The 60,948-nt window shown below is 42.8% G+C and overlaps 1 protein-coding gene across 3 annotated transcripts; it reads left to right on the top strand.

Moving 5' to 3' along the window:
* Nucleotides 1-538: 538 nt before the first annotated feature.
* Nucleotides 539-56,082, top strand: CHRDL1 (chordin like 1). Of its 3 annotated transcripts, none has more exons than XM_075007674.1 (12): nucleotides 539-961; nucleotides 4,125-4,277; nucleotides 6,123-6,235; nucleotides 11,050-11,143; nucleotides 35,527-35,672; nucleotides 36,992-37,085; nucleotides 40,690-40,757; nucleotides 42,932-43,106; nucleotides 47,276-47,470; nucleotides 50,198-50,365; nucleotides 52,995-53,084; nucleotides 54,092-56,082. In XM_075007674.1, the coding sequence occupies exons 2-12, from the start codon at nucleotides 4,181-4,183 to the stop codon at nucleotides 54,220-54,222; spliced, it is 1,371 nt and encodes a 456-aa protein (XP_074863775.1). In that variant the 5' UTR covers nucleotides 539-961; nucleotides 4,125-4,180; the 3' UTR covers nucleotides 54,223-56,082. The 3 variants fall into 3 exon arrangements, with proteins under 3 accessions (XP_074863775.1, XP_074863776.1, XP_074863774.1); XM_075007675.1 differs by having other exon boundaries at nucleotides 4,122-4,277; nucleotides 50,201-50,365; XM_075007673.1 differs by having other exon boundaries at nucleotides 4,122-4,277.
* Nucleotides 56,083-60,948: the final 4,866 nt, after the last annotated feature.

Genomic DNA, 60,948 nt, shown 5'->3' with positions numbered 1-60,948 from the left:
TCCCCCTCCATCTGTACCCCGCTTAGGCAGGATCTCATTTGCTATCACATTTACCTTTATACATTTGATAGAAGTTTGATAGATTTCTATTAAATGTCTGCAACTTGCTGCCTAAGGACGGGCAGACTGTTCTCTTCTGTTTTTAGAAATGAAGTATCCAGCATTATAAGCTGCATCCTCCTGGCCTGCCGGACATGTTGTGAAGGGCGCGGGGTGGTAGGGGAACTAGTCCCCGGATCTGGCCCAGCGGCCCCTTTAAGCTCAGGGTGAAGTTTGCTCGAGTGGAGAGGATCTCTTGATGCTCCCTGCTAGCCCAGAGAGAGGCAGGGAAGAAGCTCTGAGACCCCTGCCAAGGAAAGAGCTCCTTTGCCTGATGCACTTACTCTCCAGCTTCTCCTAGACGGCCCCTCCCCCGCTCCCCAAATCAAACAAACTCCACCCCAAACTTTTGTCAATCCGCACTTGTGTGCCAGGCGGCAGCGGGGGGTGGCGCGGGGGACAGAGTAAGGAGAGGGTGGGAGGGAAAGGCGGATCCTGCTCCCGCAGCAGCCCGGCTCCCGGCGGCTCTGCCCGGCAAGACTCATTTCAGAGCATCCTCCGAGGTGCTGCCGGGCGGCGAGCGGCGGTGGGTGGAAGGGGGGCCGGCGGCAGATGATCAGCCTCTCCCCCTCAGACCGGGCAACCTCAGACCCTTGGCAGCCCTTCCCCGGGACTCTCCGCCCCAACCGGCTCAGGTTGGGAGCGGACCAGTAACACCCCCTCGCCCCGGCTCCGGGAGGGAAGCGCCGCTTGACTGGGACTGCGCGGCTGAGCCTGGGGAGCCGCTTGGGGCTGAGCGATCCTCGCCTCTCGGCTGCCACCAGAGTCTCCAGCCGCCGCGACTGAAACTGACCAGCGCTCTGGCTGCCGGCGACGCCTGAAACCGACCAGCCCCCCAGGCTGCAGCCTTCCCTGCCTGCAGGTTTGTTCCAGTCTCCCGCCGGACAGGGACCCGGGGAAAGTTCTGCGGGCCTGGCTGGGGGTGGGGGGAAGGGGGGAGCAGGCAGCTGTAGCACAGACACACCTAAAAGCGCCCCTCCGAGCCTCAGCCCCGGCCGTGACCCTCCCGCCCCACTTCCTCGCTACCCAGCCTAGGGGCTCCGCTGGGCAAAACTCACTCCTCTGACCCCGCCGAAGGGAGCCCTCCCTGGACTAAAGTTTCCTCCTCCTTAGGGGTCAGAGGCTGAGAGCTCTGCCCACCGAGACAGGGAACTCTAGAGACAGGCGCGCCTATGGGAGCGGGGTGTGCTTCACCCCTTAGCAATCTGTCCTCCGGCCACGGCTGCAGCCAACCACCCGTCATTAAAATTGGCTGCCGCTGCGAGAAAATAACCTTAGTGAAGCACCTGAGAAGTCTTTCCCCCTACGGCCCTTTGCCGATGAGAAAATTAGTGGTTGTAGTGACACATTTTTGGACAGCAAATCGCTCCGTAGTGACTGACACTCTCTGCAGTCAGTTGCCGATTTCTTAAATCAATAGCTTCATTTCTTGCCATTCACATTTTGTGCTCACTCCCCCGATTAAACTTCCAGGAGAAAGCTTATCTGAATATACTCGTGGAGTCTAGCAGCTTGTTATACCATTGATCATGTCACGGATCTTTTTAAAATGTATTCTAGATGTTCTTGGAACATTCCTGCTTTGTACTAATAATATAAAAACTAGTGGAGCCATACTTTGTCTTTTCAGCTACTAAATCTGATTTCTGGGAAATCAAAGGACATGGAAATAGATCTTTGTTGTCTGCCTTATTTCAGTCCTGGGCATTGTTAATTAAAAATGGGACTCTTACTGATGAATACCTATAACAGTTAATAAAAAGGTTCAATTTTAATTGCAATTTATTAGCTCAGAATATTGGATATTGCTCAAAAATAAAGGGAGGGTGTTTAATGCTAAAAGTATCTGTATTTGGGTTTGTAACAAAGAGCTTGACATTTAAGAGATAAAAATCCTTATAATTTCCATTAATGACTCCTCTATTTCATTATATTACATAAAATTCCTACCTTTAAGCAAGCTGGGTTTTAAGAGTTTAAGGAAATGATATTTTGAAATTGAAGGTTTTCTGAGCTTTCTTCAGTCTAGTTAACAATCAAAGCATTCCAGACACTCCAAGAGGCATAATCGTGCTCCATTTACAAATATGTTTTGCTCAAACAGCATCCCCAAAAAAGCCAGTTTTTAAAATCCCCACATTTTGCCAGTGATCTGAGGCATGCTACTGATGGTCTGAATACAAGCATATTGTACTGAGATTAAATTGCCTTTTTTTTCATTTTAATCAACTTTTTGAAATGTATTTCAAAAATGTCCAAGGAGAGTTGAACACCTCATGAGAAAAAATGATGACAAACCTTTGTTCCTAAAATGATATTTTATTTCTTGGTCTCAAGAAGAAATGTAAAATTCTATTTTGCTATTGTGTAAAGAGCACCCAACTAAAGTTACATTATGTTTTGAATGTTTTCAGATGCATTTTAAATTATTTAGAGGGAGGCTATACAGTACCAGCCGGAGGTCAATGATGAGTAGACAGAAAGAGTGTACTGTTTTGAAAGGGGAGGGTAGATGGTCATCTTGTGGTCTTGGTTTGGGGGTATGGAGTGCAAGAAATTAGAGCATGAGAAAGACAAACACACGTAATAGTTCAAATCACCCATCTCATCAGTCCCTTGTTGTAGAACCCCAAGTCAGAAACAGTAATTCTACGTGGATGATGTCTTTAAGGTGCTACTGAGAAGTGCATGACAAAATGACTACTCTGTAGTTTGTATAATCATTTAGTTTAGTTTCTATGAGAAAAATTGAAAAACAGTATATTAAGGTGAACATCTGGTTTTTTTTTCTGAGTACATCTCTCTCCATTTTTCCAAATTGTCCTTAATTTTTTAAATTTACACCTATATAGTAAATATTTCTGCTTTGATAATGCCTCACGGAAACCTTGTGAAATCTTTGTGCAGAGGTCTATTTTTGAAAAGTCATCTGAACATAACTTATCTAAAGAGGTGAAATGAGTTGAATGTATGTTAGAAAGCTTATATATTTATTTAAATTTCCTTTAGGGAATCACTTTTGTAACAGGAAACCAATACTGAGAACGTTTTTAAAACCCACATACATAACAGTGTAAATTTTTCCCAATTGTCCTTTTAACAGAGCAATAAATTTCTCTATTGAGGTTTGCATATTTATTGGTTTATTGTTACAGATTGGATTTTTTTAATAGAATGACCCACGTTAATTATAATTTGTTCAGTCTGCTTTTTTCCCTATAAGTAGACTGTCTTTAAAAAGACAAACAAAAGACAAACAGACTTTGCAGTCTGGCACCATGAGCACAGGTTTGAGGACAAGGCATACTGTGCTCTATGGAGTCTATGCTAGCCGTCTGCTGGTAACTAATGCTCTATATGAATAAAGATTGACATGTTATTTGCATATGTATCTTCAACATAAAACTGCTGAACACAGCAGTTACTAAGATAAGTTTCAAGGTAACTATAACAGCTAACTCCCAAACAGTCAATTTTATGGAGACCGAAAATAAGAGGAGATAGGGGATGAATTGATTAGGAGTGTAATTCTGACCCTACTGAAATAAATGTGAATGCTGCATTAAAGACTTAACACATATTCAAGGTTCAGATTGCTCTTACCATGACAAAGCTAAGGCATTGCAGCCCTTCTTTACATACAAAAGATCTGATTCTGTCCAGGGAAAAGCTTCTAAACAAATTATTTCTCTTGTGAAAGAGGGAATTAAGTGTTCAGGCTGTATGCACTTTGCAAGTTCTTTGCTTTGCAATTAGACAGGAACTTCATGAGATGTAATACCCACTTTTCCGCTTTTATGAAAGGGAATGTGACCCTTTTTCCAAAAATGAAGCAATTTAATCTCATGCCAAAATGTTTCCACTAAACAAAGCTCTGAACAGTCTTTTTGCTATTGTTTTGGTTAGTCTTGTTTACTGGCAGTTGTAGATTTTTACATATTGGTGGAAATCATATTGGAGACTTTCATCTTAAGTAGTCCAAGAGGATTTCAGTCTTAAGACTTTTCACATTTTCTTCCCAGCAGCTCAACATTTTGTGCTTTGAAGGATTTTTCTTGCCTTTTTTTTTTTTTTGGCAAAGATGAGTCAAAAATGGAGGTTGGAGGACTTTCAATTTATCTTCTCCTGTGTGCTCTGGCTCCTTTTCATAGATGGAGGTAAATCGGAACAAGTAAAACGTAAGTAAACCTCATAATAGAAATGCATCTATCATAGTAAACTGAATGTTGGTTTTCCTGGTGTCTATCAGTTATGTGTGTCAAATGAAAATTTTATACGCAATAGAACTTTAACAACAGTTTTGCATTAAAATGAGTCTAACACAGAAAAAATGTGTCTGCTTGTTTTCATTTAATAGAATCAAATCAAAATAAATGCTGGTCTTTTTCCATAAAGTCATACAGATTTCATCGCATCATAAAAAACCATAACACATCAAGCTGCCAAGTCCGTTTTACTTCAAAAGTCCTGCAAATAGAGAGTGCTTAACTGCATTTTAGTGACCTCTATAAACAACTGACAGATTATCTGGATTTTGTCCTGTCTATAAGACTATTGTGCTGAGCTTTTCAGCTAGTGCAACCCTTCTCCAAGGCAGCTCTGTTGTTTTCCAAAAACCTCATGTGAACTGGATTAAAAATGAAATAGTCTTTGAAAAAATTAAGGATCCAGGCACTGTCAAAAACTTAGTGTGATATATGAAGGAACACAAACAACACAAAGGAAATATTTTTAGAAACCAAATGATTCATGGGAGATATTACACATTTGAGAAAGTATGATTTACAAGAAGGGGTAATTAACAGCAAACTCCTGTATTTTTAGGGAGACTATAGCCTTGCAAGGGGACCTCAAGGGTTCATTTCTATTTGCTTGTGCATCAGTTTTGGCCATTGTATGATCTCAAAACTTGTTAGTCTCTCTAAGGTGCTACAGGACTGTTTGTTACTGAAGAAACAGTCAGTATTCAGACAGAATGTCAAGTCTTCCAAACCCAGCTTCTTGCCATAGTCAAGTGAATGAAGAAAAAAATAAATGGAATTGGTCCAAAGAAGGCAATATCTGCTCTCCTGCTCTTACTCACAAGAAAGGACTGTGCAAATTAGCCTTGTGCAGAGCAGAGGCAGCACAAGAAAATTTCAGCAACTTCCAGTTGCAACTTCAGTTCATTACTTTTTCAGACACTAAGCCTCATTCACCATGCAGCTGTCTGAAGTGAAAGCAGATCACTTTACACACACCACCAGTAATCCCTGCATCTTGCTACCTGCTTTTAGCAGACTGAATGCTAAGGACATTCCACTCCTTTTTCTCACATTTGGGAGACAAGTATTTGTGTGTTGCTACGAGATGTGTTTGCAAGAGGGGTGATAATTTATCATGAGCATTGACATTAACATTTACCAAAGCAACAGCTTGACTAAATGATATCAGTTGTGTTTGCTGTTGGTTGCAAGTGGAAAACTATACTTCTGAAATTAGAGGCCTTTGCTGAAAAATAGGCCCCTAAAATAACTTGCACATTACTGTATAAGTCAGATCAATACACTGTATCAAGTAGCATGACAAATAGCTCCTCTTTAATCTTCTTAAACTATGGAATATAGAACATGCAGTATAAGCACAATGCACATTCCACAAGCCTGTTCTTGTACACCTCTGCTGTCCTGAGCAGAGACTGCTGCAGTGCCTCTGAAAGGGAACTATACCCTTTCATTTGTGACTGTCCCAGGATTTGAACTCAAATCGCTTGGACGGGAAAAGCTAGTGAATCAACCTAACCTAAAAAACACAACATCAGAAACCTGGTAAGAGCTGTGCAAAAAACTGGTGCTTGATAGAACGGCATTAATTTTAGACAGAGTTCTTGAAAAAAGGAAAAAATAGAATTCTTTATTAACTTCCTTGCACCTGCAACAAACTCAGCTCTGTGGTTTCCTAGTAGAAATATCATAGCTACAACTCTTTTATGTACAGAAGGGGATCAGCAATTCATAGCACTTTCGTATTCCATATTTTAACAGATTCAGAGACGTACTGTCTCTTTCAAGATAAGAAGTACCGTGTAGGAGAAAGATGGCATCCCTACCTAGAACCCTATGGACTCGTTTACTGTGTTAACTGTCTTTGCTCTGAGGTAGGTCAGTTCAAATTTAGATCTAGTGACTTCTTGCATGTTCTTTACTAAGTACAAATCTTTGCATTGTACTTACACAGCAGTGTGGCCCAATCCCACTCTCCTATCATGTGTATCTCTCATTGACTTTCTTGGAAACTCCAGACACAAAGGGTATTCCACATCTGGGATTCACTGCTTCAACAGAAAAGGGCAGTACTAGCAAAAAACCACAAATCACGCACACCTTTAAAGTGATGGATCAGACAAAAGACTCCTTAACTAGTTATCAGCTGTGCATGTTCTTTGCATTAAAGCTTGACTAATATGAACCCTGCATCCACATATGGTCCTCCCCATTTTGGATGAAAGCTTAGACTGAGACCAAGCTTGACTGTGTTGAGATCTAGAGACAACACCCATTTCTCCAGTTGGGCATTCCCACAGCAAAGACATCTCCTCCCTTGGTGCACTGGGGGGATGGGGATGGGATGCTGCAACTTGTAAAATACAGGACAAGGCAGGGAGAATGAAGGAAAAGAAAAGATGAGGCTGAGGAGCAGGAAGAACTGGCTTTGACATGAAAGGATGAGCCCTTCAGTCAGTGACTGATGCTGAGATAGACCCTTTGCAACCTGACAGAAGGTGGAGCGGGACAATATCTCAGAAGGGAGAATATGTCCCTTCAAGTGCTTTATAGTCATTTTAAACACAAACTTCCTCATGGTTCAGGTATTTGGATCACTACCACATGGGATAGTCCAGATGTTGCAGTTGGTCTCCTATTATTAATGCTAAATAAATTCTTTTGGACCATTCATCCCCTTGCAAGTATAAACCCCAGGGCCCTCTGCAGCACTTCTGAAGAATCTGCTACTTCACTTCCATGTGCACATGCAAACAGTAGCCCACAAGCTTGGCTTTGGTGCACATCACCTCCTCCAGCTTATCTCTGCTGCACAGAAGCAGAGCAGCAAGTGGGGAAAATCTCTCTATAAAGCTATAAGATTTCTGGATGTGATCAGGCTCCTTTCAACAGGTGACTGATGTTTGGATACCACAGTGACAGACCCCTTCACAACTCGACAGATCACTTAGGGATGTCGGGGGGAAGGAGCATATCAGCAAGCACAGTTTGTCCTGGAGTGCTTTGAAATGACTATACAGAAAACCCACAATGGTTCAGGGATTTGAATCACTAATATGTGACACTCCAGAGTTTTAAAGCTACAGGGATATTCCATTCACTTTTGTGGACTCTTCCATGAATGTTTAAAACGCCTTCTGAACCAGTGAACAGTAAAATGCTCCTTACCGCACAGAAGGGTTTTGTTAAATTGTTGGGGGTTGGAGGGATATTAATTTGAGACGGTAGAAAGAAAAGAGAGTTCATCCATAACTGATTTTTAGGAAGAAGTCAGACAAGTTGGCGGAAAAGGAAAGCATGTGGCATACTAACTTACTGTATAGGGATGGCCTCATAGGTATTATCGAGAGCTGTTTTTTTCCATGTAAACTCATTCATTGTAAGAGTTATGCGGGGAAAATCCTCCTTCTAGAAACAAACATGGATTGAATGACCACAGACCTAGTGCAAAGGGATACAGGACAATGAGTGGAAGTAGGACAGAAGAAAGGCCATGTCCATTGTAAGAAGGAGGTAATGCACAATCTTTCAGGAGGCTGTTGCAAGGTTCCTGACATAGCATAATAGAGGGTAGGTTCACCACCAAGCGGAGCCCAGAAGTGGCTCCTGCCACTTCAGTGGATATGAGACTACAGTAAACCCTTGATTTAACAGACTAATGGGGGGAGCAGTGTCCATTAATCCCAAAAATCCATTAAACCCAAGGGTTTACTGAATAGTCAATTTCACTGAACAATAACAATTGTTGTTATGCGACTTATTTACATATAGATCTTCTTAATGATTAATATACCCGCAACATAGAAGGGAGAATTCGGTAGCTCCTCCAGCTCCCAGCTGCTCGGGCTCTGCTCTGAGCATGGAGGGCTCCTCTGGCTATGAGGGGTATTGGGCGGCAGCGACAGACCCTGTGGCTGTGGCAGTCTCGGCTGCAGGGAGTGGGTGGGGGAGGGGACCCAGGGGTGGTTCTGGTGAGTTGCCATTTACAGTTCTGTACAGTACAGTACTTTTTGTTCCTTGGGGAGGGGACAGACTAGTGTAAGTCCATTATTACCGACATCCAGTAAAACCGGGTCTGCTATACCGAAGGTTTACTGTACATGGATCCAGCAGCCAACTCCCTCCTCCCTCTCTTTGCGGGGGTGAAAAAGTAGCTGTGGGGTGGAATCACAGCCATTCTGCAGCCTAGATGGAAAGATTCCCTATGCGTGTCTCCAATACCCACCCATTTATCCAACTTGTGCTTGGAGAACAATTTAGCTCAGAGAACAGTGAGCAGGCTCTGATTTTAAGGGGGAAATTGTAGCAGTAAATCAGTAGTAATTGGTATTTCATATGTTGCTGTGATTGCATGTTACCATTTAAAAGTAAAGCAGATAACGCATTGTCTCCCACCAGGGAGGGACAGATAGAGTTAGCATTGCCTGGAAACTTCACTTCAGCTAAGTGTCTGTAAATGGCTAGATCATTATTCTAGTCTGAAAAGTAACTCTATAAACAGGGCTAGAGCTGCTTCCTGTGCGAGTTCAGAGTCAGACATCAGTGACTAAAAAGTTTACTACAGGTTGAACCTCTCTAATCTGGCACCCTTGAGACCTGAACAGTGCCAAACAAGAGAATTTGATGGGCCAGGAGGTCAATATTGTCTAGCACATTACCAACACATCCACTGTTTCCTGGACTCTTACTGACATTTAGGGGTAAATTAGAGCTAAATAACAGCACAGAACACTGAGAGCCAGGACTGGTGGCTGTAAACAAACTTTATGGGTCCACAGGAAACATGGCCACACCCATTAAGTGGATATGCAGCTAATTAAAGTCATGCTGGATTATGGTTGTTGTCAGATTAGAGAGGTTCAACCTGTACTTTTTAGCAAGGCCAACAGTGAAAAAAGGAGAGAGCTGAATTCTTTTATTCCTTGCTTATCATAAACAGCCCTGCTTACTAAATTCTAGTCAATTGCAAGGGTGTAAACCCACTGAGGATAGAACCTGGCCTGCAGAATGCATTATGTTGATGCACAAGAAGGAAAGAATCTAGCTTGGTCTTCAGAGCTCAGGTTAAATTTGCATAGCTGGTAATTAAAAAAAATCCAACATTTGGGTCAATTTTTTGTTGTTGTTGCTGTTGATATAAATGAGTAAAACACCACTGGTGCCCATTTACACCAACAGAGAATTTAATATTTACATTGCAGCCTATGAACTAATCGGCCTGAGATCCCATCATGCAAGGCACTGCACCGATCTAAAGTAAATGAAAGTCACTGTGCCCCAAACAGTTTACAACAAAAAGGCTGGCCCTTTTTTTGCAGCCGCTCCACATTCAATCTGGAATCACTGAGACACAAAGTTTAAGAGCCCTTTTCCAGACTGGTATTGTGCTTTATGATGAAGGCAAGGACTGCTTGTATACAGTGATGGGACTATACCAAAGCATTCTAATACATATTGGAGCCCAGCCAAATGGAGGCAGATTTCCTGGAGCAGTCCCAGGAATCTGATGGCCCGTGTGAAGTTGAAGTGGATTTATTTCAAACGACACCAGAAACTACAAACATTCACAAACACAGCACAGCACCAATGTTCATGTTGAAGAGTCTCTTTTGTTCACAGGCATGAACAGCTTTCCCAGCTGAATGAGGGGTATGAAACAGAGTGGAAATCTGAAATGAATAGTCTTTTCTGGTGTAATACAGATGGTTTATAGACATGGGGGACTCAATATTCCCTGTGCTTTAATTATTAATCAATCCCAGATATGGTAAAACAGAATATTACATTAATTATGAATAATGAATCCTAGTCTCAAACCTTGCTCATATTTCTTAGAAAAATAACCAGATGGTTTTGGGGTGTGGTTTTTTTTTTTTTTGGTTGCTGTTTTGTTTTGTTTTGTTTTGTTTTTTGCCTCAATACAACGAGAACAGAGAACTCTCTGAATGTTTAGTGGAAGAATGAAAAATCACAAACTCTATGATCTCTTTTGCTCTCAAATGAATCCTCAGCAGGAACTGCTTCAGAGACTTATCATTCATCATCAAATCCACCCTTAGTTGAGGAAAAAGCAGTTTCTAAGTATACAGTAAATTCTTTCATATCCAGCATTCTATCATCTGGAACTCTCAAATACCCAGCATTTTAACCACAAGTAAATTTTAGTTCTGTTAAGTACAGGACAATGAAAGTAAACAGCAAATACAGCATAAGTATACAATATACAATACTACCGTGGTTGGTAAATAAAGTACTCTGCATACATTTTTGTTTGTTTCTTGATATCTAGTCTTATTTTTCTTCAGTGTTATGCATTGCTAGGTATAACTCTCTATTATCCAGAATATTTGAATATCTGGCAGCCTCCCAATCCTGGGGCTGCCACATATGAGTTTATTGTAATTTGGCTCAAAAGACACTTGAATACAGCAATGAAAATTGTTGTGATTCCATTTTTAAATGCTCTCTTTGATTTGAAAGGACTTGCACTATTTTATGGAATTATTTCACATTCTAATTTCCATTACTGCAGTGTAAATCTGGAATCAGTGGAGTTAGCCCAGGCTTATGATAATGTAGCTGATACCAGAATCTGGCCTAAAACAACATTCTTAGCCATAATACCTAGAGACACAGAATAGGGGCACAATACTAAGTCCGTTCCTTAACTGTTACATTCCTTCTACAGAATGGGAACGTATTATGCAGCAGAATAAGATGTCCGAGCCTACATTGCCCTACTCCAGTGCATGTGCCACAGCTGTGCTGTCCACGATGCCCAGGTAATGCACATTTACAGTACCATAATGTATCATCTCAGACACTAATGCCTTTTCTTCAAGGCAGGGAAGCTGCTTAGCTGAGACCTCAACTTTTATGTTATATTTCTTAAAACTACTTTGCACTTTGTGCCTCTCATACAAGACTCTCAAAACATTTGGCAATTGTTAATTTGTTAAGCTTCACAATAATCCTGTTAAGTAAATATTTTAATTACCAATGATAAAGATAGGGGATGGAATCCAGAATGTGACCTGCAATGTGCTCTATTATGCTGGGGTATGGAAAGCCGGGAACTTCCACGGAAAAAACCCCAGCATACACTTCTTTTATAATAGGAGGGAGATGCGTTCTAGCTTATAGTAAGCCCCAGTATTTCCTATGGTGGTTTCTTCATCATGCTTTGCATGACAAGGGTGCTAAGATTTATTTTTAACATGGTCACTTACACATTGTGCTGCATTAATAAGTAGTTGTTCCAAAATGCCATGACAATGTGCAGCTGTGTAACATCCCTGTACATTTAGCCCTCTGTTTTGTAGCCTAGTGTAGTTCTGTAATTAAGGACTGCTATAAGTCACAGAAGCAGAGCTGTTGAAGTTTATGACAATATAAATCTGATTAGTTACTGTATAGTAAATTCTTGCAGTCTGTATGTTTATTAGTCACTGTGTGAAGGAGGTTATGCAGAATCTTTAATAAATCCCACGATGGCCTAAAGGTTTGACTGGATTTTTTCCCCTACGCTTGTCTCTTAATGGCACCCCTCGTTTCCATCTATAAAAAGCTATTTATGCAGTGCCATATAAAGGGTGTTTATTTGGCTCTCTCCAGAGAGAGCTTCATTGTGTGTGGAAAGACCCATTCCACTACTGTAACATGTGAGGAGAGGGCAGTAAGTAAGAAGAGGGCTGTGAACTTGGGAGTCAGTTTACAACTCATCAGGGCTAGGAGAATATTTGAAGTACCAGACACAGTACGAGCATAAGCCGCTGGTCTGTGTGTTACATTCACCCTCCATGCCCAATCCAGAGGATGTGAATCTGTTATGGCTCTCAGCTACCAAGTATGGCTCTGGGAGCATCTCATGGCTCTAGGTCCCTAGCTCAATGCTTTGAGTCAGTCAAGATCACAGCTGTCGCACAAGCTCAACTGATTAAATTGGCTACATCTATCTCCTCATCTCTCCTGACTCCACTTGGGAGATTACAAATCACGTGTGTGGGATTAAGATTAAGGCAGGTAACCTGAAGCCCCTTGCAGATGAAGGAATTATTCTGCCTCTTTCTGGACCTTTGTCAATACTTATCATTTCTAAACCTCAGTGGTTTCCTGATCACGTAGCCACAGTCTACACAGCCAAGTTATTCCGGAATAGTTGATTCTGGAGTTATTATTCCAAAATAAACTATTTCAGAATAATGCATGTACACTACAGGGAAGCCCCAGAATAAGAAAAATTTATTCCAAAACAGTATGGTTACACACAATAGAGCCTATTTCAGATTGGCGCCCAATCTGAAATACGGTGTCTACACAGCAGAATTATTTCAGAATAAGCTGTTCCAGAATACCATATTTTGAAATAGCCCTTATTCCCTGTCTACACAGTCTCTACTCCAAAATATCTATTTTCAGATAGGCACTATTCTTTGTACAATGAGGTTTACCAAATTCGGAATAAGCCCTCTCTTATTTCAAAATTATTTTGAAATAGCAGTTGTATAGTGTAGATGCTTGCAACATTACTTTGAAATAACAGCTGTTATTTCAAAATAACTTTGCTGTGCATAAAGATCCTTAGTGTGCTCAAGCCAGCTTTCTCACTTAGGCTGCGTCTACACGTGCACGCTACTTCGAAGTAGCGGCAGTAACTTCGAAATAGCGCCCGTCACGTCTACACGTGTTGGGCGCTATTTCGAAGTTGAAATTGACGTTAGGCGGCGAGACGTCGAAGTCGCTAACCCCATGAGGGGATGGGAATAGCGCCCTACTTCGACGTTCAACATCGAAGTAGGGACGTGTAGACCATCCGCGTCCCGCAACATCGAAATAGCGGGGTCCTCCATGGCGGCCATCAGCTGGGGGGTTGAGAGATACTCTCTCTCCAGCCCTTGCGGGGCTCTGTGGTCACCGTGGGCAGCAGCCCTTAGCCCAGGGCTTCTGGCTGCTGCTGCTGCAGCTGGGGGTCCGTGCTGCATATACAGGGTCTGCAACTAGTTGTTGGCTCTGTGTATCTTGCACTGTTTAATGAAAGTGTGTCTGGGAGGGGCCCTTTAAGGGAGCGACTTGCTGTTGAGTCCGCCCCGTGACCCTGTCTGCAGCTGTGCCTGGCTCCCTTATTTCGATGTGTGCTACTTTGCCGTGTAGACGTTCCCTCGCTGTGCCTATTTCGATGTTGGGCTGAGCAACGCCGAAGTTGAACATCGACGTTGCCAGCCCTGGAGGACGTGTAGACGTTATTCATCGAAATAGCCTATTTCGATGTCGCAACATCGAAATAAGCTATTTCGATGTTGGCTGCACGTGTAGACGTAGCCTTAGTCTCCACACACACAGAAGTGCATCTGACACTTGGTGCCCATTTCTCCTGTTCCTGGTGCTTTTAATTGTCTGCACAGAAGTACCATCTGGAGCATTCTGGAGGTCCTCAAGAAAGGGAGAGACAGTCATCCTTCTCCCTAGCTGCATTTAGACATTATGTTCCTCTCTAGGAATGGGCCACTGGATTTTTTATTACACACCACCTTAGCGACTGTTACATTAGCAAGTTACCAGTCACTTTTTGTTTGGAACATCTTTTCTCACTTGCAAACAGAGACTATATGTTTGGCATTCTTTTGGTATTTCTCTTCTTTTAGTATCCTGCTGCACAGCTCTTTAGAGGCAAGACAGTGTCTTTGCTATGTTTGCACAGTGCCCAGCACAATGTGCATTAGCCCCAGGTGCTACCATAACGAATACTAAAGACTTCAGAATTATCTGATCTAAGACATTCTCTACAAATTAGCGATCTCAATAAAGGCCTGAGAAAGTGTACTGCAATATTCTAACAATGCTAAGTATGTATCCTTTGACATTCCCAGGGCTCTTTTATCAAATCAAGTGGAGGTGTTTGTATTATTTTTTGCTATCATAGCAGGTATTGGACATCAAATTGATAGGTCAAAAATTGCCAGAAAGACCTACTCATGAAATGTGTGCCACTATCCCTTCTTAACTCATTCAAAACCCCATTGCAATTAAACTTTCATATAGAGTGAGTTATCACATTGCTAACTGATGTGTTGGGCAGCAACTCATTTCAACATGTGAACAATCATCCACCAAAGAGTAACCTTTTTACTTTTAATTCAAATATGTCTGCACCACCCTTGGACCAATGGTGTTATCTCATATGGTGTCAGTGGTTCTTTTGCATGACCATAGATTTCACACTTGGATGTCTTATCTTTAGTAGTATTCATGACTGACAAGGATAGGAAAATCAGGCACTATTCTCGCACTGCTCGATTCAGATTATGTGCTCCTGGGGTGTGGGAGTATGATGCAATGTCCTTTAGGCAGAATCCCCTGATATGCAGGAATTTCATCTCTATGGTCCAAATAAATCTTCTTGCTTTGAACATCCTGGAGCTTTGCCATTGGTCATCATTTGCATTACCATCCTATGCAATATTCAGTCACGTATATTTCTCCTCAAAGCTTCCCAAACTGCATTTCAGAATAGGGTAGTACTTGAGTCATGCGATCTCAGACTCTTACACCTGCTGATACACAAGCACTGTATAGCGTAATCCCCGCAAATAAAGCCTTCCTTATTTAATACAACAAAGGTAATGCCGGGAGGCAGGAACATTAGTTGAGAACTGGGACTTCATACTAACCCAAGTGAGAGCAGGGCTGTTGCTGGGGGAGTGGGGGCAAAGGGGCAGTTGCCCTGGGACCCAGCATTGCAAAGAGGCCTGGAGCTCCAGCCACCATGACTACTTTGGCAGTGGCAGTGGCTGGCGCTCCAGGCCCTTTGAAGTGCTGCCAGCACTGCTCTGTCACTCCACATGGTGTGAGGAGGTGGGGCCAGTGCTACTAACTCTTCTAGGCCCTATCCCTTCCACTCTTGGCACAGCCCCTTCCAGGGTACAAAGCCCCCCCCCCCGCCCCCGGCGCCTTGCCTGGGGCCTGTGGTGGCTATCAGCCCCGCTGGGTGAGCAAAGCTACTGATAGGGGGAAGTTGGCAATGGCATCCTCTTGGAATTAAGATCTCCTCCAGACAAAGCATCATGGGCCTTGCTGGCACTGAAAGTTGCAATCTCCCCTTGTTGGGATGAATTTTACCAAATTTCACATGTGCATGTTAAATACAACACATCTTCTAATTTTCACCAATGTCTCACAGCTGCTGCTAGAGGTTCAAAGCAAACCTTTCCATAATCTTTCCATGTTTGTTGTCCTTTGAAGCTTAGTCTCATTTTGCTGATAAATCCAGGGTCTGTGTTTTATTATTCTCCATTTTCAGCTCTGGGAACTATTGGCTTTATTACCTGAATTAGATTATCCTGATAAAACAAGGATCTTCTAGAAAGCTGAGATCATTTTTCATTTGGTGCAGAACAATGGAAAGCTTTGTGGTCTGTGCATGTTCAGAAGCACAGGTACCAGAGGATAGATATCCTTATCTGAAAGGGCATCAAAACAGTTGGTACCCTTGCTTACAATCTGAAATGACTAACGAATTAGCTTACAAGTGGGCATGGAATCTAAACTCCTTACTTGCACCTAAAGCTTGTCCATCCAGATGAAGGTGGAAATACTTCTGCAGGATGCAATAAGGGAGCTTTGCATTGCAACTGCTTGACCTGGATCAGTTCTGTTAATAATTAGGGAACTTCCATTTGCAGGACTGTCTGAATGGCACCATTCATGGAAACAAAACATCCCGATTAGTTTTTAAGACATGTAGATGAATCCTTTAGTCAAGACATTCTGATGGACAACAAATTTATAAATGTAACTAATTTAAAATACAAACTATGCTTTCTCTACATTGAACAATGTACCTGAGTCGTTCCAATATGGAGCAGTCCAAGTTTCATTTAAGATGATAAAGTGAATATTTGAATACATCTACATTTGAGAGTTTTGTCAATAAAACCCAGGTTTGGTCAATAAAACTCATGGAGCATCCACACTAAAAATGCATTCTGTCTACGTACTGTCAACAGAACTCGGTACTTTTGTCGACAGCCTTCTGCCAGATCAGGGAGAACGCCTTTCTCGACACAATCTGTCAACAAAAAAGCCGTGAAGACACTCCAGGGGGCCCTCTGTCAGCAGACAGGGCTTCCAGGTCACCAAGCAGCCCTGTCTGCTGTGCTTCCACTTGGCTGTTCTGTCGAGAGAAGGCCGAGCAGTCTGGCGGCTCTCTGTTGACAGAGCAGATCGACAGAGCGATCCACTCTCATGTGTGGCCGTGATATGTTGACAGAATTTTTGTTGGAAGATCTCTTCCACCAGTAACTTCTGTTGACAGATCGCTGTAGTGTAGATATAGCCATAATGTCACAAACTTACAATCAGAGTAAAAATGTACTCTTCCCTGTTTAGACAGGATTTCCATATTCTACCATGGGGGTATTCATTGAGAAGGAGGCAGGAGGCCAGAATGAGAAAAATGTCACACAGACATCTGCCAGCTTTCTTTAGTTCTTCAAAGCAGCTTTCCTGATGGTTGAGACTAAGAGGGTAGCATACTGTGCTTTGTGATTCCTGGGGTTGGGTGTTTGCATGCACCTTCCTACCCATGTCTCCTGCACCCCATTCCTTTCTTTCCTCGTTCCTGCTCCCTGAATTCAGTGTTCTAGTTTCTTGGGAGATGGGTGGGCACATAGCATTGGATGTGGGTAGTTACTCAAAGCCTGCTGCTACCTACCTGCCATTTGGATGGTTATGTTTTGTTTGGCCTGTTGCTGACTTACCTGGTACCTGGCTATTATGCCTTTTCACTGACCATGTCCTTCTTCGATTTCCTCTTGTTTTGGGATTGGTGTTCTGAGGAGCATCAAAGCATTATGGTGACCAGTGCTTCTATTCTGAAACTGATGCTGTCCACTCATTTATGCCTGTTCACTGGTGATCTTTCCCCAGAATTTTCTGAACAAGGTACAGATCCCTCAGCTCTTTCTCCTAAATTACCCTTGCTGCAGAATTGCTTTGGCCAGGATGGGTATTGATGTTTCTGGTGGACTTCCAGAGCCCACGCTCTCCTTTGTGGCAGCTGCACACTGTCTCAGCGAGAAACTTGGCACAGCAGATTCTGTTCTGCTAAGGAGGAAAACATTTTTAAAGCTTGCCAGCAGCCCAGTGAAACCATAGCCGTGTCTACACGTGCACGCTACTTCGAAGTAGCAGCACTAACTTCGAAATAGCGCCCGTCACGGCTACACGTGTTGGGCGCTATTTCGATGTTAACATCAACGTTAGGCGGCGAGACGTCAAAGCCGCTAACCCCATGAGGGGATAGGAATAGCGCGCTACTTCGACGTTCAACGTCGAAGTAGGGACCGTGTAGTCATTGCGCGTCCCGCAACATCGAAATTGTGGGGTCCTCCATGGCGGCCATCAGCTGGGGGGTTGAGAGACGCTGTCTCTCCAGCCCCTGCGGGGTTCTATGGTCACCGTGTGCAGCAGCCCTTAGCCCAGAGCTTCTGGCTGCTGCTGCTGCAGCGGGGGATCCATGCTGCATGCACAGGGTCTGCAACTCGTTGTCGGCTCTGTGAGCCTTGTGCTGTTTGGTGCAAGTGTGTCTGGGAGGGGCCCTTTAAGGGAGCGGCTGGCTGTTGAGTCCACCCTGTGACCCTGTCTGCAGCTGTGCCTGGCACCCCTATTTCAATGTGTGCTACTTTGGCGTGTAGACGTTCCCTCTCTGCGCCTATTTCGATGTGGTGCTGCGCAACGTCGATGTTGAACATCGACGTTGCCAGCCCTGGAGGACGTGTGGACATTATTCATCGAAATAGCCTATTTCGATGTCTCCACATCGAAATAGGCTACTTCGAAGTAGGCTTCACGTGTAGACGTAGCCCATGTGTGAGTAGGCATGCTGTGTGTGGCAGGTGGCCCAGGACGGTGAACTGGGGGATGTTATGATGATCCTGCTCAGGAATATTTGTGATTGGTCTCACCAATAACCACCTGGGTGAACAATTACTAAGTGAAGATGCTAGGCTTCTAACTCCTGAAGCCGCAGTCACTAACAGGGAGGCATTGAAGATGGCTTAGACTTAGACAGAGTCATATGGTGCTCCATAGTCTTCATAGCAAAAGTTGGTAGCTCCTCACTTTTTCAGCTGTGGTAGTGTGTGTCACTTGCCCAATCTCTCTGTCTGTCTGTCTAGTACTGCTGTGTACGAGAAATGCTGTATTCTGGGATGGTAGGAAGGTAGGACACTGGGAATGTGCCATGGGACATTGCTTCCCTATAGTGGGAGGCCTGAAATGTATATGGAACTACATGAGACTACCTTTAATAGGGACCCTGATGTGTCCCTAGCAGAACTAAATACTAGAAAAGCAAGAAGAAGTCCTGGGGCACCTTATAGGCTAACACATAGTTTGGAGCATAAGCTTTCGTGGCCAAAGAAAGTAGGTCTTTGCCCACGAAAGCTTATGGCCCAAAATATCTGTTAGTCTACAAGCTGCCACAGGGCTTCTTGTTGTTTTTGAAGATACGGACTAACACAACTACCTCTTTGATAAATACTAGAATGTCCATACTGGGTATGAAAGGTGGTCGTGCACTCATCTCCTTTCCAGATGCATACAAAGTTATATGCTTTACAGAGGTCAAGCTTCAGGAAAATCTTAACAGAGTAGAACCTCTCAGAGTTAATTGATCTGGGGTAGAGATACTGGTTGCACACTGATTTTGTTTAGCATCTTAGGGATGCATCCACTTAGGATGCAGGGACTCATCTTTTTTACAAAATTGATCAGTATTCTATCTGGAGGGGTGGATGGATGCACAAACCCCTTTCAAAGGTCCTCCTGAAGGTAATCCTGGAGGGCCTCTAGCTTGGGCTCTGCAAGAGAGTAGGTGTGGCCAAAAAGACCCTCTGTTCCCAATGAAAGATTAGTGGGTCAGTCATAATCACAATGGAGCAGTGAGATACTAGTTTTCTTCTTGTCCAACATGTCAAGTGAGACTTGGAACCTGACTGGTGTCACAGAAGCTATACACAGAAATACAGAAGATGCTGCAGTCACAGACGAATTTATCAGATAGTAGAATGTCTGGTTCTCAAGGAGGTGGGGCAGAGTGGCAGGTGGGGTGACTTGCCCTTGCAGGATTGTCATCTATGCCTGCAGATTCTGTATGGTACCCACTAACTTTGAGAGGGACATGGGCTTGTTGGGATCCCTGCTCACAGAGCCAGACTCCTATTTCACTGAATGATCACTTTCTTTTAGCTGGGCTGCTCAAACTGTCAGAAAACTAGAGTGTAGGCTGTCTTGTCTAATGGTTGGAGCCGGAGTCAGGCCCAGTGGCTGGATTCTAAATGCCAGAGATTGTCAGAACCAGGAACAAAGGCTGAGGGGAAGAACTATTTCTAGAGCCAAGATTTGAGACAGAGTTGGAGCCAGAGATTAGAACCAACGGTCAGAACCAGATTACCTGCAGATCTGCACAATTACTATGCCTGCATGTAAAAACTGGACATTCATATACTCATAGAGCAACTGAAGTCTATTAGTGGGAAGAACAAAGACTGGGCACATAGTTGCACAAACAAGTTGGGTGCAAAACAGCATAACTGACATTTGAAAATGGGTCTCACGAGTTCAGGAAAACGAGTGGGTTTGATATTTTGAGTATGAAGTATGTCCAAATGTCACAGACTCAGAGCATCAGCAAGTAGAGACTGACTATCCTGCAACTGCTCATTTACTCATTAGCAGCAACATGTAAATCTCAGAACCCCTGAAGGTTGGGGTCACGTAAGTAAGCTTTTCTGAACTTCTTAGTGCCCCAAATCTGAACAAGAAACATAAGAAAAGGCTTTCCTAGATGGTTTCCATTACTTCCTGATACTCAGATTTAACTCAAGGTTCAGGGTTGTTCTGCACGTCACCCATAATACTCAGGCCCACCAAAGGGAGGAGGTTGAGTGGAAGGAAACAGGGACAGTTGCCTCAGGGCCCTGCATTTCAAAGGGGCCCAGAGCTCTGGCCACTGCCACTGCTACTTTCGCAGTGGCCGTGGCCACAGCTCCAGTCCCCTTTGAAGTGCCACATAGCTGTGATGAGCGGGGGGGGGGCGGGGCACTAAGGCCTGACTGTCCTAGGCACTCCCCCTTCCACCCTTGGTCCTGCCCCTTCCAGGGGTACAGAGCTGTGTTCCCCTTCCACCTTGTCCTGGAGCCTGCAGTGGCTGTTGGCCTTCCTGATAATACTAAATTTATTAGCACTGCTTGCTAATCTCCCCAGGTGGAATTGTTACACCCAATATCTTGTGGTCATTTTAAAAAGTCTGTTTGAACCTCATCTCCTCAATATGCCCATGAAATAAATCAATATCTATATGCACAGATTAGGCAGTTGCAATTTCTCAGTACTTTGGACTGCCATGATACCTTGTTGAGAATTTTTCAAGGTTATTCGGTGAAAGACAGATTTGGCACGGCATCAAAAGTGTTCCAAGGACAGCTCAAAATGCATCAAGACTCCATGCAGTGGGAAGGCTGGGGAAACAATTTATACAATGGTTCAGACTTAGAGCATGAACTAAAATGTAGCTACATAGAAAGTGTTTTTTTTTTAATAGTTCCCCTCAGACATGTGTTAGGTCATTTTTTATGCTGCCATAAAAGAAAATACAGGAAATTAAACCTCACAAAAATATATTAAAATAACACGGCATCTGACTGTAACCCAAGAAAGCTTAAAAACAGCCCATGAACATTTAGCCTTACAGGGCATCCTTAACTCAGCTCAGTATGAATACTGCCCAGGTAAGGCACTGCTGGTCCCTTCAAGAAGTAGGTGATCTTACACATGCCACAGACTGGTTGCATTAAAGACCAAAGTGTTCCCCTTATCTTTCAGTTGCCTTGTTCTTTCTGACTTTAACCCAGTCATTGAAGTTACTTTAATACAAGGTGTTTTGTGATTTAATATCCTTAACACCTGCATCTCCAGAGCTGCTCATATGGATTCTGTTAGTACTTATGTTCATGGCTATGTGATAGTGGATAGCTTTTCAATTGAAATTTATTGTCACCCTCAGCCACGCCTCAAACACAAGGCAATTAAATTGCATCCAAAAAATGCCAGACCTGGCACCACATTAGTGATATGTTATTTACATTTCAGATTTATACAAAATGAGATTGTGACACATGAACTAGACTATTTGTATATGAAATGGATATACTTCCACTGCATTTGGGCAAGGTCTATGAAAAAAGGATGCAGTTAATATGCACCACCCCCCAGAAATGCTAATGAATAAAACAGAAAAATTATTCAGAAGATGAAATCACTAATTAAATGGACTTTAGATCCCTGTGGTGGATTGAGGACTGGCTGGAATTGCAGGCTATCATTTTAAGAGTGTGGCCTGGTCTTGGTGCTAGGCTAAGGGTCTCTGTAGTGAAGTGTCTGGAAACATCAGTTTGAAGACAGCCAGTTACAGTAAGGTGTGTCTCTTGGCTTCAGGGAGCAGCCTGTTTTCTCTTTGTGGCTACATCTACACTAGGGGAAAACTTCAAAATGGCCATGCTAATGGCCAAATCGGAGAATAAGGGGATTTTGATGCTTGCAGGGTCCTTTCGAAAAGGACCCCCACGTAGACAAGCCACGCGCAAGCAAAACATGGCACTTTCAGCTGGCAGCATGCTAATGAGCTGCTGAATATTCATTTCTCATTAATATTCTCCTATTTGGCCATTTCGAAGTTTTCCCCCAGTGTAGATGTAACCGGTGTGGTTTTGGGTTCTTGTGTGCTATTTTTTTGAATTAAGAAGTGAAGTAGTGTTAAATTGCAACTTTCCAGACTCAATGTTTGATGTTTTAATGTAATTTTTGTGTATGTGTTGTGAACCTAATTGTACTGAGGACTAACAGTAGGAGGAAAGAGAATAAATTAAGCAAAGGAAAATTTAGAGAGAAAAACAATCAATTAGTTCTGCTACTCCATGCAAAAATCTCCCACAGGTCTCTTATTACAAATGTTTATTCGAATTTAAAATGGTAAATCCTTAGAAGATGTGCTTCATTAGTGCAACGTAGATGGTCTTCTCCACGTCCAATTCCTATGGTCCCATGGGAGAGTGAAGCAGGATTTACCTCTGATGCTAAACTGACTATACAACAACGTGGCTGAGGTACTATTCAGGGACTAAGACACCTACAGCAGTGCTCTGCAACCGGTGGCCATGTCACACGCAACACTTAGTGTGCTTCACAGCCATGCACCAGGAGGTCCATCCGCCACTCTGCGCCCTACCACTTGGTGGGAGAAGTGCATGGCAGCAGTGGCCGTGGTGGCTGTGGTGAGGCAGCAGTGGTGGCAGTGGCTCTAGTGAGTTGCCAGCATCGAGTTAGAGCCGGGGGTAAGCTGGTGGTGCCTGGCTCTGGAGGGAGGGGTGGTGGATTGGGTTAGAGCAGGGCCTGGGGGTGCCTGGCTCTGGCCTCCATACAACCTAAGAATGGCCCCTACAAGACTTCACCAGGGTAGTGAGTCATCACGAAACAGCTCTGCCTTGCTTATGTCCCCTCTTGACCCAACCTTTTTGGCCAGCACCCACAACAGACAAAGCAGATGAAGTCCTAGGCCCCTCAAATCCCTGCCAGAATCCTGCATGTGCAGTGTGGGCAGTGTAGATGGCTGGCTGGGGTAGGCTCAGCATGGTCCAGGTGGCGCTGAGGGCTGACCGCCCAAGCCCCCAGCCCTCATGTGCAAGGCCACACTGCTCTTGGGGGCCCAGAGCCAAGCTCTCACACACACACTGTCCAGGGCCTGGCAGAGTCTTGCACCAGCCCTGACCATGAAAAACCTTCTGCAACCAGGAGCTGCTGCAAGAGTGGGATGTTTCTGGCAGAAATGGATCTGAGCTTGGACATGGGGTGATGGGAAGCTTAGTCCTGCTATACACCCACTTTACATCAGCTCTGCAGGTGTAAAGGACCCCAAAGACAATGGTGAATAGGGAGCCTGGATAGTCTGCTCGCAGGGTACATCTGTACTTATTGGGAGATCAACCCAGTCAGGGTTGATTTTCCAGGGTTCAATTTTGTGCACCTAGCAGGCACGTTGACCCCCTGTCCGCCTCATTGTCACGAGGAGTAAGGGAGGTCAAGGAGAGTGTTTCTCCCCTCGACCACCCTCAGTATCACAGAATCATAGATTCATAGAATACTAGGACTGGAAGGGACCCCGAAAGGCCATTGAGTCCAGCCCCCTGCCCCAATGGCAGGACCAAGTACTGTCTAAACCATCCCTGATAGACAACTATCTAACCTGTTCTTAAGTATCTCCAGCGATGGAGATTCCACAACCTCCCTTGGCAATTTATTCCACTGTCTGACCACTCTGACAGTTAGGAACTTTTTCTTAATGTCCAACCTAAACCTCCCTTGCTGCAGTTTAAGTCCATTGCCTCTTGTTCTATCCTCAGAGGCCAAAAAGAACAAGTTTTCTCCCTCCTCCTTATGACATCCTTTTAGATACCTGAAAACTGCTATCATGTCACCCCTCAATCTTCTCTTTTCCAAACTAAACAAGCCCAATTCTTTCAGCCTTTCTTCATAGGTCACATTTGCTAGACCTTTAATCATTCTTGTTGCTCTTTTCTGGACCCTCTCTAATTTCTCCACACCTTTCTTGAACTGCGGTGCCTACAACTGGACACAATACTCCAGCTGAGGCCTAACCAGTGCAGAGTAGAGTGGAAGAATGACTTCTCGTTGATCTTAGATATGTTGATTTCAGCTATGCAATTGTCACAGTTGGAACTGTGTGTCTAGGATCAACGTTCAGGTCTAGTGTAGACCTGATTTTAGGGCACATCTATATTTACCGGAAGATTGACATGCTGCATTCGATCTTCTGGAGTTCAATTTTGTGCATCTGGTGAAGATGGGTAAAATCAACCTCTCTGGGATTGGCCAATGACCCCTGTACTCCATGCTATCACGTGGAGTAAGGGATGTCACCGTGATACTAAAGAGGCTCAGACTATGCTAGGGACTGATTCTATGCAAATGCTGTAGCTAGAATTGTGTATCTGAAATCAACTATATTGCCTAGTGTAGACCTAGCCTTACATGCTAGGTCAGCCTACTACTGTCATTGTTCTTCATTTTCAGTGGGGCTGCAAGAGGAGAGATGAAAGCAGAATTCAGCCCTTCTCTGTTGTAGTAAAATGTCTTGAAATCTTGAATAAAAGGCTCTATACAATTACTATCTCAAAGAATTATTATTCATTTGATCCACTTCCCACATAAACGTGATTTTCTTTAAAACAAAAAGCATCAAATATTTTTTAGAAATAGAATTTTAGGTTCAACTAAAATGTCCAAGAGTGAGGAGGGGCAACAATACATTTATAGACTCCAGCGTAAATAAAGTCAGAACTGATCTACTCTGTCCTAGATTCTCATCTCAGGATGGAAGGCAATAGTTACTCCAGATTCACACCTACATAACAGATCAAAATCAGGTCCACCTTGTCTATCAACTCTTGTAGCAAGTCCCATTAATCCCTTGCTGTGGGATGACAGCCTCATCTCTTTAAATCTCCTGCAGCTGTGTTTTGGATATGCATGGCTCAGATTCTCAGTACTTACTTATTCTTCCATTACAAATGTGTCAGTGATATGGAATAGGCTGTCTCTGATCCACAGTTATCCCATTTTGTTGGCTCCTGGACAATACAGGGCAGAGTCTGACACTGGAAAGTTTCAGATTGGATAGTAGTTTTGAATATCCTTCATTTGGAATAACACTAGTGCTGAAATGAAAACTCTACCCTGCATAGGGCCTTTTTCCTGGCCACACTGTTTGCAGCACAGATTTTAACAGTGCAGGGGGCAAAAGGCTACATGCCATCTTTGTGGTGCTCTGATTCTTTGGCTGAATGGTGGCTAGTTCAAGCCCTGGTTTAAAAAATAGCAGCCTCAGGCCCGTCTGGACCTACATGTGGCATCCATCTTCCCCCGGGGGCTGTTCCATCAGCTAGAAGTAGCATACATATAGAGCCAGACATCTCTTCCTCCCGGCATACTCCCTACTTTGAGGCTGGAGGGGAATGGGGGTTGTAACAGAGTCACGAGGCCAGCTACCTGCAGAAGGAGTTTCAGACAAGTCAGATCCACTGGCTTTGTGGCCTCTTTGCAGGTGGAACAGCAAGAAGAGCTGTACAGGACTCCTGAATTATTCCCAATAGCTATAAAGACAAGAAGTTGCATGTAAAAGTTAACCTCAGACACTTATGTTGGGCCTGATCCTGTGAGATGCGGAGCAACTTTATCCTCCATTAAAGTCCCTAGATGTTGTAGCACCCAGCATCTCACAGGACTGGACCCTGGCAAGGCTTGCATTTCAAAGCTATTGCCCACTGTTGGGCCACAAAGAGATTCCACTCACACAGCTTTAAAATCTCAGAACTAGCTGTCTGTGTGAGGGAGATTCTCCTCCTGTCCAGTCAGGCTACTGTCTGCATCAGGCATGGCTGGGTCTCACATTCTGGCAATATCCAGGCATTGAAGTTCTCTTTCAGTTAAGTATCAGTGGGGTAGCCATGTTTATGCAATGCAATGCATCTGATGAAGTGGGTCTTCGCCCACGAAAGCTTATGCTCCAATATACCTGTTCATCTATAAGGTGCTACAGGACTTCTCATTGTTCCTCCAGTTAATGTCATCCAAAGTTGATCTACCTGTGCTCCTCCTGATGAAACAGATTTCAAATTCTTACCTTGCTTTACAAAGCTATGGCAAATAACGTCATTGGGTCTTACTATAATGCCAATTTGGACTAGCCTACTCTCTGTAAGAAGTTGTAGGCGGTATCAGCAGTTAGACAAGGCCTCAGAGAAGGCTTTCTGAAGCTAGTCATCAAATAAGTAAAACTGCTCACCATGCCATGTGCAGTGAGTGGCAAAGCTCCTTGAGGGTATAGGAACCTAGAAAGATTGTAAGTAAAACAGCATGCAAGAGAAAGGCATTTTTGCAACAGATGCCCCTGAATTAAAGCAAAAATGAATTTTTGAACTGAGTCAGAGAGTTCTGAAACACTTGCAGACTCCCTTGGCCTTCTATGCATAACTTCTATGATTAATTCCAAAAATATGTTTTTAAAAATTCAGGATCAGTCATCTCTCAAGTCATAAAATAGCAGAGAGGCTATTCACAGATCAGGTCCCAGTATGATAAATTTCTAGGATATTAAATGTTATTATTAACTGCATGTCATTTAGAACTCAACTGGATTTTTTAAGGACGGTTCTTACAACAAACTGCAAAAAGTAAGCCAGGCACAGTGTCTAGTGCTTTTGTCTGATGTTAACAGCCATCCCTGTCAGCAAATGACACTAGGGGACTTCAAATGTTGTAGTATAAAATAGTTTCTAAGGTGGTGAGCCAAGAGAGTTGGATTTTTAAAAATGACCTTTCACAGATGTTCTGGTGCTAAAATAGTAAGAGCATAAGCAATAGTAAGAGTACAGCAAAGTCCCTGCACATCCTTTACACCTATCAACTGCTATGTAAACAAAAGAAAGAACAATTTGGAGTAAGCTGAGTTATTTGGCTTAGCTGCCTAAAATGGTTAAGGACAATAAATCACTCAGGCTATGTCTAGTTTACCAAGAACTGTCAGCAAAAGATATGCATATTGTCAAACTCATATGCATATCTCTTGACAGTTCTGTCAGTAAAGGCTTTTCTGCCATTTGTCCCATCCATGTGTGACCAAAGGTGAGAAAACCCCCTCTGCTGAAACATATCTTCCTCCTCGTGGAATGAGGTGTACATGGATGTTGACAGAACACGCCCAACTGGCAGATCTCTTCCAACAGATCTGCTGTATGGACACGCACTCTGTTGACAAAACTCCCACAAAACTAAATCAGAGTAAGAAAATGTTGAAGTGGGGTGCTTACTTCGAAGCTGCAACCATCTACACTATCAATCTGTAATTTGAAGTCTGTACTTTGAAATTTGCACAATCACCATTACGCTAATGAGATGCTGAATATGCACGTTAACACCTCAGTAGCCTGTATTGAATGGGGGCATGTGTGGAAACAGCCCTTAACTAGTGCTAACTGAAATTCAAAGTTTGTAGAAGGAGAACATTTATATTTGTGAATTTGTTTATTTTGGTGGAAGTCTGATTTTTCTCCTTTTATTAAAAAATAGAGAATATTTGAAAGATAACAACATTTTCATTCGATATTCTGCCTGTCTATAAACCTAAAAGAGTCCTAGAGATAGGTGTGGCCTTTAACATTTTTCAACATAAGTTTATTTCCGTACAGTATTAAGATAGTTAAACCTGGTCACACATTTATCCTGTTGGCATTATGTAACTCTAATGCAATTACTAATAGATAAATATTGCTAAGGAACAGCCTGATCCTGATACCACTGAAGTCACAGGCAAAACCATGCATTGCATATTCACATCAGCAATGTAGATCTGGGCCCTTAGAGATAGACATCAATCCTGGGAACAAAGACACATTCTTTCCACTGATGCTATAAAAGTGTTAACACTTCACCCTCCAGCTTCACTTCCCTGCCCTGATAGCATGGAAGGTGGTAACAGAGGGTTCAGAATGAACCAAATGATGAAGAAGATTTGCAAATAGTTTTGCACAATACTTTTTATAAACAGATAATTACTACAAAATTATCCAACTGTATTAGATGCTATGCAAAGCTGAGAAAGCAATCCTTATTAGGAAACAGGGTTCACAGACAGCGGCTACATGCAGTTCTGTATAACTGTGGCTAATTAATTCTCACACATCTCGACCGAGGTATGGAATAACACATGCTGATATCGACATTCATGCCAAGTTCTTCCAAAATACAAACAGGCACTTACTAAAATTAAGCTCTCGTTCTGCAGGAGAACGGGATATCAGGAAGGAATCTGAAGTCCTCTAATTAGGTACAATATAAAGGGTGCACAAAAAAATTAGATGGCATGTTTTACTATCAGAGAAGCAATCACACATGGGAGGAGGGGGAGCGGGAGAGAGTGAAACTGCAACAGACAGAAGTTATATATAGACATACAGTATAAACAATGCTTCCTTACTGTTTTAGACAGGTGCTGTTTTTGCAGAGGAACACACACTCTCAGATATGGTCTCCAACACTCAGTTTGATGCCTTTTGCTGCAGGCATAGTGGTGAGGGCCCAAATTCTGTAATTCCTTATTCCCAAGCATGGGCATGCTCGGAGTCACAGACAGACATAAGGTCATATTTTCCCCTCTATGGTCAGCACAAGACTTATGAACCACTTAAGCCTTCACAGCAGAGGAGGATTTCACTTTGTGTCATAAATCCTAACAGGCTTTCATAGACACATGAAGGAGAGTGTGTTACAACTTCTCTGTTTCAGGTTTAACTTGTCTGGTTGATCATTCTAATGAGAAATACAGGTGTGTGAAATGATCTACTGGAAGAACTGGAATGTATGACAGAGCAGTGCATCTGATAGCTCCATCTGGAGAAGAGGGTATTCATGCTCTTGTCATTGTACCAGAGAGTTAGACATGGTACAGGCTCTAGACCGGGGTCAGCAAACCCCGGCACAGGTGACAAGAGTGGCACGTCAGCCAATATAAATCGGCATGTGAGGTGGGAATTCAGCCTCACCCCACCTCCCCCATGCAGCTGGGATCTTGCTCGAAGTCATGCTGCCTGTGGATCAGCAAAAGACCACCTAATGCTACCATCCACCACCTAAACGGTAAAGCTCTGCATCTTAATTTATTTATTAATGAAGGTGTTGTGAATAGAATAGGACTATTAGTGACTTTAAAAAATTATCATCAGCACTTGGACCATACAGAGAGGTCAAAAGGTCAAATTTCAGCACTTCGCCTCGGAAAGGTTGCTGACTTCTGCTCTAGACTATGTAAAGATCTTCCTGGAGCAAACAATTCAGTTTTCAAATGAAGTACTTTTAAGATATCAAGATACCACTGTGTCCATGTTAGTTTTGTCCTGCATGGAGAGGCCCATTCCATGTAGTCACTAAAATGTGTTCCTGATTAGCTCAGGCAGTTTCTTGTCCTCTCTGCTTCAGCACTAACAGACAAAAAGAGTCTCATGCTGAGCACTATGGAATTAACAGGTGCCGTTTTTCTTAGCTGAGAACAGAGATTAGAGGAACCAAGTGGGACTTGCAGTCTTGAACTGGTCCAGAATGAATTTCATCATCCCATTACTCCTCAATCATCTCTTTTTTCCCCACTCTTCCTGGCCCTTCCATGCTCATACAGAAACAGCTGCTCCTTTTAATTATCCTGGAAGTAGAGTTGACTCTGGATTGATTTTCAGATGAAAGCCAAGCCCAGGGTATTGGAAAATAAGGTCAAGATCAGGATTAGATGCAATGTGAACTTCCTGTTTGAAAGGTGGGTCTTTAGCTCTCCTCTGACCTCCCTATTTTCCGACAGATGCAAAGGCAGCCACTTTTACTTCTCAATCTGCACTTGGGTCGCTAGACTCATTAGGGATGCAATGCAGTTGCAGGCTTGTCAGTTGCAGAATGATTTCCTCCATCTGCTGCTGTCCTGAGACACATCAGGGACTCCACAATATTTCCACAGCCCTGTGCATAGGAGATAATTTCTTCTTCTGGAAGAAGGTTGTCTGTTTTACAGAGAGTCTTGTACAGTCCCTTCCACACACCAGAAACTTAATTCAGGACTATAACTCAATGGTTTTGAGAGCTGGTGATTTTATTTAGTAATGATACTCAAGATAAGTTGTCTGCAATAAAATTTACTTATGCATCCAACACTCTTACTCACTCTGAAAAAGTTGCAGGGAGCCTGCGCAAGCATTGGTCTTCATAAACTGCAGTCTATAGGCAGGTGACAAGAGAACAGCTTCCCAAATGGCAGAGGCAGAATGAACACAATGCTAATAGTTTGGGACCAGCTCTATGCCCAGTACTCTCAGAAATTCCATTGATATTATAACTGAGTGCCACAGGCTAGGGACATCCTGTGGCCAGGAAAGTTGCAGAGGTCAGAAGCACAATGTGGGCCATTCCCCATATAAAACTTCATACACTTTGAACATGTGGCTCCATCTCCCACAAGCCTTTGGCCACATTTTTATACTCACCATAAGGTCAGTTGCAGAAGGCCCCTGGAGTTATCCCTGCACAACTCTTTGGAGAAGGCAGAGTCCTTAGAAGCCTTCTTCTGCATTGCAATCTTCCTGGCTGTGGCTTGCCTGCCATCTATGCACAATGGGACACCACAGAATTTTGGCTTGAGTGATTATTCTCATGAATGTCTAGGTTTGTATCTAATTAGAGCAAGATACTCCAGAAAAGACATTGTTAACAAATCAAATCACACAGCAACCAAGTGCTGCATCCCCTGGGTCAGCAGGTTTTGTCATAGCTCTGTGTTATTTACAGTGAAAGATGAGACTGTATGACAGTTTCAGATATAAAGATTTTTAAAGGTACAGTGCACAATACACCTGGGGTATGTCTGTACTAGAGAGTTTTGTAGACAGAACTGGGGTTTCGGCGACAAAAGTCACAGTGCATCTACACACAAAATACATTTTGTTGACAGAAATTGTTGACAGAAATCTGTGTAGATGTTCCGGAGGGCTCTTCTGTTGACAGAATGCATTAAAAAACTGATCCGCTTTTATGTGTAGACAGGATTTGTCGATGAAGTTTTGTCAGAACATTTATTCCAACAGTAACTCTATAGACAGATGCTTCCATAAACCAAGAAAGTTTCCCCTTATGTTTGCTACCCACTTTTCAATGACAACTCTCCTATATCTCAGAGGGTCCCTTCTGCGATGGCCATACATAGTCCTCTAAAAGAGGACCCTAGCCATCAGCTACCTTTCCAACTTTAAGGTGTGAGTTGCCTCTTGCCTTTCTTACAGCACCTTAGCAAGCTAACAATGACCAAGAACTCAGACCTCGTTTCCCATTGTTTTCAGCAGGGTCCTCCTTTCTCTGGGCATGCAAAGAACCTGATTATCTTTCTTATGGCAAGAAACTGAGTTTTATTTCTTGACTCCAGAAACAGTAAGAGCTCCTTTCCTGTCCAAGATGGTACTAGTAGCTGAAAGCTTGGATGCCATAGCATCTGACAGAGTAGAAACAGAAGCCAGTGCAGCAGATTCGGGAATTAAGAGATTGATTTACCTTTCATGTTGGAAGGATATTAATAATAGGTACCAGAATATGGACAAATGAGTGTTCTGCTCCTGGACTGTTGAATGTTGCTGACAAACAGAAGTTTCCACATAACTGTACATGTCGTCCATCATAAAGCATGTCAAGGACATAAAGCTTAAGTACACTAAAATATCAAAGAAGAGAAAGATTGGAGGTTTGTATATCCATGCTTCAGCCATGCTTTTCCCTTTTGCTTTTCCTTATCACAGCAGAGAGCTATTTATGGAGGTGAAATAAATTCACAGACTAGAAATACAAATAGTAAACACACCTCCTAAAAAGATACAACCATGTACATGAAATACAAAGGGTAATTTAGGAGTACTAAATCCTCTAGTGCTTTGGCTAGCATAGCTCCTCCTCCTCCTCCTCCTCTAACTCTCTTTTTCATAGCAGGAGGCCCTGCACCAACATGCCAGGCTTTAAAATATTGAGTTTTGCACACACTGTACTTTTCTATTTGTCATTTATTAATTCCCCCCATGTTGAAAAGAATATTAATATGCAGTGGTGCCAGCATACCAAAACACACACTTTTATGGCAGGCTCTAAATATCAGAGTTTAAATCTAGCGCTGATAGTCTAAAAGCTTTTGCTTCTTAGGTTGAGGGCTCAGCTAAAAAGCCTGCATTCTTTGATGACATAATCATTTTGGAGAGGTTTGTCTGTGAAATGAGCTGGCAGATATTAAAGGGCTACTGCCAAACATGATGTTGCAGTTCATGTTTCTCTTGTGTGAAACCCCAAACCCACCAAATGAAATGTCAGCTGCATTCCTTGAAATCTGAAGTGATTCACTGACTCCAGAGAACAATCACGGCACTGTTGTTTTTATGGAGCTCTCCTGCTTTAAAATGCCTGTGCCCATTTCTGGAGGCTACAGTGACAAATGTAAATGAATCATGCCAGAGTCACAGCCCCACTCTACTCTCAAAGCATCACTCAGGAAACACAAAGGAAGCAGAAACTGCCCCCCAGCTCCCCCATTGAAGATTCCTGTGTGAAGTCCCATCACGGCGCACTGAGCATAGCCTGTAGCCCTGACCAGGACACGCATCACATATATGCAAGCTGGAAGACAACTCCTTTGGGACTTTCATCAACTGGTGTTAGTTAGAGCAGCCTCTAAGCTGCTTGAACTAGAGCTGGGGTTGCAGATGGCACAGAAGTCAGGCCATAGAAGAAAACCCAGACAATAATTCTGCTGAGCTGAGGCAGATGGTCCCAGAACTGGATCATGGCTGCCAAATTCTAGGCAGTTCTACATGTGATGGTGTATGCAAATTATTCAAGGGTCTAATTTGAATATTTGAAAATAATTTGTGTGCAAACATCAGGTTAACAAAACTGTGGACAGCAAGTTAAGATGAAAAATATCACTTTGCCAGCTGTGGTCAATGCTAGGAATTAAGCGTGGAAGCCACTGGGAACATGGCCCTCCAAGGTACATCTCTGTCTGGGCATATATGCTGGTAACAGAGTTTTACCATGATTTCTTTGCATAGTGCAGATAACCTGACTTTGCCTAACAGACATATTAGAACAGTGTTGTTCCCCCACATGGAGGCGATCAGAAAAAGTTAAGCTACAGTGTAGGTTGATAACATATGGCCTTGGTAGCATGGACTCATATGCTTAGACGGTCTGGTATTTGTACAGCACCAAGCACAAAGGGGTACTGGTCCATGCCTGAGTCTCCTTGGCACTACCACAAAGCAAATCATACTGGCTCTCCTGATAGAAGCAACCAGAACTGGATGGTTTTTGTTCAAAAATGCTAAAATGCATTTTGCTAAAAATGCAGATGGAGATTGATTGAAACATTTCACAAATTGTTGCGGCTGAAAAAAAGCTAAACAAACATTTCAAAATGTTTCACTTCAAAATGACTTTGTTTTGAAATTACCTGCAATGTTATTGTTAAAAAACTATTTTAAAAGTCCTCAAAATTAAAGTAAGTTTTATTTTAGGGCAAATGAAACATTTCATTTGACCAACAATGAATTCTTCCCACATGCCCCCACCCCCAAACTCCCAGAGCTTTATAGTTTGCAAAAAAAAGAAGCATAAAAATAAAAATACTCTAAGCTTAATTTAGGTCAGCTTGAAACTGTTTTTTAATATACAGCGAACCAAAGAATTGGATATTTAGCAGGTCCAGAGAAACTACATACACCATAACCTGTTCTAAGTCCACTCCTAACCATGACCACCTGTCCTTTTAGCTGACAAACACTACTGTGTGGTTGGCAATGCTGTGACACTGTTCCTTCAGTAGAAGTACTGTAGCAGTCTGAAATCATTCCCTCAATGCTACTATTGTATGTCGATTGTAGGTCTGCAAAAGACTAACAGCAGACACAGCCTTTCTTCTTTTTTTAAATCTGGTGCTCTGAGGTTAAGAAAAATAAAATAGCAGTTTAACATTACTTGAACGAGAAAGTTTTGTACCATGACTAAATTTGCCCACTTTCCATAAAGTAATAAGTTTCTGTTCCAAACTCAGTGCTTCCTTTATTTATTAATGTAATTTTAGGCTAGTTTTACTACAGCTCACCCATGATCTGACCAGAAGATACTTAGGTTCTTGTCTCAACTTAGGCTACATTAGAGAACTCAGAAAGTTCAATGTCATAGCAGACCTTAAGGGTGTGTGGCAAGGATTCATATTGAGGAAAAGGTAAAATTTCAAGATCTTTATTAAAATGAATGAATATAACCAAATATATAAAACACACAGCCACAAAGAAGTAATACAATGCTCTGGTCCCTGTTGGGAACATTTTTGTTCTAAAAGTCTATTGAAACCAGCACACACTCTTACTGTTTGCTGCAGAGCTGGTGTGGGGGAGAGAGAACCAGCCTCATCCCTAGTACGATCAATGAATTTGATGGTCCAGGTTCCCCAGCTTGAGAACAGGTTTAAGTGTGGAGTAGCTAAACTATTCTGACAAAGCAGAGCTGACAGATTAATAGAAAATATAGAGAATGACCCCCCCTCTGCATGGTTGTTCACCCTTTAAAAGGGTCTTGGCCAGGCCCACCCATGTGGTGGGGGGACAAGGGGATAGTTGCACAAGGGCCTGGTGTTCTTTCAAAGGGGCCCAGAGCTCCAGCTGCTGCTACTTTGGCAATGGTGATGGCCTGAGCTCCATGCCCCTTTGAACTGCTGCTATAGCATCACTCCGTACAGCTGTGCATGGCAGGGGTGAGGGGCCCAGCACCGCCGTCCAGGCAGTGCTAAAGGCTGATTGCCCTAGGCCCTGCCCCTTCTACCCATGACCCCTATCCCTTCCAGTGGTGCAGAGCCAGACCCCCTCCCACCTTGCCCAGAGGCCCCCAGTGGCTGTTGGCCCCACTGATCCAAGCAATACCCCGAACATCCAGCTTTATTTCCTCACCAGGGAAAATCTTCATATGCACTTATTTTACAGGCTAATATATTATGACATGTTTATATGTATTAATATCAATTATCTCATCCCCAAAACCTTTTCCTTTGGCCTAAATCATGACCTCCATGTTGTGTGGTGTACCTTGTGGTTACTGGTCCATTTCAGATTAATGGTAAACACATTCAGTTCTCTATTCAGTTCTCCATTCAGAACCCCAAAGACAAAAGGGATAATAACCAGTAGGGCATTTATCTATGCCAGAGGTTACAAATACTTCTGCTAATTTGCTCTAATTTAGTCATACAGGATACAGGCCTGTAGGTTCCTTATTAGTGTAAAATATTATGAGTTATACTAGAATTCAGTATAAACAAATCCCCAGGAAAATAAGAATATAATCAATCAAACCCAGCAAAGAAAACACATTATGCAACATAGCAATCTAGAAACTAGCCTTGTGGACTACATGATTGAATGACTTCTGAAGTATCTTTTTAATGAAATATTTTTTTTCTCATTTGTTCCAGAGGACTCACTTTTCTCTGTCAGCAGTAAAATCACCGGGAAATCCTGTGAATACAATGGCACTACCTACCACCATGGGGAAATGTTTGTGGCAGAAGGGCTTTTTCAGCACAGACAGCCCAACCAGTGCGCACAGTGCAGCTGCTCAGTAAGTAATGATTTGATTGAACATGGCTGTATCTCTGCTAGATGCTCTTTGCTGGGAGACTAGCTTATTGAACCTTAACTAACATACAATAGAACTGCAGCAGTGGAGGCTGCAAATCAGTAGCAAAACCATGATACATAAAAGCGTACTCAGAGCCAATATGCAGCACCAAGTAAATGCCATTCTGCTTCCTACTCCAAAGACATTAAACAAAATCTAGCATGCTCTGAATACTTTATATATGAGCCCACACTCAACACACTCAAAGTAGTTAGATGGCTGGTAGAATTTTGCTAATTGGAATATGTATAATTTTCTGTCAACCTGACTGAGGAAAGTTTAACACTGGCTCTCTAAAAGAGGCCAGAACTATTCTGAATTAGTAAAGGTTCTCATAAGCAACCTTTCAGAGCTTGTGAGAGCCTGTTCAGAGCCACTCTATGACATGGAGCAACAGTTTCAATCTCTCTACCTCTTCCTGGACAAACTTGTGGCCCCTTCATTCAATCAATCACCACCACACTTTGCATTCCGGACCCATCTCAGTAGCCATCTGACCCACAAGCTCAACTACTGAATGGACTTGGAGATGACATGACTGGGCATTGCCCATGTTCTCTCTAATGTTTCCTATCCATGGATGGAACACATTTCATGTGCACCAAGGCATGAGTGGATACGTACCACCAATAGAAACACCAGCTGCTAACTGTGGCGCTTGGCTAATCAGCGGGGCAGCACGTGACTCTCTCCTGGGCAGCCGCTCAAGTGCTCGGCTTACTAGGAACGCTGGTCAATGCTAAATGCAGTCACTCCCGGTCAAGAGGGAACACTTTGGTGGGGCAGTGAGTAGGGAGGTTGCATTAGGTAATGCCTATGTGAGCATTGTCTTGGGGATTGAGTCTTCTGGTATGTTAGGCACATGTCCTGAGCACTGTACTATCTGTATAAATGTAAATTTGTAACACCAGCGGGGCCAAAAGCCACTGCAGGAAAGGTGGGAAGAGGACCCAGCTCCCTGTCCCCAGAAGGTGTGGGGCCAGGGGTGGGAGGGGCAGGGCTTAGAGCAGTCAGCCTTGGCCCCCCCACACTCTCTCAGAACTAGGAGCGAGCAGCGGCACAGCTCTACCACATTTCAAAGGGTCCTGAGCTCCGACTGATACTGCTGCTACTTTGGCAGTGGTTGGTGCTCCAGGCCCCTTTGAAATGCCAGACCCGGGGCAGCTGCCTCCTCTCCACTATCCTACAGTTGGGCCTGTGTAGCACCATATGAATCAAAGCAGAGACCACTTCTTCATCATCTTTGTTTTTTATCGCAGGAGGGGAACGTGTATTGTGGCCTGAAGACTTGCCCTAAATTAACATGCTCTTTCCCGGTGTCTGTTCCAGAGTCCTGTTGCCTGGTTTGCAGAGGTAAAATCTGCTACATAAGCAAAAGGGTATTGTCTTGCAAGCATGCCACTTTCACGCCTTGCAAAGGAAGCTTGGAAATTAACATTGTATTTCAGCACATGTATCACGGCTTTGGTTTGTTTTCCTAAATTGAAATGAGCAATTAATACAGTAGAAGCTACCTTAGGATAATGATAATGGATAAAGGATAGGATAATGAGGTCAAACAAGGCTGCAATGTATTAAAATATCTGCCACCTCTCTGGTAAATGAGCTTTAGAATATGAATATGTATGTGTCCTGCCAGTGCCCAGATTTGGTCTTGCCATTAAAAGAACAAGATAACTTGAGTTTTAGGATACGATCAGTTGCCCCCCGAAATAATTAAAGTTCCAGTCTGCATGCAGGTACCTCTGGCATTTTATTAGCAAGTCTTTGCTAGATCCAAAACCAGTCCCACATAAACACAGGGAACTTAATTCTAGAGAAGGTCAGACCCCTAGATCTGGGCCTCTGAATTTTGCAGATGAGGTCTTCTTTATAATTGTGTCTTACCTGCCTGTTTATACTGGGGCTTCTATGTCATCCGCTTCTGGAATACCTAAACACTTTGGAACAGGTTTTTAAATGTGCATACCTGCCTAAAGAATCCAATTATTACTTAATGGGACTTTCAAAAGTGCCTACCTGCCTAATTCCTATTAAAATCAATTGGAGGTAAGCACATAGGCATTTTGAAAATCCACCTAGGTTCCAATCTATGTCCTTAGGAACCTACATATCTAAATATCGGACCCTTAGAGCTCACTAGTGTTACTTGCAAATCTAAGGAGCATTTGTATTATTTGCAATATAGTACATTTGTGTCTACAGTACTCAACACTGCGCCAATGAATAGTGAGGGGCTCATATCGGTCTAAGGACCTTACAATCTACAGCCAAGAAGAGAAAGAAGGGAAACTGAGGCACAGGGAGGCGCCCACAGCAGGTCATTCAGGGTCAACTTAGTCACAAAATCCAGGTTTCCCAAGTTCCATTTCAGTCCCCTATGCAGTATCCCAGGCTGATTCCTATTATATTTTTAGCAACTAAATGTAGAAACATTTTATGAGGCAACTTGGCTTTGAAGCTTTCTGCACTCAGGCAGGCAAAGGTGAGGGTCCCTGTCTGCTGGCATGTGATCTCACAAATTACATTTAACAGTCAATACTTTGACTGTGCAATAAAATAAACATTAGCGAATCATCTGGCTCCTGGTCTCTGTTTCCTGATAGCTATTTTTAGTTTCCTGGGATGGTAGCACATAATTTTACTTTATATGGTGACTTGGATTTGAAAGTGACCAGTTCTAATCACAAAAATCAAACTGAATTTCAAAGCATGAAACATCATGCCTTGAAGCGGTGTGCTATGAGGGCACTAGGAAACAGTCAGCTACCTAAAACAGGAGAGGACAGTCACTAAAAAGGAAAAAAAGCTAATCAGAAGTAGGAAATTCAGGACAAGATGTGGGAGGTAGGACAGGTTACGCAGAAAAGCAGATTCAGAGCCTACAATGACCTTGAAAATGCTCTCTTAGTTTGCATCATGGCTTTTAAAATGCTTCATTGTTTATAATACTTTCTCAAAAGTAACATTTCCTTTCCCACTAACCTTGCCCTTTTCATTCTGGCACATGCTGATTTATCCTTCCCCTGCAATTCTTATGAAGCACAAGCCTAAGCAATTTGTTTGCATGAAGATATATGAGCACAGCCTTACGGAGAGGGAACTACTGGTTAATTTCTACTTCCTGTAAGGACAGAAGAAGATTAGTAATTTATGAACAGAACCACTGAAAAGCCCTCTGTGTTTTCAAATTAGCCCTCTTCCTACTGACTAGAAATGGCTCCAAGCCATAAAATCCAGATCTTGATTTAGGGGTACATATTGCTACATTGAGTTCTGTGGTGCAGAGTGGGGTACGACAAAGCTCACATTACATTACACATATACTAAAAGACAGATCTAAACAAAAAGGCTTGGGGCTATACAATCCCAAACCATAATCCATAACCCTCTCACCCACTCTTGTAAGTCATCCTTACCTGGTTTTGAACTATTAAATAACAGTCTAAGCATTTTTGTTTGGGTGCCACAGCCTCCCCTCACACAGAACAGATTCCATTCCTTCACTGTTCCCCTCAGCACTACTGAGCAGTGCACACCAGTGTGTAGAAGTTTACGTTTCTAAAGCTGTCTTTACAAAGACTGTAATGGAAGCTGAGATTTCTTTGTTTATATTTCTCAATTCCCCCAGATCATTGTGTTGGGTATTGTGGGACCAAAGACTTGCTCCGAAGCTCCTCTACTTGCTTCATGAAAGCATTTCAATTCCTCCTACGTCACAATGCACAAATGGCAAGTGCCTCAGCCAGGGATGCCAGAGCAGGGAGGCCATGTCTCTATCATTTTTAAATGATGGGGGGGCTATGCCTGCCCATTTTTACCTGCCTTAGTGGCAAGCAATGGGAGGGGGGGAACAAATGTCAGGCAGGGCCTCAGGGGGAAGATACAGCGCAGGGGCAGAGCTTGAGGTGGTTTTGTGGGAGGTGCCAAATTGGGAGTGAGGTTGTGGTTTGGCCAACACTGCCCCCTCCCATATGGAGGGAGCTTCCAGAGCTCCTGGCCTCAGCTAATATTTGATTCCACATTCTTCTAACACACATCAACTCCTCCTTTTAGTGTTTATTGCTTTCTTATGTGCATGCTCAGAGACATGTGCCCTGTCCTGGAGATAGAGATGCCTACCTACACTCCTCCTCCTGGCTGACTGTCTAGGTCCAGGGTTTTCAACTTTTTTTCATTTACAACCCCTGAAAGACATCAAATGGGGGTGAGGATCCCTTTGAAAATCTTCATCTGTGGGCCCCAGGTGTCTGCAGACCACAGATGAAAAGCACCAGTGTATGCAACAATGGAGCCAAACATGTCAGGATTGATGGGTATAGGTACAGGAATCCACTGACTGACATTACAGCTGATCCTTCTAGGTCTGTTCCTATACAATTTTACATATGATACCACACATGGCTGCCTCCTGCCTCTCTGTCCAGGGAGCAAAGCATTAAGAGTGGCCATTGCTTTTATTTTTTATAATTTCAGTGGCAGAGAGTTGGATTTTTTTTAAAAAAGAACCTAATTGGTTTACAATTAATGTCCAGGAAATAAACTGAGTTACCCAGTTTTGCGAGCTGGCCAATAGGCAAGGTAAAGGAAAAACCCTTAAGGACACTGCAACATGAAAACATACTTTGTTCTTTATATGATACATATAGTTTAGTATTGACTGAGATAATACTTTGTAGCAGACTAGGAAAATGTCACATAGATTGTAAGCTTTTTTTATACAGGGCCTGTCTTTTTGTTCCATGATGAATTCTTTACTCAGGATGGGAGTTTCTTGGAGCTACTATGACACATACAATAACTATATTTTGCAAAAATAGTGGTGTCTTAATAACAAGTGATCTTACTACAATTCAGCTTCAATCTTTAGTCTCATTGAGCCATACAGAATTCTCACAGGCATTTCTAAGCCATTGCACAATTTCTCCCAAAACTGATTGCTTTATTTCACCTGCAGGAGATGGAGAATTATCCTGGGAACATTCTGATGGGGATATCTTCCGACAACCAGCCAACAGAGAAGCTGTAAGTGTGCCTTGTATGATCAGAAACCCGAGTTCATGCTAAGTCATGTACACACAAGTAAAAAGGATGACTAATTTTTAACTATTCACCAGTTCTGCCTTGGCATGGGAATACCTGGCAGAAAAATTCATACTAGCAACAATATGTCTCCCAAGGAAGCTTACTCTGTATGCCTTTAGCTCTTTGTACCCAAAGTCTGTGATGATCGTGAAGAAATGATCTTGTGGTAGATTACAGCTCCATCTTCCTGGCCAGGTCCTGACTGGAGTGTCTCCCTAACCAGCAGCTTGCATGGGATACTCTGCTATCAATGCAATATACTATCTGTCAGCTATCTGAGCTTAAAGGTGACTCTGTGGAGTCAGGGGCTTTACAGCATGAGCAATTAGTCTCCTGCGGGCAGAATGGGCATGTCGTATTCAAAGAGTAATTTGTTTTCAGTTTCCTAGATAGTGTTTTGTCATACCTGCTGTTTTTATAATCCCTCTTCTCCACTTTGCTATCCCTTCTCCTCTTTCACTCTTCTTTTATTCTGCTTTTCTCTCTGAAATCATTTCGGGTTCATAGAGTGTTGCAATGGCAGCCCACAACCAGAAAATGTCTAACATCGCCCACAAAGATTTTTAGAAAAAAATCCCATGTCCTTTGTTAAACAAAGCCAGCACCAGAGGAAAGGGAAATGCTGTTTATTTAATGCGGTTCACAGTGTATTTTGTTGCCAGACAAAAATTCTATAGTCATTTCAGCGGCCTCTGACTCAGCAAGAGCCAGTGACCCTTCACGTACAGCAATAAGAAAGTTATAAAATTCATCACTGCTAATATCAAGTAAGTACTTAGCAATGCACAGGCAGTATTGCATATGCTTAGGTGTTTGGATACTATTGTATCTGCCAGTATTCAGTAGTTACAATAGAACAAAATGATACATTATCAGATCAGATCCATTCACTGGGTCTAACTCTTCATTGCTCTGCACCTTGATTAGTCAGGTCACTAGCACTGCTACAGAATGAGTGCAGACCGCTACTCAACAAGAATGCCTATTGCATCCACCCTAGAAATAACTGCAGGAGGTGTAAGGCAAAGGAGAATCTACCCCTGTGGGTGCATTGTCACTAGGAGGCACGTGTGACTGACCCAGGTTGTCTCTGGGTCTTGTTATGGAAATTTTACTTATTCTCTTGCATTTTGTTGAGAGACAATGTGCACATCAGGTCTGATCCAAAGCCAATGGAAAGACTTCCATGGATTCCTTCAGATGCTGAATCAGGTGCTTGTGCTTGCCATATCTGAATAAATAATATCTCTGTTATGTAAGCATCACTTTAAAATAGTAATAACACATGCTTACTTTCCAGTTAGCATGTCTTCAGAATAAGAATTCACTATCTGGGGCTAGTTCAGTCTCTGCCTGTAAGATGATGATTAACCATCAATAACTGTCTGGCAGTATTGATTTTTAAAACAAAATTTGGAGAGAGCACGGGCAATTTTTAAGCATTTTGAGTGAAAAATATATACATGCCAGTGGTCTCTGATAAGTCTTTGGGTTACTCAAAATAACTTCCTTGTTTGTTACAATAGTAATTGTACAATCTTCAGTCATGCCTGTGGGTATTGTTGGAAAAAAGCACCCAAAATAACCATAGTGCTTTGTATTGAAAACACAGTCACTGCATAGGCTTTTTCACCTGCAGATCACGCAAGACTTCCCAGCTGGTGGCCTGAGAGCCAGATTCCAACAAAACACTGCTTGTCCTGAGCAACAGTGGTTGAATCTGGCCTTCTGAGTGCCTGTGGCTTTGGCAGCTACAGTGAAATGAGAAGCAAGAGAATAGGCAGCACTTGGTCAGTCTGCATATTAGATGATACTTAGTCTATATTCTGGGATGCTGTAAGAAGTAGTTTGGATGCAGAAGATTATAATGCTTTGCGTCAAATACCTACAGCTTAATCCGAGTTAATCTCAAGCACCTGCCGGAGTCTTTCTGGCATGAAAGAAGCAAATCTTGAGATTTAGCACTTCACTGACATCAGGGGCAAAACTCATGTTGACTGCAGAGAGAGCCTTAATGCAGGAAGTTTCCCCAATACTCACACATGAAGTTCAGCTCTCCAATTGCTTCACTTGAATGAAACACTGACTTTCCTTTTCCTTCTGTCTCCGCACAGAGGCATTCATACCATCGCTCCCATTACGATCTGCCACCCAGCTCTACAAGACAGGTGGTCAACAATCCACGATTTTCCAGTGGCAGGAGTAATCGTGGAGTCCTGTCTGACCCTCAACAAGCCTCAGGAACTATAGTCCAGATCGTCATCAACAACAAGCACAGGCACGGTCGAGGTAAGAAGTCCTTTGGGCAAGACTGCTTGGAGTCAGGTCTCAGCTATTTATAGCTCTCATAGAATTCTTCCTACCTAAAGCAGAGCCTTGCAAATTCACACTCACCAAAGGCAGATCATTTGCAAATGACTGAATCCTGCAAGTCAGAAAGTCAAAATACAGTAAGAGAGCGAAGATATAATACCAGGAATGTTATTTTGGCTGGGGGGGGCGGGCAATTGTGTCTGAGTGAATAATGGCAGCTGCATTTGCCCTCACGTAAGTCATGCACTATCATATTGTTTTCTGAAGCACTCTCTGAAGCTATGTTCCATGGATCTGTATAAAGACAACATTATTCTGTTGGGACTCGGAAGGTGAGCAGCTGACACCACTGCTGATGCCTGTGGGTCTGCTGCCAAATTCACACATCCGTTGGTCTAGCATCCAGAACATGGAAAAATATGCTTTTGGTTATTTTCTTCATGCTTTCTCCTATTTGGGAACTCTTGTGAATGCAAGTGGCATGTGTTTAAGCTACCCTTGCAGAAGATATCCCATCGTGGAGGGAAAAGGGACTTACCCCCATTACATGTGTGTTGAACAAAGCTGTTATCTAGTGTGCAGACCAGCAGTTCCACACCTCCTGCATTTAACTTTTATTCTATTTTCCAGTGATTAATACGGTACTCCATATCAAAGATACAAGTAAAACTAAGCACTGAGAGCAAGAGGCATTCCAGTAACATAACATAATATGGCTTTAAAGCCTGTGAGAGGCATACAGGTCTTATTAGAGTATGGGAACATTCGGCCCTCAAGCTCATATGGAAAACCTTTATACAAGCATGACTAAGCCTTGTTCCTCAAGGATTATACTAAGAAAAAAGAGGGAGGGGAGGTGACCAAATCCCCAATTTAAAAGAGGCATCAGATTTTATGTCCAGGCAAAAAGGCACGATACTGCAAGGTGCTGAGTGCACTCAGTTCTCACCCATTTCAACAGAGCAACTTGTGTAGAAGGGAGATACTATTTAAGTTAATAAGAGTCCGCAGGATGAGACCCAAATAGTAATAAAAGAATTAGCTATGGAATAGCAACTATACACAAAACTCAGAGTAGCGTAGACTCAGAAGTGTCCCACAAAGAGTTAAAAGCCTTTGCGTAGGGGCCAACTAATCTTTTAAGGTATTAACTAACAGAAGGAATGTTGGCCGTGGGATCTTTATTATCCACCTGAACAATCATGAAAATGCATTCAGATCATGCCAGTGTTTTATGCTGAACGAAGGAGCAGGAATCTCTCTGCTCAGTGTAATCTCTGACATCCAGTTCACACATGAAGACATCATCAAAGCAATTTCTAAACTGATTTGTGTCAGCAAAGAAAAAGCAAACAAATGAACAGCACGTTTCTCTGGCAGTTTAGTACCAGTGGTAATATTAGGAGCTTGCTGCCCAGAGAGCACCTAAGAGGTCTCTGTAACAGAAATCAGAATGCTGACTGTCCCCTTTCTTTTGTTCCACGTGTTTTATTAATTAAAGCGCAAGCTTTCTGAAACACATGTTAAAATGCAACAATAAACAAAATAGTTATACTGACATGTAGATTTTATTCCATTATCATTACACAGATACAGAATTACATTTCTATGCAGACAGTGGTTGAAGGAGATCATTTGGCTGCTAGGGTTCCATTTTCACAGTGGGTGCCAACTTCTTCTGTCACTTGGACTAATTAGTTAACCCTTTTGGGCCCCAGTTTATTCATCTGCAGAATTTGGTTAATGTATCTGTAGTCAACATATTGGTACAGCACAGTACAACCTACAGTACAGACCAGTTGTGAAGTTTAATTTATGTTAGTATGACTTTGGGGCTATCTGGCAGAAAAATTATAAACATTAGTGTTTTTACAATTTTAAAGCATGTAAGGATGTTAATTATAACAAAAGAGTAACTAATCCTGTTTTATGTAATATTCCTTTTTTTTTTCTCATTTTGTTAGAAATATACATATCTGATAGACCTGGAAGGGACCATGAGAGGTCACTGAGTGCAGTCCCCTATCTGTGGGAGGACCAAGTACCATCCTAACAGATTTTTAAAAAAAAACCTATTTGCCCCAGACTGAAATGGCCCCGTCAAAGACTGAACTCACAACCCTGGGTTTACAAACCACTGAGCGATCCTTCTCCCTAGTTCTTTGTCCCACACCAATATTCTTTGTATATAGAGAAAACTTCCTTTGTTTCTGAGAGGAAAACACTTTTCCCTTCTAAAATGAAAACAGCTCTTCAGAAAGATTTTTAAATGTAATAAATTATTAACCCAAATGATGGTATAACCCCCATGAAAGACAATACATTACGAAGAACACCCACCATAAATCTTGGTAACTTATAAAACATAAGCCAGTTGCTCACATCTGTTACCAATTAGATGTAAATTTAAGATTACAGATAAAAATTAAATTGCTTTTGAAAGTTACAGGCAAAAGAGGAACATATTTTACAAATAAAAGCATTAATAAAAATGATGACATATTAGAAGAATTGGAAATATTTATAGCGTATCCAAGCTTGATTTTAATTGCTTTTTGAAATCAACAGCGCCCTCTCTTTCACCTCTTTTGGTTTGCTTGTATTTTTTCAGTGTCCTTATGCAATACTAAAAGAAGCTAGGTTTATATGATAAATTCAGCCTTAGTGCAACCTGGCATTATTTCCATCACCTTCAGTGTGAACTGAGTCTGATTTTGCCAGCTGTTAATTTTCACAGTGTCTTTTCACTTGCTGAACTTCCTTTGCCTTGCGGGGTGTAGTGAGGATAGAACCATTAAAGATAGTGAGGTATTCAGATACTAGTCCAATGGGTGCCCATAGGGACGTTACAATCTCATCTACAGCCTTTAATATGAAAGCCTCTGCATCTGACGAAGTGGGTCTTTGCCCACAAAAGCTTATGCTCCAAAATATCTGTTAGTCTATACAGTGCCACAGGACTTCTTGTTGTTCTTTTTGTTTTTGTTTTTGATATTACAAATAAATTACAAGTCTATAAACACTCAATGAAAAAAGAGGGAAATGATCGAATTCCATTTTCTAAACATCTCCTGCTTTGCTCTTTCCATGTCTGAAAGTGGGGAGTGCCTCTGGAAAGTAGCAAAGCGCTCAGGTAGCAACAACTCACCATGCTGCTAGCAAGGATGTCCTTGAATAAACAGTGTTGAACCATTGCGCAATTGGTTCAGTAGGAAATGCCCCGATGCTGGGAACTAGAATATTGGTCTGGTTGCAGGCTGAAGCTCTGGGGAAGAAGCCACTTTAGACTGGAAGAGTGGGGTCTGCATGAGGAGCTAAAATCATCAAAGCCAACTGGTCTCCCAAAAAAAGGGCATCGACTGAAAGGGAGTAGTCAGATCTTGTGCTCCATCTCACTCACTGAAATACCAGGGCAAACTCATGGATAAGTGTGGCCAGAATTTAGATCAAATTGCAAATTAAAATCCAGTTACCTTTGACGTAAATGACTAGGCTTATCAATGGGAGAAGGATTGGGCCATAAATCACTAGTGAAAACATACTTCCAAGAAGAGGTGTGTACTTTGGTCATGTTGGAATCTTAGACATGAATGAAATATTGCCTCAAACCAATGTGCAGGCACTAAGTCAGAGGTTTTAGTTCAATGATGGACTTATTGTGGCCTTAACATACAATATACCCTTCTTAGGCTGCTGCTACACTACCATTCTCCCATCAGAGGGGGCATGGTAATGAGGCAATTTGAAGCAGGCTAATGAGGTGCTAACGTGCATATTCAACACCTCATCGGCATAATGGCAGCCACATGAACAGACTTCGAATTGCAGATTGACAGTGAAGATGTGGGCAGCTTCGAAATAAGCACCCCACTTTGACATTCCCTTACGCCCACAGAACTAGATTGGAGTAAAGGAATGTCAAAGTGCTGCGCTTATTTCAAAGCTGCCCCCATCTTCACTGTCAATCTGCAATTCTAAGTCTGTTTGCGTGGCTGCCATTATGCTAATGAGGTGCTGAATATGCATGTTAGTGCCTCATTAGACTGCTTCGAATTGCATCATTACCATGCCCCATCTGATGGGAGAATGGTAGTGTAGCAGCAGCCTTAGATATCATTTTCTTCTTCTTTCCTGTTCTGTTATAGTCTGTGTTTCAAATGGAAAAACGTACTCACATGGTGAATCATGGCATCCGTATCTTCGGGCCTTTGGAATCGTAGAGTGTGTGTTGTGTACCTGCAACATCACCAAACAAGAATGTAAGAAAATTCATTGTCCGGATCAATACCCCTGCAAATACCCTCAGAAAATAGAAGGAAAATGCTGTAAAGTCTGTCCAGGTAAAACAAAGAATGGAACACAGACTGCCTTTTTGCTTTGGGTTTTAAGCGGGGGAAGAGGAGGGTTGGTCACGGCGACACTAAATGACATATGCAACCTTGTATCTGTTGCTGTTTTTGTCTGTAGGGAATCTGGGCAAGAGACTAGACCTAGCACTGAATCTTCCAAGCCCATATCCTTCATTTTATTTCTACAGCAGAGCACACCAAGAATGGGCGAATATTTGGATCTCTCTCTTTTCTCTCTAGCATTAGTAAGACTTCTGGGCTACATCTACACGTGCACCCAACTTCGAAATAGCTTATTTCGATGTTGCAACATCGAAATAGGCTATTTCGATGAATAACGTCTACACGTCCTCCAGGGCTGGCAACGTCGATGTTCAACTTCGACGTTGCTCAGCCCAACATCGAAATAGGCACAGCGAGGGAACGTCTACACGCCAAAGTAGCACACATCGAAATAAGGGAGCCAGGCACAGCTGCAGACAGGGTCACGGGGCGGACTCAACAGCAAGTCGCTCCCTTAAAGGGCCCCTCCCAGACACACTTTCATTAAACAGTGCAAGATACACAGAGCCAACAACTAGTTGCAGACCCTGTATATGCAGCACGGACCCCCAGCTGCAGCAGCAGCAGCCAGAAGCCCTGGGCTAAGGGCTGCTGCCCACGGTGACCACAGAGCCCCGCAAGGGCTGGAGAGAGAGTATCTCTCAACCCCCCAGCTGATGGCCGCCATGGAGGACCCCGCTATTTCGATGTTGCGGGACGCGGATGGTCTACACGTCCCTACTTCGATGTTGAACGTCGAAGTAGGGCGCTATTCCCATCCCCTCATGGGGTTAGCGACTTCGACGTCTCGCCGCCTAACGTCGATTTCAACTTCGAAATAGCGCCCGACGCGTGTAGACGTGACGGGCGCTGTTTCGAAGTTAGTGCCGCTACTTCGAAGTAGCGTGCACGTGTAGACGCAGCTCTGGATAGCTATTTCAGAAGAGACTGTATCTCCCCCTTCCCAACTAGAAATTCCTTATCTCCCAGACAATAATTTAAGGAGCTTCTCTCATTCGTTCCCATTTTAAATCATCTTAGAGCTTTCCATTTGTTTTCTAGCTGAGGATATTGATGCTACTATAAAAAGGCTTTTGTTTTCCAAAACATAACACTAAGATTTTGGTCCTAAAGGCCAGATTTACACAACATTCCCCTTTTGGAAGAGACATGCAAATGAGGGAGATCAAAAATGCAAATGAAGCACTGATTTACAAATCTTATTCTCCAGGTACATAATCTCACGCAAAAGTTCTCCTGGAAGAGACTTTTCCAAAGGCAAAAACAGCCATGTAAACAGGGTTCCTTCAGAAAAAAACCCATTTTCGAAAGAACCCTTCTTCCTGAAACAAATGAGGAAGACGAGATCTTTTGAAAACTTTTTTTCCTGAAGGAACCCTGTCTACATGGCTGTTTTTGCTTTTGGAAAAGTCTCTTCCTGAAGCACGATCACACAAGATTATGCAAATGAAGCACGAGATTTGTAAATCAGTGCTTCATTTGCATTTTTGATCTCCCTCATTTGCATTCCTCCTTCAAAAGGGGAATGCTGTGTAGATGTGGCCAAAGTTATTTGTGCCAATAATGGAACTGGCTCTATAGAATAAACACTAATGATATATAAACTTATCCTAGTAAGAAAATCTAATCTCTTGACTAGCTTGTTGTAGTGTATTAGTAAAAGCGTGTAAAACAAACTGCTATTTGGAAATCTGCTAACCCCACTAAGATGCTTTGCCAGGTGCCTAACTCTGATCTGTACCTTTAAAAATTTCCCACAACATACTTAGCCCACTTTTTATGTTTAGTTCTGCGATGCACTGGCAGAAATGCTTTAAGAGAATGAGTGTCAGAGCCACATTCATAAATCACTCACAAGGCATCAGCTAGCTGTGCTTATTAAAAGCCAGCTTTGTTCAGCACCCAAGGGCTGTGTCTAGACTAGCCCCCAACTTCTAAGGGGGCATGGTAATTAGGGTGTCGGGAGATTGCTAATGAAGTGTTGCGGTGCATATGCAGCAGTTCATTAGGCTAAATCTCCCCCACAGCAACTTCGAAGTAGGAAACTTCGAAGTGCCAGCTTGCATGTAGCTGCAGGTCAGGGGCAGGTACTTTCAAGTGCCCATGCTACATCACAGTCCCTTTACTCTTCAAAATTTTTGTAAAATGGGGGATGATACCTCTCTACTTCATAGGGGTGTTGTGAAGCTTAATTCAATTAATCAGTAAAGAAGTGAGACCCTGATGTGTTTAGTAGCCACTACTCATCTTGAAGTCAATAGGAGGAGAGGGCATTCAGAAAAATCCAACTAAGAACCTTGGATGGAAAGTGGAATAGAAGTAAAGAATGTGTTATCTAAATTTCAGATCAGTCTGTGACTCCCCAATTCACTCATAGCTATCAAAAAAACAGAATCTTTTCCCAAAGTCTGTGACTTGGGTCTGTTATGATAAAACATACTAAATAAAAACCCAAATTCTTTGATTATTACCAGATCTGAGCATTATAAAAGGAGAACAAAACAGAATTTCACTACATGGCCTGGACTCAGCTGGAGAAGGACTTGAAAGACCACTTCAGAGGAATTCTCTACAATTAAGCTAAACTTCTTGGGCAGCCTGAGTCTAGTAAGTTTGGAGGAACATTATTAAAGCTGTATCATGTTTTGATTACAGAAGAGATGCCAAGTCAGAGGTTTGACAGCAAAGATTACTTTTGTGGCGAAGAGTTGCTTCCTGTCTATGAATCTATTTTCACGGAGGATGGAGAAACCATTAGAAAAATTGCAGTGGAAACTGAAAAGCCACCTCAAATAGAAATACACGTGTGGACAATTAGGAAAGGTAAGCAGATCAAGTTCTCTCTATTTCTTTATAGAACCTCGGGAAAGAGTCACAAATTCTTCCGATTTGGGACTTTACAGCTGGCCCTACTCTTTACGATCAGGTATTTGGTGCACTTCCCTGACAGCAGAGAGAAAACTCTAGTCAGCCTACTACAAAAGCACAAATTATTCATGCTTGTGCCAAACTCTGTTGTTGTTAGCATTATGGGCTCCATTACAAGTGGTTGAGTAGTTTTGATCAAAAAAGGGCAGTAACACACTGTAGTCCAGCAATGGACAAACACCAATCGTGAGAGGGCCACATGAGTGACTCCCCATCAGTCAAGAGTGAGAGAGAATGAGAGATCATGGGGCATCATGGGAGATACAACCCAACCAGTGGGCCTGACCTGTTAAGGGGAACAGGAGCACACAGCTCCGACATAAGGGCAGTGTCTACACTAGCCAAAAACTTCGAAATGGCCATGTAAATGGCCATTTTGAAGTTTACTAATGAAGCACTGAAATACATATTCAGTGTCTCATTAGCATGCGGGCGGCCACGGCACTTCAAAATTGACATGGCTCGCCCAGACGGGGCTCCTTTTTGAAAGGACCCTGGCTACTTCGAAGTCCCCTTATTCCCATCTGCTCATAGGAATAAGGGGACTTCGAAGTAGCCAAGGTCCTTTTGAAAAGGAGCCCCGTCTGGATGAGCCGTGTGGCAGCGAGCCGTGTCAATTTCGAAGCGCCGTGGCCGCCCACATGCTATTGAAGCGCTGAATATGTATTTCAGCGCTTCATTAGTAAACTTCGAAATGGCCATTTGCATGGCCATTTTGAAGTTTTTGGCTAGTGTAGACATAGCCTACAAGTCCCATGAAGCACCATCAGCATAGACACTGGAACTAAGGGTGCTGCCACATCTCCTGTCTTGGAGGAGTTTCCATCATATTCAGGGCTTATAGTACAACGGCTCTCAGCGCCTGCACTGTATAAATTGTTCTAGCAACCTGACTCTAGCAGTGCTGCAGAAACAAAATTCTTCAGGTTTTGACCAAAATACTTTGGATTTTGATTTTTCACTGAAAAATCTTTCCTGTGAAAGGGAAAAGAGTCATCAATATGACCAGTTCTATCCTAAACCCGGAGCACAGACTTCTCATCCTTTCAGGCCAGTTCCTTAAATCACCCAAACTACTGAATATCGGAAGGGTTTACATACTTGTGCCCCTTTAGATGATCAGTGTTTTCTGTACTGTGAATGAATAAAGCCTGAGCTTTTACTTCAGCTTATTGTGTAGTCTCTTCCATCTAACAGATCTAGAAGCTGGATCTCAAGCAAATGCCAAATATCCCTGTAATTCATGGATTTTTAGTTGTCTGAACTTGTGTAATGTTGCTATGCAATACAAGCGTGTATTTGTTTCACTACATATCCTAAAAAATGTATAATCACTGAGGAGGTTGCATTTCCAAGTAGGCAAACTGATTCCTTACTGAAAGAAAAACAAAACTTAAGGAACCTTTGGAAAGAATGGAGCTTCTCAATGAACATTATTTTAGTTTACTTAAACATACAAGTGGGGATCCAAAAGGAGAAGTGCCAAAAATTGTGGTGTAAATAGCTCTGTTACTCGTTATATAAAGAGAGGCAATGTTATTCTTCTGTTCACCTTTTACAGCCACCTCTTTCCCCTATGAATTTTTTCGGCTATCTTCTCAAAGGCCGTTTACATGAAGGCATTTATTAAGTGATGACACTCCATCTCAGAATGCCTTAGTCCCCATGCTAAATATTAAAGTAGCTTTACCATCACGTGTTAGTCCTCTCTCTCTCTCTCTCTCTGTAGCTTACTTTCATTAGCTGGAACTGTTGTCACACAGAGGAAGCAAATAGGCCCATGCAGAAGTCAAGGCTTTTTGATTCTACCACTGATGCATGCAATGTGACACCTCCACACCCCAACACCAATTATTCAGCCTTTTTGTACTTCACTTTACCAAATCTGTAAAAGGAGGCTATAGATTTATTTAGATGACTGGGGCTTTGCTAGGCTTATTTGCAAATTGCTTTCAGGCCATCAGTATCAACTCAACAGTTTTAGTCTCTACCTTTTTTAAAAATTGACCTTCATAAACTGTTGAGATCATATCAAAGGGCAAACTGCATTTACAGTTACACAGACTGTCATATATGAACAACCCTCTAAAGGGCTGGTGATGAATATGGGGTACTACTGGCCTATCCCCCAAGTAAGACACAAACACTTCTGTGGTTTGGCAGCAGCATTTCCTGCTGGCTGGCTGCAGTTAGGCAAAAGACAATGTCCAATGTCAATATGCCAAACTGCTTTTCTCCAAGGCATTGGGATTTTGGCCTCGCTCTGACTCTCTCATTCATGCCAGGAGGGCTGAGCCTATGTGGGCAAAGAGGGAACCAGCTCTCTGTTCTTGGTGAGTCCACCATTATAAAATCAGGAAAAAAAATATTGATGGAGCACATGGAATCAGTTAAAACGTTATTGGTAAAGATGATCTCACAATGGGGATCAACGGACCAATAATACTGCACCCCTCACAGGAAGACACTAGGCTTAGAGCAGAAGAGTTTGTCCCAACTAACTGCTCTTACTGCTTTTCTGCAGGGATTCTACGTCACTTCCACTCAGAAAAGATCTCCAAAAGTGAATTTGAAGAACTGCCCTACTTCAAGCAAATAACAAGGACAACGCTGAGTAAGTAAAAGTCTTAACTCTTCAGGCTCCTCTTTTCTATATAACTTCAGCCTTGAAACATGGCTTGCATTTCTCCTCCAACTGAAAAATATGTGCTATTTTCCCACCAACATCTGGAATCAATAATATGAGAGTATCAAATAAAATAATCAGAAAGCAACATGTGATTAGAGGGTTATTTTCACATCAGTCATGTTTGAAAGATGGGTTTCTGAAATTGCTAGTAACACCTTGGGTTATTAAAAACTGGTTTAAAAAAGTCAGATTCACATTTCACAACTATTTCAATTTAGATTTTGTATTTCACCCAGCTTGGGCTACGAAACTTGACTTCTCAATTTCACTTGTTTATGGTCAGTTTTATGCTCCAGTTCATCTATATCAGAAAGCTGCTGTTCTGCTTGGACTTCCACTATTGCAGGGTAACAGTAGCTGTTGAAAGCAGGCCCACTGACGGGGCGGGGGCAAGGGGAGTAGTTACCCCCAGGCCCAGCGTTTCAAAGAGGCCCAGCGCTCCGTCTGCTGCTGCTACCAAAGTAGCATCCAGAGCTGCAAGCCCCTTTGAAATGCCATGTAGCGCTGTGCCACCACTCACATGTGGTTCTGATGAAGCAAAGGAGGGGGATAGGGCTGACGCTATAAGCCCTGCTCCTTCCATCCTTGGCCTCACCCTTTGTGGGGATGAGAAAGCCCCTGGGCCCAGAGCAGCTGGTTGAAAGAATTACTCTATAGACTATGCTGCAATTAGACACCAGTGTCTTCCCAGCTACAAACTAAAGATTTTTTCCCCTCATTTTTCCCAATGAGAATATAGTCCTTAATGTTCCTTTAATGTAGCTTTTTTCATGGAACGTATTAAGAGATTGAGATGTCTAAAATATTTTCCTATGGAAGGTTTGAAATTCCCCCTATCTGTTTGAATATGTTTGTCTGGCTAGGACTTTGACTCAAATACTCCCTGCACTCTGTCTTAAGTCAGTATCTCTGCTTTGTGTTTTTGTTTTCAGGCCAGTGGAAAATATTTAGTGAGGGAGAAACTCAGCTCAGCCAAATGTGTGAAAGCAGAGCGTGCCGGACTGAGCTGGAGGATTTGGTTAAGGTTTTGTACCTCGAAAAGTCTGAAAAGGGTCACTGTTAAAGGAGACAGCTATGGAGGGGAGAAAACAAGAAAACTTATGAAAACTTGGATCTGCAGCTGGCCTGCAGGCTTATTTTGCTTAAGTCAACAGTTGCCCTAAAACCCAAAACTATAATGCAGTAATTATTCACATCATGCACAGCAAACTTGCTGCTTTATGTGTAGTGGTCTGTGTCAACCATTTAAATATCTCCTCAAAAAGACTAGGAGGCTCTGTCTTACTGGTGGGGGAGGGAGAATGGAGACCGTAGTTTCTTGTAAAACTTGCATATCTTTACAAGTTAAAAAAGAAAACAGAACTTTTTTTTTAACTTGGCAAATTATTCAAACTAATGAAATGAAGGACACCTAATAACTGTGCAGGAGCTGTGGAGAACATTATTTCCTGTGCTGAGTTTATACCACTTCTGGTGTTGAAATGACTCATGTTTTTCTAGTAAGGGGAAAAAATACAAGTGATACAATACTTGTGTTTGAGCCATAAAATCCAGATTTAAATGAAACTCCCAACCAGCCCACTGCCTTTGGGATGACGCCTAGCAGTTGAACAAACTCTGAGAACATAAACAGATCAGAAAGTGTTAGTGGGAATTACTGCACATAGGCAGCAATTTGAGAAAACATTCAGCTTTAAGTGGTTTCACTTGGCTTCCATTATCCACTTCTCTACAAGAAATACAAACTGTCAGGTCCCTCATGCAGCCCCAATACTGCATTCTCATGGGCCCTGTTAACACATAGGCGCAGTCAATAAACTCCCTTTACAAAGTAACATAGCAGGAGAATGCAAGGTACTGGGTCATGTGTGAAAATTCCTATAGGGTTAAACTGAGGGTGATTAATAACTTCTTAAATGTCTTGTGATATCACTTAATTTATTAATGGTAATAGTTGCAATAACAGTGTTCTGATGGCCTTTCAAGTCAAAGCAGACCAATAAGCATAACTTCAAGGACAAATCCTTCCAATGGCAAAATAATGAGCACTTATCAAGCTACTTAGTGCAGTGCCAGCAAGACCATTATCTTCATGCAAAAGGAAATCTAAGGCACTCAGTTTGATTTGCAGTTCACAGATGAACTTTAGTGTCTGTCTGGTGTCTGCCTTCATAAAATAGTTCTGTTCTGATACACCAGGCCATTACTGTGAAAATATGCCTTTCTCTGAGGAAATCCTGCCACACCAGCTCAAGAAAGTCATCCTGGACGCCATCTTAGATTCACTCATGACAATCACCTGGCAGTGGTTGCTTTCCCTCCATTTTATATTCCACAAGCATCTGGGAACATTGTTGTTCAAATGCAGTAGGAAATTAATTTCTAAAGAAGTAGACTCACATCAGACACTTGGTCCTTAAGGGAGTCAGGCCCACTGAAGTAAGGCTAGGGAGGGCAGAAGGGAGGGCGCAAAGGGGGCAGTTGCCCCCAGACCCAGTGATTCAAAGGGGCCAGTGCTCCAGCCGTTGCCACTGCTACATTGGCAGTGACATCAGCTGGAGTTCTGGGCCCCTTTGAGCTGCAGTGGCAGTGCTGCTCCAGCTGCGCGCAGCTGTAAGGGAGCCGGTGGGGGACCCAGTGCTGTGGTCCAGGCGGCACTGAGAGCTGACTACTCTTGGCCCCACCTCTTCTGCTCTTGGCCCCACCCCTTCTGGGCTGCATAGGCTCCCCTCCAATCTTGCCCCAGGGAGCTGCTGCAGGGAGTGAAATAAATGACAGTAGCCAGAATTTGGAGATCCTCCCCTCCATGGGACTTTCCAAAACTTATGCTATTTGCTCTGCCCTGTATTTCCAGTGATAGCACTATAGGGCTGTGTCTACACGTGCCCCAAACTTCGAAATGGCCATGCAAATGGCCATTTCGAAGTTTACTAATGAAGCGCTGAAATGCATATTCAGCGCTTCATTAGCATGCGGACGGCAGCGGTGCTTCGAAATTGACGAGCCTTGCAGCCGCGCGGTGCGTCCAGACGGGGCTCCTTTTCGAAAGCACGCCACCTTCTTCGAAGTCCCCTTATTCCCATGAGCTCATGGGAATAAGGGGACTTCGAAGTAGGCGGGGCCCTTTCGAAAAGGAGCCCTGTCTGGACGCGCCGCGCGGCGGCAAGGCTCGTCAATTTCGAAGCACCGCTGCCGTCCGCATGCTAATGAAGCGCTGAATATGCATTTCAGCGCTTCATTAGTAAACTTCGAAATGGCCATTTGCATGGCCATTTCGAAGTTTGGGGCACGTGTAGACACAGCCTAGGTCTTCATCTGTGGTGTGCCTGTTAATAAAGAGGTTAGGTGGCGTGGTTGTTCACTGCTCAATGCTGGTGGCCCACCTCTGGCTCCAGCAGAAGAAATATTAAATCTTTTAGTAGGACTCTGTTCACAGGGGTAATTCTCTTTGTACCTTTCGCGAACAGCAACTGTGGTCCTAAGAGACAACCCCCTTTTACTGCTTTTTCGGTGATGCAGGATCCATCCCTGCCAGAGTTTCTAGCAATAGCCAGCAGGAGTGTATGGAAAGAGTCATCTGTACTAAGAACAAAGAGGGAATGAGAGGGGTCTGATGCACATGTGACAGGGCATAGTGGAAGGAGTTTTCAGGAACCATATTATACGTCAAAGCTCTCTAGTCCAGCACTCTCTGGTCTAGCAATACCCATGGTCCAGCATGATTTTAGTTAGCTGGAGGGCCACTTATGAGTGTGGCCAAGTTTCCAGAGATCCCATAAAGTTTGTTTACAGCCACGAGCTCTGACTCTCAGTGTTCTGTGTTCTTATTTAGCTCTAATTTACCTTTATATGTCTTCTGAGAGCCCAATGAGCAGTGTCAGTGGTGATAATGCTGCTAGACAATACTGACTTCCTGTGGTCCGGCAAATTCTCTTCTTTGGCACCAGTCAGATCTCGAGGGTGCTGGACTAGAGAGGTTCAACCTGTATTCTGGTCGGCAGACACCTGGCTATGTTAATGGCTCAGTGCAGTAAGTTTGTAGCCGTAGCTGATTGAACAATGATGATGTGGGAAGTGTACAGTGTTTGTATTGTTTTGGTTTTTTGGAAGACAAACAGTCTTGTGTTTGTGACAGAACAAGTTGGGTTTAAATTCTGTATTTATTTGTATAATAAACACTTTATGGAAAACAAAAAATATAAGCACCATTTAATAAATTAAGTCTTGCATTTTTAAGTCTCTGGTCACTTAAGACAATAAAATACACTATATCATGTTTTTCACTGTCTACACAGAACATGTGCCTGATGTGGTACTTATTTATGTACTTGCTCTATCACTTTGATCTGGTTTTAAAAATTAATAAACTCTGCAGTTGTTCAAAATGACATTCTCTTAGTGATGTAATATGTCCATTAAATAAATAAATGTTAGACCTAGTTGTAGTTATACTAATGGTATCCCTTTAAATCAAATTAGTGGGCTTGGATAACAGCAAATGTGATCCGCAACGCTAGCTTATGGGAGTGTGCCTTCAACTACATGAGTAGTGAGTACACTTTGAGGGATAGGCCAATGGAAGTAAAAAAAAAAGTCCTCATTCAAAAACTCATTCATAACACAAGACTTAGAAGTCACCAAATGAAATTAATAGACTGCAGGTTTAAAAAGAAAAGAAAGAGATTTAAGCACCACTACTGGCTGCATACATTTCCTCACTATATATAGCTATTATCAATATATATACAGCAGTCCCTGGATTTATGCAAGGGCTGCATTCGTGTAAGTCAGGGCAGCTTTTTCCCCAGGGGAATGCATGCTCTGCAGGTGGGGAAGCAGCACAGCACCTGGAGTTCCTTTTGAAAGATAAATCCTGGGGTTTGGGGTGGGCAGTCAGGGAGGGTTAAGCCTGGTGGTGGGTTGGGGCTGTGGGAGCGGGGCAGGGGGGTTAAGTCTGGGATGGGGCCAGACCTGGGCATGGGGCAGGTGGTGTTGAGCTGAACCCAGGCACAGGGGTGGGGTGGTGGAGCTAAGCCAGACCCAGGCATGGGGGTGGGGGGATGGGAGCCGGAGTTGCATATGTGGGGGGGGTGAGCTGGAGCCAGGAGGAGCATGATTTTGAGTTGCACTTAACTTGCATTAATGCAAGTAAAGCACACCTCGAAATCACACATTTCAAGGATTTACTGTAATTGAATCATAGTACTGGAAGGAACCTCAAGAGGTCTTCTAGTCCAGTCCCCTGCACTCCTCGAAGGTCTATGTATTACTAGACCATCCCTAACAGGTTTTTGCCTTACCTGCTCTTAAAAATTACCAGTGACGGAGGTCCCACAGCCTTTGTAAACCATTTATTTCAGTGTTTAACCACCCTGACAGGAAGATTTTCCTAATGTCTGATCTGAACTATCCTTGCAGCAATTTAAGTTCATTGCTTCTTGTCCTATCCTCAGAGGTTAAGACGAACAAATTTGCCTCCCTAGCTATGTCTACACTAGCCCAAATCTTCGAAATGGCCATGCAAATCAGCAGATAGGAATAAGGGGATTTCAAAGTTCCCAGGGTCCTTTTGAAAAGGAGCCCCAGCCGGATGAGCTGTGTGGCAGCGAGATGCAGCAATTTCGAAGAGCCACGGCCACCGGCATGCTAATGGGGCGATGAATATGTATTTCAGTGCCTTATTAGTAATCTTTGAAATGGCCATTTGGGCTAGTGTAGACACAGCCCCAATCTTTGTACTGACCTACTTAAAAACCTGCATGCCCTCCTCCCAATCTTCTCTTCTCCAAACTAAACAACCCCAATTATTTTCAATATTGCCTCAAAGGTCATATTTTCTAAATGTTTAATTACTTTTGTTGCTCTTCTCTGGACTTTCTCCCATTTGTCCACATCTTTCCTGAAATGTGGCATCCAGAACTGGACACAATTCTCCATTTGAGGCTTTATCAGCCCATATTAGAGCAGAAGAATTACTCCTTGTGTCTTACAGCACTCTTGCTAATACATCCCAGAATGATGTTTGCTATTTTTGAAAGTGTTACACTTGTGCAAGCCCTGTCCATCCACTATGTACATTGGGCAAACTGCAAATACTCTTAGCCACAGAATGAATGGACACGGAGCAGGCATCAAAAATTTCCAAATACACAAACCTGTCAGGCAGCACTTTAAGGGAGTGAGCCATTCTGTTAAAGATCTGAGGGTTTGTGTTCTGGAGAAAAGAGACATTAACAACTGTCTACAGAGAGAAAGTTCAGAACTAACATTCATATTCAAATCCAGCACATGAACCAACAACACAGCAATTACCTAACCCATTATAAGGACTCTTTCACATACTTTGATGTTTTACCAAACACTTAACTTCCCTCACCCCTTACTCCATCTTTCTGCTCTGCTATCTGATTTGTCACCCTTGATAACAATTTTACTGATTTGTCAACCTTGATAACAATTTCTGGACCTCTGTGTTTTACATATTGAGTCTGTTCTGGTAAAGCTATAGATCTGAAGAAGTGGGTCTGTCCCATGAAAGCTCACCACCTAATAAATTTTTAGTTAGTCTTTAAAGTGCTACATGACTGCTGTTTTGTTTTGATAGAATACAGACTAACATAGCTACCTTTCTGTTACTACATTGACTCATATTTAGCTTTGAGAACAACAAGATGTCTGTGGCATTTTACAGACTAACAGATATTTTCGGACATAATCTGACGAAGCGGGTCTTTGCCCACGAAAGCTTATGCTCCAAAATATATGTTAGTCTATAAGGTGCCACAGAACTTCTTGTTGTTCTCGAAGATACAGACTAACACGGCTACCTCTCTCATATTTAGCTTGTGATCCACTGTAACCCCCAGATCCCTTTCTGGAGTACTACCCCCTAGACAGTCATTTCCCATTGTGTATGTGTGATTCTTCCCTCCTAAGTGGAATACTTTACATTTGTCTTTATTGAATTTCATCCTATTTACTTATTTACTCCAATTATTTCTCCAGTTTACTCTGATCATTTCATATTTTAATCCTATCCTCTAAAGCACTTGCTACGCCCCCCCCCCCCCAGCTTGGTATCATCCACAAACTTTGTAAGTGTATTCTCTACATCATTATCTAAATCTGATGAATATCTGATTGAAGATGAAGATATTGAACAGAACTAGACGCAGAACCAATCTCTGCAGGATCCCACTATATAGGTCCTTTCAGCTTGACTATGAAACACTCGAAAACAGTTTCCTGAGAGTAGTTATCAATCAGTTATGTACTCGCCTTATATTAGCTCCATCTAGGCTATATTTTCCTAGTTTGTTCATGAGAACGTCATCTAAGACAGCATCAAAAGACTTATTAAAGTCCAGAGAGACTAGATCTATAACTTCCCCCCATGTTATCCTGTCAAAGAAGGCTAGTAGGTTGGTGTGACATGATTTGTTCTTGGCTGACTGTTAGTTATCATCATACAGTAAACTCTTTCAAATCCAGCATTCTATTATCTGGAATTCTCAAATAACAGGCATTTTAACCATAAGCAAATTTTAGTTATACTTTCCATAAATACTGTATAGTAAAAGTAAATACAAATAAATACAGCAAATACAAGTTTACAGTGTACAATCATAGAATCATAGAATGCTAGGACTGGAAGGGACCTTGAGAGGTCATTGAGTCCAGCCCCCTGCCCTCATGGCAGGACGAAGTACTGTGTAGACCATCCCTGCTAGATATTTATCTAACCTGTTCTTAAATATATCCAGAGATGGAGATTCCACAACCTCCCTAG

The sequence above is a fragment of the Carettochelys insculpta genome, chromosome 13, assembly GCF_033958435.1.
Source record: "Carettochelys insculpta isolate YL-2023 chromosome 13, ASM3395843v1, whole genome shotgun sequence".
Classification (NCBI taxonomy): Eukaryota; Metazoa; Chordata; order Testudines; family Carettochelyidae; genus Carettochelys; species Carettochelys insculpta.
The sequence above is the reverse complement of the archived record's forward strand: the minus strand, read 5'-3'. Positions and strand labels throughout refer to the sequence as shown.

Bases quoted from the DNA above. Each gene is read 5' to 3' on its own strand.
- CHRDL1 (XM_075007674.1), top strand. From the start codon at position 4,181: ATGAGTCAAAAATGGAGGTTGGAGGACTTTCAATTTATCTTCTCCTGT. The intron at 43,107-47,275 runs GTAAGAAGTCCT...GTTCTGTTATAG, and splicing joins CAAGCACAGGCACGGTCGAG to TCTGTGTTTCAAATGGAAAA. The intron at 47,471-50,197 runs GTAAAACAAAGA...TTTTGATTACAG, and splicing joins ATGCTGTAAAGTCTGTCCAG to AAGAGATGCCAAGTCAGAGG.